Source organism: Rosa chinensis, chromosome 6 (assembly GCF_002994745.2).
Source record: "Rosa chinensis cultivar Old Blush chromosome 6, RchiOBHm-V2, whole genome shotgun sequence".
Lineage (NCBI taxonomy): Eukaryota > Viridiplantae > Streptophyta > Magnoliopsida > Rosales > Rosaceae > Rosa > Rosa chinensis.
Window position 1 is genome coordinate 63,418,443 of NC_037093.1, and position 57,797 is coordinate 63,476,239.

At 38.4% G+C, this 57,797-nt stretch overlaps 8 protein-coding genes across 17 annotated transcripts; 1 reads left to right on the forward strand and 7 right to left on the reverse strand.

Annotated features, from left to right (window-relative positions):
• The first annotated feature begins 5,980 nt into the window (after positions 1–5,980).
• On the forward strand, positions 5,981–11,400 carry LOC112169561 (prolyl endopeptidase). Of its 5 annotated transcripts, none has more exons than XR_005801189.1 (13): positions 5,981–6,141; positions 6,264–6,525; positions 6,700–6,922; positions 7,012–7,212; positions 7,299–7,369; positions 7,844–8,006; positions 8,729–9,322; positions 9,480–9,860; positions 9,952–10,027; positions 10,111–10,174; positions 10,525–10,686; positions 10,842–10,955; positions 11,025–11,400. XR_005801189.1 is itself a non-coding variant. In XM_024306613.2 (13 exons), exons 2-13 carry the CDS (start codon positions 6,416–6,418, stop codon positions 11,088–11,090), a joined length of 2,199 nt encoding a protein of 732 aa, XP_024162381.1. In that variant the 5' UTR covers positions 5,981–6,141; positions 6,264–6,415; the 3' UTR covers positions 11,091–11,400. The 5 variants fall into 5 exon arrangements, 4 of the variants coding, with proteins under 4 accessions (XP_024162381.1, XP_040363696.1, XP_040363698.1 ...); XM_024306613.2 differs by having other exon boundaries at positions 10,525–10,660; XM_040507762.1 differs by having other exon boundaries at positions 10,525–10,660; positions 10,842–11,400.
• Positions 11,401–11,940: 540 nt separating this feature from the next.
• On the reverse strand, positions 11,941–18,210 carry LOC112169562 (tRNA pseudouridine synthase Pus10). 4 transcript variants are annotated; one of them, XM_024306615.2, is made up of 16 exons: positions 18,024–18,210; positions 17,367–17,704; positions 17,095–17,215; positions 16,819–16,936; positions 16,138–16,259; positions 15,644–15,715; positions 15,204–15,272; positions 15,020–15,100; positions 14,828–14,947; positions 14,676–14,750; positions 14,424–14,504; positions 13,795–13,868; positions 13,637–13,697; positions 12,909–12,964; positions 12,476–12,561; positions 11,941–12,387 (listed from the first exon to the last, which is right to left on the reverse strand). In XM_024306615.2, exons 1-15 carry the CDS (start codon positions 18,141–18,143, stop codon positions 12,477–12,479), a joined length of 1,593 nt encoding a protein of 530 aa, XP_024162383.1. In that variant the 5' UTR covers positions 18,144–18,210; the 3' UTR covers positions 11,941–12,387; position 12,476. The 4 variants fall into 4 exon arrangements, 2 of the variants coding, with proteins under 2 accessions (XP_024162383.1, XP_040363699.1); XM_040507765.1 differs by lacking the exons at positions 11,941–12,387; positions 12,476–12,561 and adding an exon at positions 12,595–12,796; XR_002924741.2 differs by lacking the exons at positions 11,941–12,387; positions 12,476–12,561 and having other exon boundaries at positions 12,907–12,964; positions 13,795–13,854.
• Positions 18,211–21,181: 2,971 nt separating this feature from the next.
• On the reverse strand, positions 21,182–24,709 carry LOC112174118 (enoyl-CoA hydratase 2, peroxisomal). The gene is made up of 11 exons (XM_024311828.2): positions 24,546–24,709; positions 24,381–24,403; positions 24,167–24,272; positions 23,997–24,061; positions 23,767–23,839; positions 23,571–23,610; positions 23,236–23,308; positions 22,981–23,131; positions 22,215–22,285; positions 21,608–21,781; positions 21,182–21,528 (listed from the first exon to the last, which is right to left on the reverse strand). The coding sequence occupies exons 1-11, from the start codon at positions 24,594–24,596 to the stop codon at positions 21,441–21,443; spliced, it is 915 nt and encodes a 304-aa protein (XP_024167596.1). The 5' UTR covers positions 24,597–24,709; the 3' UTR covers positions 21,182–21,440.
• Positions 24,710–26,866: 2,157 nt separating this feature from the next.
• Positions 26,867–31,831, reverse strand: LOC112173109 (T-complex protein 1 subunit beta). The gene is made up of 12 exons (XM_024310665.2): positions 31,676–31,831; positions 31,398–31,429; positions 31,242–31,298; positions 30,689–30,754; positions 30,468–30,579; positions 30,106–30,234; positions 29,896–29,967; positions 29,596–29,711; positions 29,260–29,336; positions 28,547–29,032; positions 27,743–28,058; positions 26,867–27,240 (listed from the first exon to the last, which is right to left on the reverse strand). Exons 2-12 carry the CDS (start codon positions 31,401–31,403, stop codon positions 27,094–27,096), a joined length of 1,584 nt encoding a protein of 527 aa, XP_024166433.1. The 5' UTR covers positions 31,404–31,429; positions 31,676–31,831; the 3' UTR covers positions 26,867–27,093.
• A 3,333-nt stretch (positions 31,832–35,164) lies between these two features.
• Positions 35,165–39,718, reverse strand: LOC112172259 (L-ascorbate oxidase homolog). The gene is made up of 8 exons (XM_024309532.2): positions 39,421–39,718; positions 39,192–39,301; positions 37,977–38,247; positions 36,965–37,067; positions 36,509–36,854; positions 36,044–36,409; positions 35,869–35,947; positions 35,165–35,758 (listed from the first exon to the last, which is right to left on the reverse strand). Exons 1-8 carry the CDS (start codon positions 39,574–39,576, stop codon positions 35,549–35,551), a joined length of 1,641 nt encoding a protein of 546 aa, XP_024165300.1. The 5' UTR covers positions 39,577–39,718; the 3' UTR covers positions 35,165–35,548.
• A 3,192-nt stretch (positions 39,719–42,910) lies between these two features.
• On the reverse strand, positions 42,911–44,018 carry LOC112169441. Its single transcript, XM_040508072.1, has 2 exons — positions 43,900–44,018; positions 42,911–43,622 (listed from the first exon to the last, which is right to left on the reverse strand). Exons 1-2 carry the CDS (start codon positions 44,001–44,003, stop codon positions 43,202–43,204), a joined length of 525 nt encoding a protein of 174 aa, XP_040364006.1. The 5' UTR covers positions 44,004–44,018; the 3' UTR covers positions 42,911–43,201.
• A 178-nt stretch (positions 44,019–44,196) lies between these two features.
• LOC112173138 (cytoplasmic tRNA 2-thiolation protein 1) lies at positions 44,197–47,083 on the reverse strand. The gene is made up of 10 exons (XM_024310706.2): positions 46,815–47,083; positions 46,612–46,726; positions 46,371–46,513; positions 46,163–46,282; positions 45,903–46,015; positions 45,729–45,821; positions 45,591–45,631; positions 45,395–45,461; positions 45,138–45,249; positions 44,197–44,671 (listed from the first exon to the last, which is right to left on the reverse strand). The coding sequence occupies exons 1-10, from the start codon at positions 46,917–46,919 to the stop codon at positions 44,507–44,509; spliced, it is 1,074 nt and encodes a 357-aa protein (XP_024166474.1). The 5' UTR covers positions 46,920–47,083; the 3' UTR covers positions 44,197–44,506.
• A 930-nt stretch (positions 47,084–48,013) lies between these two features.
• Positions 48,014–55,585, reverse strand: LOC112173135 (ubiquitin-like domain-containing protein CIP73). Of its 3 annotated transcripts, none has more exons than XM_024310698.2 (18): positions 55,250–55,585; positions 54,186–54,336; positions 53,899–54,016; positions 53,139–53,237; positions 52,926–53,041; positions 52,721–52,801; positions 52,239–52,430; positions 52,074–52,146; positions 51,845–51,999; positions 51,514–51,678; positions 51,360–51,431; positions 50,984–51,104; positions 50,607–50,912; positions 50,374–50,525; positions 50,074–50,265; positions 48,822–49,436; positions 48,452–48,607; positions 48,014–48,355 (listed from the first exon to the last, which is right to left on the reverse strand). In XM_024310698.2, exons 2-18 carry the CDS (start codon positions 54,312–54,314, stop codon positions 48,284–48,286), a joined length of 2,814 nt encoding a protein of 937 aa, XP_024166466.1. In that variant the 5' UTR covers positions 54,315–54,336; positions 55,250–55,585; the 3' UTR covers positions 48,014–48,283. The 3 variants fall into 3 exon arrangements, with proteins under 3 accessions (XP_024166466.1, XP_024166468.1, XP_040364002.1); XM_024310700.2 differs by having other exon boundaries at positions 54,186–54,355; XM_040508068.1 differs by lacking the exon at positions 55,250–55,585 and having other exon boundaries at positions 54,186–54,365.
• Positions 55,586–57,797: the final 2,212 nt, after the last annotated feature.

The window sequence follows — 57,797 nt, forward strand, 5'->3', positions numbered from 1 at the left end:
AAATCCAAGAGATCTTCTCTCATAACTTTTATTGGATCAATAGCTCGAATAGTGACATAGAGTCCACTAGAGAGACACACAAACTTCTCTAAGATGCTCCTTTGTTCGCAATGATTAGAGGTATTGCAAAGGAACTCATTTTCCTTCTTTACATGCGTTTTCACATAAAATCCGTTTGCTACTTATACGTGCGATTTTCCCTAGGAGCGTAGAAAGTTTTTGTGACAGTAATCAAGGTGCATTTTGGCAAGGGGAACTTGAGCTATTCCATGTCCTTGAATTAATATTGATGGCCTAGTCATCGTAGTCACAAAGTTATATGCTCAGAATCAAAATGGAGTCATAATGAAAAGAACTCGAAATTTTATTCATAAGCCAACGGAGTTACATCATTGTCTCTTTGACCAAAGAAAATCTAATCCAAAATGCTAGCTAATGCAAAACAATGGTAGTCGTCTAACTTCTTTCGGTAATTCCAAAATAAATGTGACCAGGCGAGTAGAGAGATGTTGGTGGAGCAAGGCTCGCTTAAGTACCATTAATCTCAGGACCTTCCTAGACATCACACTTACTTTGGGTGAGCCTACTTTGAAGAAAGACCAAACCATTATCATTTAAATATATGGCAATTGCCTATTACATCTCTTGAAAAAATAAAGACTTAAACAGAATTGACGATCTATTGATCCCAGCCAGATTTGTAGTCTTCAACCGTTCACTCTAGATCATCTTTTTAATCTTTTTGTTCCACATAGTAAGCTTCTATTGCTTCACAATATGCTTTGTAGGCGGTGACAATTTCTTTACGAGCTCTACAAATGTATGCCCAATGATCAGACACTCCACATCGAGAACATACATCTCTTTGCTCAAACTTCATTGATTGAGGCGCTTTGAAAGCATCATTCAGATGGCTCTTAGTGTTGGTGGTGCCACCAACATGGCAAGAGGCATTGCCTCCCTCTCTCTTTCTAAGTTGACCTCTTCGGTTCCGTGTTCGCTTATTTTGGCTATTACCTTCCCAAGTGGAGTGGTTATATGGACCAGAAAGTCCAGAAGTATCCCTAAGGTTAGGGTTTCACTCTTGGAGCCTTCTCTTAGGGGCGCGACTATAATTGGATTCTGAAATATGCTCTATTTCTACGGATCTCGAATTATAGTTATTCACAATGATGTTGTCATGCTTTCCAGCAACATTCATAGCTCCAATGAGCTCATGAAACCTTGTGATTCGTTCTGCAGTAACATCAATTCGATAGTTATTAGCAACAATCAATGTAGAGACGAGGATGGTAGAAAGAGTCTTTTCAATCAACATCGCATTTATGATATCTTTATCACAGAATTTCATTTAGGATTTGATGCGAAGTGCTTCCGAGTTGTAGTCAAGAACTGACTTGAAATCACAGAAGCGGAGGCTATGCCATCTCACTTCTAGGTAAGGAAGCAGGGAGTCATGAATGTTGCCAAATCTTTCTTCGAATGAGACCCACAATCTTCTGGGGCCTTCTTCATACACTCATACTGGATTAAATCATCTATATGACGAGTCATTAGGATGATGACTTTCGCCTTATTTGCCTTTAAGGCTACTCTATTTGCTTCTAAAACTTGAGCTTGCTCAACAGTTAGCACGTCCTGGCTAGGCTCGTGAATCGTATCTAGGATTCCATCGGCCTTGAGATGCTGCCGGATATCACGAACCCACATGTGATATTCAGAGCCAGTTGTTCCCAATGGAGCAAAGTCTAATTTGTTCAGGTTACTCATCCTGAAAGAGAACAAGAAAAGAGGTTAGTTTCGGAGCGAAATAGGCTACCACGAAAACACATAAAATTTCTAAGCGTAATCGTTTCTAAGAAATTAGGAATTTCCGAGCGTAGTCGCTTCAAAGAAATTCGATTCCAAGAGATATTGAATTAGATCAAAACAATGACGTAAGTGGTTGATCATAAATTCTCTACAAACTCTAAGTTTGGAGATCTCAACAAGCTCCAAGCTTGAAGTGAGCACGAACCCTCAAAGTTCGGCTTAATTAGGTCTTCCCTATGATGAAGAAAGGGGGGTAGAAGAAGGGAGTTTGCAAGTTCCCGAAAAAGAAGAGAAAATGAATTTTAAAAACTAAAAAAAAAAAAAGGAACGTTTAGTAAAAAATACCTTGAAATAGGTCGCCGGAAAATGATCGGAAAAGTGCCTGGAAAAATCCCCGGCGGCGGCAGGAATAGTGGCCGGAAAGTTGACCGGTGTTGACTGACTTGCTGACGTGGCTGCTGACTGTCTGATGATATGGCTACTGACGTGGCAGGATCTGGTGTTAGGATTGCTTCTGGGCTGCGTAAGTGTGTTCACCAAACTGGGCCAAGTTTTCTTCTTCTGGGCAGTGTAAGGATCCCCTTTTTTCTTTTCTGCTCTTCTTTTCTTCTGGGGCCCGTACCTTTTTTTTTTCCTTCTCTTTCTTCTTCTTCTTCTAGGGCCCCCACCTCTTTCTTCTTTCTTTTCTTCCTCTTCTGCCCACCACGTGGGCTGCCTCCTTTCTTTTTTTTCTCTTCTGGACCCACTCTCTTTTCCTTCTCTTTCTTTCTTCTGGGCCGAGTGCTTCTTCCCTCTGGGCTGGGTGGCGCTGCCTTGCTTTTGGACTCTTCTCGGACAGAGGAAGAATTAAGGTGGAAGAGTAGGCAACGGTTCAAGGTGAAGCAAGTTTAGGTGGTTGGTTCAGGGGTTTTTACTCCGGTTCTGGGATGCATATTTCCGGTTCCCGGAATCTGGAATCAAGGACCTGATGTTGACAAAATACGGTTCCCGGAATCTTGGCGCCTTCTCTTAGGGGCGCGACTATAATTGGATTCCGAAATATGCTCTATTTTTACGGATCTCGAATTATAATTATTCACAATGATGTTGTCATGCTTTCCATTAACATTCATAGCTCTAATGAGCTCATGAAACCTTGTGATTCGTTCTGCAGTAACATCAATTCAATAGTTATTAGCAACCATCAATGCAGAGACGGGGAAGGTATAAAGAGTCTTCTCAATCAACATCGCATTTATGATATCTTTATCACAGAATTCCATTAAGAATTTAATGCGAAGTGCTTCCGAGTTGTAGTCAAGAACTGACTTGAAATCACATAAGCGGATGCTATGCCATCTCACTTCTAGGTAAGGAAGCAGAGAGTTATGGACGTTGCCAAATCTTTCTTCGAATGAGACCCACAACCTTCTGGGGTCTTCTTCATACACTCATACTGGATTAAATCATCTATATGACCGGTCATTAGGATGATGACTTTCGCCTTATTTGCCTTTAAGGCTGCTCTATTTGCTTCTAAAGGTTGAGCTTGCTCAACAGTTAGCACGTCCTGGCTAGGCTCGTGAATCGTATCTAGGATTCCATCGGCCTTGAGATGCTTCCGGATATTACGAACCCACCTGTGATATTCAGAGCCAGTTGTTCCCAATGGAGCAAAGTCTAATTTATTCAGGTTACTCATCCTGAAAGAGAACAAGAAAAAGAGTTAGTTTCGGGGCAAAATAGGCTGCCAAGAAAACACATAAAATTTCTAAGCGCAATCGTTTCCAAGAAATTAGGAATTTCTGAGCGTAGTCGCTTCCAAGAAATTCGATTCCAAAAGATAGCGGATTAGATCGAAACAATGACGTAAGTGGTCGATCATAAATTCTCTACAAACTCTAAGTTTGAAGATCTCAACAAGCTCCAAGCTTGGAGTGAGCACGATCCCCCACAGTTCGGCTTAATTAGGTCTTCCCTATGACGAAGAAAGGGGGGTAGAAGAAGAGAGTTTCCAAGTCCCGGAAAAAGAAGAGAAGTTGAATTAAAAAAACTCTAAAAAAAATATGAACGTTTAGTAAAAAATACCTTGAAATAGGTCACCGGAAAATGGTCGGAAAAGTGCCTGAAAAAATCCCAAGCGGCAGGAATAGTGGCCGGAAGTTGACCGGTGTTGACTAACTTGCTGACGTGGCTGCTGACTGTCTGATGATGTGGCTACTGACGTGGCAGGATCTGGTGTTAGGCTTGCTTCTGGGCTGCGTCAGTGTGTTCACCGAACTGGGCCAAGTTTTCTTCTTCTGGGCAGTGTAAGGATCCCCTTTTTTCTTTTCTGCTCTTCTTTTCTTTTGGGGCCCGTACCTTTTTTTTTCTTCTTCTCTTTCTTCTTCTTCTTCTTTCTTCTTATTCTTCTTCCGCATCTTCTTCTTCTTCTAGGGCCCCCACCTCTTTCTTCTTTCTTTTCTTCCTCTTTTCCTTCTCTTTCTTCTTCTTCTTCCGCATCTTCTTCTTCTAGGACCCCCACCTTTTTTTTCTTTCTTTTCTTCCTCTTTTGCCCACCACGTGGGCTGCCTCCTTTCTTCTTTTTCTCATCTGGGCCCACTCTCTTTTCCTTCTCTTTCTTTCTTCTGGGCCGAGTGCTTCTTCCCTCTAGGCTGGGTGGCGCTGCCTTGCTTTTGGGCTCTTCTTGGACAGAGGAAGAATTAAGGTGGAAGAGTAGGCAACGGTTCAAGGTGCAGCAGGTTCAGGTGCCCGGTTCAGGGGTTTTTACTCCAGTTCTGGGATGCATATTTCCGGTTCCCGAAATCGGGAATCAAGGGACTAATGTTGACAAAATACGGTGGTCAAAGGTTGACTTCAAAGGTGCAAATCGGGCAGGGAAATTTATGCTTATTCTGATGGCCGGTTCTGGGGGCAGTGCCGCCGATTCTAGACTCCTGGAGTTGGGAGCTTCAAGGTGGGAGGCGGAGGTTTCTGGGATTTGAAGGCTACGAATTTAGGGTTTCAGGGTTAAGGCTTCGTGCTGATAACGTGTTTTAGAGAAACTGAAATTGAGAGGAAATTATTGTGTATTCTCATTGATAATAGGGGTCTCTTTATATAGAGGATTACAATGCATAGAGTCTGAATCATACAAGGAAAGATAATATCTAGATTCTTCTAATTAAACCCTATTACCACTAGGTCAAGTAACCTAGAGTTTGGGCCAAACACAAATTAAGGTTTTACTTGAACAGATGGGTATATATACATATATAGAGGGCCCTTCAAGTAAGAGATCTTTTTTTTTGTGGTCATTTTAAGGGATTCCTTGTGGGACCTATTTTTCGATTACATTTTGGCATATCGGCCGTTTAGTTTTTAGGTATTAAAATATAGATCACTTATGTAAATTTTCATCTAAATTGATGATCATTAATGTATTGAACTAGACTAACCAATGGGTGAACTGAATTTGTCTAACCTGAACAGATGTTTATAATTATAAATCGCAGTTTGAATGCTTTAATGATTATCAATTTGACTGAAAATTTACAGAAGTAATCTACTTATATAGATCTAAAAATTGAACGATTGATATGTGAATATGTGATCGAAAAGTATACTAACAACCGATATCTTAAAATGGTCAAGAAAATAGATCCCTCACTAGAAATGCATTGTATATATATAATTTCTTGTAATCACAATTGTCATATTTCATCTCATTGAATCATAAAGTAAAACTATAAGTAGGGAAGTAATACAATCTAAAGCCATAAAGCCTACTTATATAACTAAATAACTCGATCCAAAGTTCGGAATTTATCTTCAACAACGGAAGAAAAAACAGGAACTGCAGCTTCTCATATACACTATGAGACGTCAGTGATGACTATTAATCCGAAGAAGTGCTGATAACTAGAGAGAAAGCGCTCACATCCAACCACAAAAACTAGTGTTCCAACTTCCAACCGAGTTATGGCTCAGAAGTGCTGAGAGTGAATATGGAATTAATATGGATTCCATGTGTTGTGGGTATTCCACATTAGTGTTGTTGGTATTCCATATTAGTGTTGTTGGCTATGGGTACAATATGACGACATTCTATTCCAAATGAGGACATTAGTCATTATCCCCTCTTTTTCATCGTAACGAAAAGCCTTAAAGACCTTGAACGTGTCGAAAGTGTATAGCTTGTGTGTGCGCGAGAGTACCGGAGTGTTGTCATAGACTCGTCACGCGCACCCCCGTCATTATCCCAAACTCTCCCCGCTCCTTTTTCTATATTTACCCCGCTGCCCAGAGCATCCCACCGCTTCAAATCGACGCTCTCAAATCGTCCCCGCCATCTGCAATGCTCGTCATCAGGTAAACGCCGTCGTTTTGTTTATCGATTTAAAGCCTTTGAATTGAATCTGCGTTTGAATTTATTTGGGCAAAGATGAAATCTAATCTCTCTCATTTTGCTCGTGAATCCCTATGTGCTGCAGTGCGTCGTCCCAATTTTGATTGTGCTTTTCGACGGAGAAGACCGTTCATCTTCTCCAATTGTTCACGGTGGTTATTTACTCCGCCGCAGTCAACGCCAGTCAAATCGACTCGCTCTTTCTCCTCCGTCGTCGTTTCATCCTCAAATCCTAGAATGGGATCCCTCGGTGCCCTAGACCTACGTTTGAAGTACCCTAGCGTCCGCCGAGATGAGTCCGTCGTCGATGACTACCACGGCGTCAAGGTTTCCGATCCTTATAGATGGTAAGCGGTCCGAAACCCTAACACTTCCAATTAATTCAAGCATTTTAGGGTTTCGTTGAATTTGACTTTGTGTTTTTGGTATTCTGTTAAGGCTTGAAGATCCTGATTCTCAGTTAATTTAAGCATTTTAGGGTTTCGTTGAGTTTGATTTTCTATTTTGGATGATTTATTAAGGCTTGAAGATCCTGATTCGGAAGAGACGAAGGAATTTGTACAGAAACAAGTGGAATTGACGCAGTCGGTGCTGAAGGAATGCGATGATGTCAGAGGGAAGCTATCTGATAAAATCACCAAGCTGTTTGATCACCCACGCTATGATCCACCTTTTCGGCGAGGGGGCAAGTACTTCTACTCCCATAACACCGGCCTTCAAGCTCAAAACGTGCTCTATGTGCAGGTTGGTGTTTAGGTTAGAACTGGTTTTATTGAAATGCTTATAGATTCATTACTTGCTCTGTATTGAACTGTGTTTTATTGTTGTTTTAGGATAGTTTGGATGGAGAACCGGAGGTTTTGCTTGATCCTAATACGCTTAGTGAAGATGGGACAGTAGCTTTGAGTACATATTCAGTAAGTGAGGATGCCAACTACTTGGCCTATGCCCTTAGTACAAGTGGCAGTGATTGGGTAACAATTAAAGTGATGCGCGTTGAGGATAAGAAGGTGGAGCCAGAAACTTTATCTTGGGTAAGCTCTGGAGTTTATATATGAACTGATACAAGTAGAAATGAAGGTCCATATAAGAGAAACTAATTATTGTTTTGCCTTTTCAGGTCAAGTTTTCTGGAATTAGTTGGACACATGATAACAAAGGGTTTTTCTATAGCCGCTATCCAGCTCCAAAGTAAGTGGCAAACAGCAATCCTGCTTTATTACATTCAGCATAATGTTATATGTTTCTCTAATTAGAATAGCTGTAGCTTGTGACTTGGTTGTGACAAATCTATACAGCAATCCTGCTTTATTACATTCAGCATAATGTTATATGTTTCTCTAATTAGAATAGCTGTAGCTTGTGACTTGGTTGTGACAAATCTAATCAGAAGAAGAAAATTTGGAGATTTTAATACTGTGCTTATTATTGTTCTAGCTGGGAAATATTTCAAAGTTAAAAATGGTTCAAGGCTCTGCTCTGGTTATTTTTGGTTTCAAATTAAGCAATCTGAATACAATAGCTAAGTGATAAAGAAAGGAATAACTTGATTTTTTTTAGGATAATTATGTATTATTGGGGCCAGGAATAGCTTTCATCCTTTATTGTAAGGCTGGTTGCAAAATATGAAATTGAATGTATAACAACGGTTGTTATGTGCTGTAGAGAAGGAGAGGACATTGACGCTGGCACAGAGACCAACGCAAATCTTTATCATGAGTTATACTACCATTTTGTGGGTACGGATCAATCAAAAGACATATTATGCTGGAAAGATTCTGAAAATCCCAAATACTTGTTTGGAGCCAGTGTTACTGATGATGGGAAGGTAAATAAGTCTTTTTCTGTTATCTTCCTGGATGTTTGGTGCGAGTTATTTTTGTTTTTGTCTCGTACTATAGTGTTGCAGTAGTAATATGAATTGCTTTAAAAAAGAAGCCTTAATCGAGTCATGTCACTTGTTCTTTCCATTCATCTCATGTCACTTGTTCTTTCCATTCATGTTGTGAATCCTATTCAAAGTATGGGCCCCCAATAGTTGGACAAATGGTCCCTCTGTGTATTAGAGAGTTGGAACCAATATGGATCTTTGTGAAGCAGGCTCCTATAGGTGGATAAATGGGCCCTTGTCTGTAAGAGGGTTGCTAGAATTTAGTTGGGGTTTGAGTATTATTGTCAAACAACCAAGCAATATAGATCTGTCAAACAAATATGTGCTGTTGGACGTTCACTATCTAGTTGGGTGTCTAAGTCTGATCCTTCTTTATATCATATGACATACACTTGTACGCCTTTAAGTTGTTTTATTGTTTATAGAATTGAATGTGCGAAAGGCATACTATAATATGCACCTTGTAATATAACTGTCTTTATGTTTTCATGGAAAAATATTGGCTATGATAGACCAATAGTTCTGATATGGGTTTTCTACTCGTTTTTCCGCATTCTGAATTGGCTGTTATGGATTGATGTTTTTGTAAGTATACAAGGAGTAGTAGCATGTGTGTGATTGTTTGACCTAACCATTCTGTACTGTTGTGTAATCTGCAGTATGCTCTTATATATATTGATGAGGGTTGTGACCCAGTCAACAAATTTTACTACTGCGACATGTCTGCACTTCCTAATGGGCTTGAAGGTCTGAGGGTGAAAAATGAGCTGCTTCCGGTTGTTAAGCTTGTTGATACATTTGAGGCACAGTATCATGTGATTGCAAATGATGACACTGTCTTTACTTTGCTGACAAATAAAGATGCTCCAAAATATAAGTTGGTCCGAGTTGATCTGAAGGAACCAACTGTTTGGACTGACGTGATTAAAGAATCTGAAAAAGATGTACTTGAATCGGCATCTGCTGTAAATGGTACCCAAATGATTGTTAGTTACTTGAGTGATGTGAAGTATGTTCTACAGATCAGGGATTTGAAATCGGGTAGCTTGGTGCATCAATTGCCCATTGACATTGGCTCAGTTACTGGAATTTCTGCAAGACGTGAAGATAGTACAATTTTTTTTGCCTTTACAAGCTTTGTTACACCGGGAGTAATATATCAGTGTAATTTAGACAATGAAGTTCCAGATATGAAGGTATTTCGCGAAATTACAGTTCCTGGGTTTGAACGCTCAGACTTCCATGTTGATCAGGTAATGACTCTTTACTTTATCACATTCTTTCTAATTTAGTTTCAATTAGTTAACACATTGTTCCGGTTCTAATTTTAATACTATTGGAGTGGCTGTTACTCCTCTAGTGCTGAAACCAGCAAATGCTGTTTCCTTAACAGGCTTTTCAATTCTCCAGGTATTCATACCCAGTAAGGATGGCACTCAGATACCTATATTTGTTGTGGCCAGAAAGAACATTATTTTGGATGGATCACACCCTTGTTTGTTATACGGATATGGTGGATTTAACATTAGTCTTACACCATCATTCAGCGTTAGTCGCATGGTACTTACAAGACATTTAGGTGTTGTTTACTGCCTAGCAAATATCCGTGGGGGTGGAGAGTATGGAGAGGAATGGCATAAGGCTGGCTCCCTATCAAAAAAGCAAAATTGCTTTGATGACTTCATTTCTGCTGGTGAATACCTTGTATCTGCTGGTTACACCCAACCTAGCAAGTTGTGCATAGAAGGTGGAAGTAATGGGGGGCTTCTTATCGGGGCTTGCATAAATCAGGTGTGGTTTTTTACTTTTAGAAAATGTTTACTATCTTAAACTGCAGCGAGTGTTGCATAGATGAAATTTAAAAAAATGTGCTTTGTTGCAGAGGCCTGATCTTTTTGGTTGTGCACTTGCTCATGTTGGTGTAATGGACATGCTGAGGTTCCACAAGTTTACCATAGGTTAGTTTCTTTCTTTGGGCCCACCCTGAGTTTTTTCTTCAGAAAAAAAAAGGGCAGATGTGTGATTTCTAAGAGCTCTGCAGGTCATGCATGGACTTCTGATTATGGATGTTCTGACAAGGAGGAAGAATTCCGTTGGCTAATTAAGTAAGTGTTGTATTAATTTTAATTACCTTGCATTTCAAGATCTGATTGGAACATCTCATTGTGGTGGTTATGCCAAGGTTTAAACCTTTGTACTAGTCTTTCCCTTTCTTGGTATGCCCTTCATCTTGTGCTTAGATATATGGCATAGCTCTGACCCCCAAATCTTCTTAGAACTCCATAACACGTATTCTCTCCTGATGTTCAACATAAGATGGATTGCATATTGCCTCTCAATCTTTTCAATGTTCAACATAAGGGTGCATATTGTCACACCCTTCTCTGCATTTCTTTGGGATGCAAGCTTCTATGGTTCTTTTTGCTTATTGCTCCTTCCTTCCCGTTACTTTCAGGTACTCGCCTCTACACAACGTCAGGAGACCATGGGAACAACATCCAAACCAATGTCAGCAGTACCCACCTACCATGCTATTGACTGCAGATCATGATGACCGAGTTGTCCCATTACACTCGTTGAAGTTATTGGCGGTTAGTCTCTTATTTGCATGGAAGTCGTAAGACAACTGAATCATTTTCTTGCTGTGTCGTATCATTTGTGAACCATGCAGCCTAAGAAGGCTTGATCGTCATTTTTGTGTCTTTTCTTCTTTGTTTCTTTTTTCAATGCAGCATCATTTTGTAGTGATTAATGAGCTATTTTTATTTTCAGACATTGCAATATGTGTTAATTACAAGTTTGGAGAAAAGTCCACAGATCAATCCAATTATTGGACGCATTGAATGCAAGGCAGGGCATGGAGCTGGACGTCCAACACAGAAAATGGTGAATATTTATTATGTTTGTATTAACTATGAATGTCATTTTATTAATACCTGGGTTTTTTTACTGCAGATTGATGAAGCTGCTGACCGGTTTAGTTTCATGGCTAAGATGTTGGGTGCATCATGGATAGAATAAAGAGGTTGAGTATATGGATATGGTCAATTTTCATGGTTATTAACTGAGTATAATGGGTTGGGTAGCCCGGCAGTCCAAGGTATCCTGGTTAGCTCAGTGCAGGCCATTTTTAGCTTTATAGCTACGCAGTACGCACAGTTTGCGACTTTGCGAGCCTTTTTTTTGGGTAAAATGGTACATTTTGCAAGCCCTCTGTGGCTGCCTTTTTCCTTTCTTCCTCCAGTTTTGTTAAATTATAAGTTTTAAGTTTGTACCCAATATAAGTGTTTAGTTTGTACCCAAAAGCTGAAACTAGCTTGTGCAAAATAAACTCAGAATCATGCCTATATGTGTAGCCGTGGAACTTAAACTAAGCCCAGATTGCACTGTTCCATGAAAAATCCAGTATTAGCCCGTTAACTAAAGATGTGGGTTTGAAGCCCGTTAATGGAGAATTGAGGCCCATTAAATAAATTTGTGGGCTTCAGGCCTGTCAAATATACAGTAAGCTTTTAGCCCGTTAACTAAATAAGCTCCTTGAGGCCAGTTAAATATAAGTGGGCCTGATGATTGTAAAGCCTGTTAACTAAAAACGTGGCATGAGGCCTATAAAGCCCTAGAACTAAAAAGTGACCCGCTAGGGATGAGGCCCGTTAACTAAAATAGTGGGTCTGAGGCCCGTTAACTAAATGTAGGCAGCGGGGCCCTGAGAATTAATACTTGGGCCTGAAGCCTAATTAGACTGAACCAAACAGTCAGCCTGCGGCCCGTTATGTCCTCCAACATGGGTCTGAGCCAGAGGCCCGTCATGTCCTTAAACAAAACCTTGGGATCGAGGCCCGTTAAAATCCAAACGTAAGAATGAGGGCCGTTAACCAAATTACTGGGCCCGAAGCCCGTTATTCAATATACTGACAGAATGCTGGGCCTAAGGCCCGTTTATCAAAATACTGTTACTGAGGCCCGTTAATTAAAATACAGTGTCTGAGGTCCACCGTTAACCAAAACCTGCGCCAGATGCCTGTTAACTACAAAACTAAAAGCCTGGGCTTCAGGGCAGTTTATCTAAAACCTGGGCTGCAGGCCCATTAACCAAAACCTTGACAAAAACACTAGGCTTTAGTGATGCCTTTGTGCCATGCATCTAGTTAAAAGATTGTTTCTGGCTAAAAAAAAAAACAAAAGAAATTGTTTCAGCCTAAGTTATACATGGAAGTCAACCAAAAACATGTCGAGAATGATTTCCTCTGCATAAAGTTCCACTGATTCATGTGTCCTAAAGCTCCAGCTTCAGCAGTGTTTTCACTAAGAACGATTCCTGCAAGGGCAAAACTCAGTTTTCAAGCTGTACATAAAAAAATTTAAATATAATATATGACAAAAATAATACAGGTGAAGCTATAAACCTCATTCAGTGAGAAAACAATCCATTTTAACATCCGTTACGTCAAGTCGCAGTATCTCTGCTCTAGTACCAAGAATTGATCCAAAGCTGCAAAAGACAGCCTCGTCAAATTCACTATAAATGCAGTCAATGTGTGAATATTCCACTCTAGCTTTCGATGAATCCCCCCATGAACATTCGTAACTGACTCATAACAAACTTGCTCTACAAACTTTTTGCAGATTGATTCTTCAGCAAGAGAATAACTTCAATGAGACTTCTATAAGCCATAGGGGAGAGAGAAGACGTATGGAATACAGAACCACACCCTGGAAAATTTTCTCTAAGGATCCATAGAGAATTAGACTAGGAACAAATGTTACATAGTTGCACATTTTGTACGAGACAGTAATCCAACCCCTCAAACTCAAGGTGACAAAAGAATTAAATTATACCTAGGTTGGGTGCGTCCAAGATCCCCATGAACAAATTCCTTGATATATGTTCCAGCCTGTATGCAGAGAGATGCATAAGTTATTTTTTAATTCATCAAGAATTTTGGCACTTGATTTTCCATTTAAATTAGAGTGGTCTGTGTGGGGGCACCACTATCCACTTTTAAAGCACAAAGAGTTAAATCATAGTAGTCGATTGCCGAAATTTCAAATACATAAATAAGTTGAATTCTGTTCAAAATATTCATAAAAATGGTCCTCTAAATTATTCAACCCTACTTCAGGAAGCTGAATAAAAATGCTAACAGGCAGAAGAGTTGACGAAAATGTTCACCTGGTCAGTTATTGACAAAGAAAATAATGCTCAACCACCATTGGATGTAAATCCAAGGGCAGAGAGAATTATTAGTAAGTTGAGGTGTTTTGTTTTCCACCTTTGGATGTAAATCTAAGGGTTGTTGAGCATAATTTTTTTGGTCAGAAACTGACCAGGTGAACACCACTGGAAGAGTTGATATAAAAACCGTGAAAAACCGAATAGGAGGGTTTAATTGCAATTCCCTCAATCAACTTTTTGATATTTTAAAACAAAGCACTATATGTATTGAAAAATAGGAATGAAAGGATTCATTGCCTATGGGTTCTCTTCAAGACTTATTCCAAATTTAAGGTCAATCAATTTCATTGCTTCGAATTATATTTTCATGATAATAAGCTGTAAAATTTACCTGGGTACATAGGTGCAGAAGAAAATACTGAGAACTTCCAACAATCCTCTCAATTCTCATCCTATATTGGACAGCAAAGAGATAAAACCCTAATTAATTTCCGATAACTGAAAGCGTCTAATAATTGTTGTTCCACAAAATTTGAATGATCCACTAACCAATGTATAATCTTTTCACGTTCCAATGGACTGCGGCGGTGAAGCACCCTGATTGGAGTCCTTTGCAGAATACACTGAGCAATATAAATACATATCTCACAGTATTCAAATTAACAAAAAGAAAGCCTCAGAAGAAAAACTACTATTATTTGCAAAACAAGACTCCCTCAATCGTATATAGTAAGTAGAGTAAATATTAAAAACTGACCAAAATGTGTTAACAAAAGCATCATATGACAACTAAATTATTCTGATTTTTCTTTGTTTAGACTTTCATTTCCACTTAGTCCCATATGAGGTCTGCTTGACTTGTGAGACATGTGAAAGACAACACGAAACTGCAAATATATCTTGGTTATTTCATGATGTCCAGTTATCCATTATTAGTTGACATGATGTGGAATTAGCTTCTGTGGCTCTTTTATACATCCATGTACGTACGCAAGGTCATCTAAACATATATGGTTTACATGCCAAGTATGAAACTGATAAAAATTCTTAATCCATACAAAATGCAATCACTGACTTTCCACAAAATTTTATTGATGAAGACTGTCATGTCAAGCTCTCAAGTGTAAGATAACCAAATAGGAAAAGAAAACAACTATGAGGCTTATTCAACAGCTCACCATGTCCTTAATTGAAGATATAGACTGCAAGTCTTCATCCTTGAGAATGCGAGAAGTCCACACAAGTGCAGTGTATTGCTTCTGCATGAAAGTACAAAACAGTGGGACAATAGGCCATCAAATCATGGTCTGGTTTGAACAAGGCAATTCAGAGATCCATGCATATTAATCATGATACAGACCAACAGATCAGAAATTTCATCACAACACAGAAGATAGGGGGAGTCAAGGTAAGTAAAAGAAAAGAAAAACCTGTTTCTCTGCTTCTCCTTCACGCATGAGATCCCATGATTGACTGCCCACCAGTTTCAGATTTTTCACACCAACCTGCTTCCATAACGTGCTCTTTTGTAATTGTTCATTGACAGCAAGAGACAACACTATTAAGTAGGCAGTGAGCTTACCAATTTATTTTGTAAATTATTTATCTTTGTTTGCAGATCTTTTACAGACTCCTGCGATGGGACATAGCGTGCATTTTGTACCTCAACCAGGAAAGGCCTTCCGGAACCCAACATCCGAACCTAAACAGATTCTTATATAATTTAGAATTTCATTTACTAAATCCAAAGCACAGTAAAGAAGATCTCCATTACATCAATATCTTCTCTGCCCGCAGCATGAAATTTGTACTTGTCACCACGACATATAGGAAGAATGTTGCTACCCATTATTTCCTACAAAGAATACCACAATCACTGTCAGAATTTCACCCAGTGTTTCCAGAAGAAAAAGCAAAAAATTGCAATGATTATAGCCAATATTCTGACTGCGAATTACCTCAACAGATGCTTCTCCCATTCTTTCATCATCAATAATCCAACAGCTTTGACTTACATTTCTCGAGTACTGAATCACAGAGAATTATTAGCTAGTCCACATGACAAGTTGAGCCAAACATTTCAAGTTCACGAACAACCATTTTTCACACACAACCAAACAGACACTTCAGTTACTCCTTGATATGAAAGAGAGAGAAAGAACCCTTTGAACAAAATAATCTGAAAAATAATCCTTACATCTTCATGGCATCCCCAAATCAGTGAATACGGTTCATGCTCTCATGGAAAACCAAGAAAAACTTGAAAGGAACAAATATAATAAATATGAGATCTGTATTGCAAAGCTAAGGAGGTTCAAATCTCAACACCACTCTAAAGCTCACGTTTGAATATGCTTAAATAAGTAACAACTAGTGGAAACGATTACAATTAGCTTACCTTTAGGTATCTCCCACCAAAGTATATTTGTGTCCGGTAACAGAGGAACTCCAAACAGCAAGGTTCATTGGTCTAGAAAGGATGAAAAGCTAAGTGGAATTAGAATCAACAACATAACAGATTCAGCAAACAATCTTAAGGTACTTGTAACGAATTAAAAAGACAAGCATCAGTCAATTAGAACTACACAACAGATTTAGAAAACACTGCATATAAAACTTGAAGTACAAAAAGACAAGCATCAATCAATATGAACAACAATCTGCTGTGCAAAAGACAACACTTGATACTGAAAAGGGCAACTCATTACATGTATGCAAAGTATATCCAAACAAAAATGCTTAGCAATTTCATAGCTGAAGATAATAATGGTATCCCACAAATAAAGTTATTTATCATTATGCCTCCCACTCCCCACAACAGAAAATACAATAGTCATTGGATCATTGCAAAGAAAAGGTGAAATGAGACCAAAAGAAATTTCAACAAAATACCTGCTCCAGACGTAACTTCAGACATTTCGACAATTCAATAGCTTGCAGACTCCCAGCTTCACTTGTTGAAAATCCAGAGCGTTTAATGTCATCACCTCTTGTGTCCAAACCATTATGTGTGCCTGTAATATGTAACAGTTAATGAGGCACATCAGCTATCAGGCTGTTTACAAGAATTTGGAATTGGATAGGGTTAAGGTTAACCACTAGGAGAGAGGGTCAATGTCAATGTGATACTGATATCAGTATGCAGGGATGGTGGACTGACAATATATGCACAGATGTGACACCAAAAGAAGATTTGCCTCACTTGATTTTGGTGTAACAATTAGAATTTCAAAAGGGAGAGAATGATAACACATAAATAATGAGCTGTGGGGAATCCCACTATGTGATTATACCTTTTCTTACAGTTACTTAAATGCAAAAGCTGTTATACCAAGGTTCACTTAGGTAGTTAGGTTCTATTCTATACACTACGTATATCCCAAACTTGATATTAACCAAGATTCTTGCACTCAAATTGTACGAAGATGCAGAATGAGAAGGAGAGAGGGACCCTTAAAACATGCAATCTAGGGAATGCTATCCTAGCATATAGGTGTCAAACAGTACTTAAATTCTACTTCTTTAAAATAGTTAGAGACAGGAACAAGCGTTGGTAGTATAACATGAACGTGCCTGTTTTTCTTCTTTTGCTGCCGTGGCACCCCTCAACAGAATTCTCAACTGTTTTTGATGATATAGGGTATGTGTACGTCAAACGAATGCGGAAAGTGCCTATGCTTGATTTGCAATCCTGCAAAACTTCAATTTATAGTAGATCAGTGACATGTTTAAAATTGACATACAGATGAATCATATGTACTTAATCGTTCTCAATGAAATTCTTACTTATATAATTATCTCATATAGATGATACCGCAAATCAAATCAGGAAGGAGAATCACTGCATACCAGCTTTGTTTCTAGGGTTTCAGTAAGAGAAATTTTCAAAGCATCTTTTGCAGAAATGCATTCAGGCAGTGACCTTTCTTGAAACCAATGTTCAGATTCATACTTTGTTTTCATATGATCCCTACACAAGAAATGCAAAATTAAAACAACCACAATACAAAATTTGTACACCAGCTCAAAGAAACGTAAATTTCAACTGAACAGAAAACTAGCTTTACTTAGAATGTAATTATAGAAATGCTTTATCACATAGCATAAAATGCAATCCTTACCAAACAATGCGTTCGTTTTCCAGGATAACTGGTGGTATAGACACTTCAAGAGAAAAACCGTCAATCTCAAATCCCTGTTCCCTAATCAGGTCGGAAATGTAACCAGCCAACCCATCCGCACTCTCCTTTCTCACCACCTTCTTATCCTTATCCTCACAATAAGTAAACTGCAAGATTCCTAAACAAAGCCTACAAACCACCGGCTCTCTTAAACTACTGTGGTTGTCCAAATCGGTTGAATCCGAAAAAACTGAGCTCAGCGTGGATGGTGATAGAGGAGACCGATAATGCACGCTCTCTCTGACCCCAAACAACCGCAAAATGCATCTGGTGCATACCTACGAGAAAATAATACTCAAAATTTCAAGCACATTTAAACAATCCATCCACATCTACTATCAATACTAGCCTCCGCAATATGGATGTAGTAGGATTAAGATTATCCAGTACGCACTAGACAGTAAAACCACTCCACTCTATAAACTTCATACATAGTGAAACCCTAACCCTAAGCGTCGATCTTAAAATAAACAAACCGAATTCGAATCCATTCCATAAATTTCAGATGTACTGAAACCCTCAGCGATGCTCGAATCAACAAAACCTAGATGAAGAAATAAGGCGAAACGCAAAAGGTGCGAGGTTAAAGAAGCTCACCCCTATTGAGAATAACTCAATCACGGCGTGGCTGGGCAGAGCTCGAACGACGTCGTAGAGTGCCCCCACATCGTCGCCATTGACGGTCGCCGGAGAAGCCTTTGCAATTTCTGTTGCCATATCGAGAAGTGCTGAGTTCGGTCAGTTTATGAGGATCGAGGAAGTCCTCGAGGTTTTTAGTTCTGTTTAAGGGTTTTATGGCTTTATACGGTGACTCCAAACGCTGCGTTTTAGTGTTTAAGCTTGGAATTTCGTAAAAAGAAAACAATTTGGATGAAATTTTTGAGTTCGGTCACAAGTAGGGCTGGGCATCCAAAACCGAAATCCCGGTCCCGTCCCGAAACCGTCCCCAAATCCCCCGGTACGGGCCGGGATCAAAATCTGAAATTTACTATTTGGGCCCGTCCCGTAGAAACGGGCCCGGTTCCGGTACTAGCCCAGTCGATCCCGGTTGATCCCGTCCCGTCCCGTTTAAATTAATTATTTAATTATTTATATTACTTGGTTGATTTTGATTGGGTAGTTTATGTGAGAACACAGAGCAATGACCACACCCGATCAAAACATTTTGACCTAAACTAAACGGCCAAGGCCCTAACTCCCTAAGCCGCAACGAACTAACGAAGGGATCCCCAGTTCTAAGCTCTCTTCTCCCTCCACTCTCCAGATCTGCTTATGTTGTTCATCTAAATCCCAATCCCCCTCGATCAGTCGATCCCCAATTCACTAACCCTAGTTCTAAGCTCTCTTCGAGTCTTCTCCACTCTCCAGATCTTCTTCTGTTCCTCATCTAAATCCCCGATCCCCCTCTATCAGTCGATCCCCAATTCACTAATCCCAGATCCCAATTCATTAATCGTTTGGGTGCTACGTAAAGAGGAAGGTCAGAGAGGTTTCAAGGAGGAGCATGATAAGAAGTTTCAAGGTCAGTCATGCTCTCATTTTCTCAGTTTCATGCATTGCTTTGTGGTTAACTGTGTTTTTTGCTTTGTGGTGCAGGTGACGCATTTACTGACAGGTCACTTGTTCGACAATTACCTTGTTCCTGTGGTTCTTCATTAAAAGCCACAGGTTCTTATGAAAGATTGTCTACTCCTATACAAGCTGATGAGCGGTTTCATGGTTCGTCATACTTCACTTTCTCAATTCGATTCATTTCATTTTGGTCAGCTGTGTTTTGTGACTATGTTAAAGCTTTGGTTCAGCTGTATTTGACTATTTGATTCATTTAATTCTGATATATATTTGACTATATATTTGATTCATTTGATTCTGATCAGCTTATGACAATTAGAGGTTTCAACTGAATGGTGTTGAATTGCCTCACGTGCCCAGCCCTAATAATAACCTCTCCACAGGTCCCCTCATTCATGTGTATCATTGTCCTTGGTTGGGATGGATGTTTATATATCCACTACTGATCACTGTGATCCACAGCGACTAACCATATATAGTATTAGGGAGTATATGTTTAGGATCATATTGATATATTCATTATTCACTATCCCTCGTGCTTAATTTGTCAAAGCCTCTTCTTTTGGAAACTAATCACTTTGGGTCACCAGTGACATAATATTGGTGTTTTCTGTTTTCTTACATGTAGTTTCTTACATTCAAGTTATCATAGATTAGATTAGATTGATCATTGTTTGTTAGCTCAGAATTAGCGTGATCATCAGATAGCTGCTGATTCATACTTCATCTCCAGGTCAGTTATTCACTTATTTGATTCAAATCGTTCGATGGCTAGAGCGAAGAAGGTAGCTGCTCGGCCTCATTGTTGATTCAAATCGTTCAAGACTTGTAGTTAACTAGTTTTTATCATGTAATGGACTTTAAGACCTACTGGACTTATTGTTGAATTCATGAATTGGTTTCTGTGTTTATTCATTTATTGAACTTATTGTTGGTCTATTGAATTGGCTATTTGCTGTGTTGCACATTGGATTTCTTTCCTGTCATAATCTGCAATTTGCATTACTGCATTACAGCCATGTCATAAACTCATAATCTGCATTACTGCACTTTGAATTCATAATCTGCAATTTGGTTTAAGGCAAAATTGATTGTGTAGATTTATAAGTTGCAGTGCTAAGAGGACAGCTGCATCCTATAATGATTGAAATCTGGAAATTTTGGATAGCTGTTAAAGTCCTTTAAGTGTGGGAAAAAAAAAAAAAAAGGGATTCGGGTATCCCGAATTGGGCCCGGACCCGACCCGATCCCGGTCGGTTTCGGTACCTCCGGTACCAACTTTGAAAAAACGTAATCCCGTCCCGTCCCGTCCCGAAAAATATTTCCGGTACCGGGTTCGGTATCACTCAATAACCGGCCCGTCCCGGCCCGTGCCCAGCCCTAGTCACAAGTGTACAAAAATCATGATTTGAGGGTGGACAAATTTTAGTGAAAAAACCAAAACATGAGATTTTCACAAAAAAATCGATAAGGAAATAAAGTTACAACGAAGAATCCCTAAAACAACATATTCCATGAAAATCAAAATTAAAGGCATGTAGTACAAAAAGAGGGAGGCCATGATTTCACCAAGAACATCCGCAACAAAGTTCGCCTCTGAATAACAGCTGCTTGTAGACCTGCTCTGAGTGCCATAGCTTCAGCTACAAGGACATTAGAACGACCTCCCCTGCATCACCTTGTTTGTTATGTCTAAGATAGTCCACAATTTTTGGTTAAATTGTCAAAAAAAAATTAGTGAAAGTACTGCGTTTTCCACATGATCGAGACATATTTTCATAGTGAAACTGCATGGTTGGACCTTCATAGGCTCGCTCACTTATGTTCTAAACTAATCTTGTCTCTCTTGCATAAACACGGTCAACCTCGCTTGCATGGACACATTAAAATGAAATTTTGGCAGCCGACAAGAAAATTATCAGTCGCGCCTTTATTAAGAAAAGTTGTGACCTCATTAGATTGAGCAAGATCTTCATAGGGGAAAATAGATACCATACCTTAAATAATGTACATAAAATTTTCTCCATCAATTTGCACTAGATTAACCGATGATTATACTCTATCTAATAAACTATATCTAAGAAACGATCCATTACAACTTGTATATTTCTTTTGAGAAATGAAGACACTACTATTCAAACTAGCTGTTCAAACTATTGTGAATTATTCTATGCACGGCAATGCAAGTGAACCATCACTTATTAGATAAAAAGTTCATGTCCCTGAATGTACCATCGCAACTCATAGTTTACACTTTACAGCAATACCAAATGAGAGGGAGGATTGTGTATTAGGATTTAGGAAATAGGAACTTAGATAAGAGTGGCCGACTAATAAAATACCAGGCGTGCTTATTTCTTTCCCTTTTTCATGTTTTCTTTTGTTCTTTTACAACCAATGCTTCATAGGCTTATTATTACAAATGGATAGAAACAAAGTGTTTTACACGGATGAAGATAAACCGTGGAGATCAACATAGCCAGACAGCACTGCCCGGCTTCGTTCTTTCACCTTTGTTTGATATATTACCCTGCAGATTTGAATAAAAGCTTTACCTCACCGTGCTTTTAAATAGATTAGTTCTGGCAATTGATGAGAAGCCAAATTACCTCGAGCCTTCGAGCCACATTTCAGTGACCAATGTTTCACCAGGGTAAACATGTAGAAGGAATCGGCCCAATATGCATTTCACCCTGTTTGAATCTCCTCGGCATATACATTTGATAATTGCCCTAACTGCAAATCCAAGTGTGCACAACCCATGGAGTATTGGCAGGGTGAATCTTTGAAAAGGCAACACACAATAGTTAGAATACTTGAAAACCAAGTTTGTTTGGATGTCTCATGAAAATGGAAATCTATGGCATGAGATACAACCATGACTACAAAAATTAAGTAGAGAAACTAGGACAAGTAATATTCACAATTCCAAACATTTAACAGATGGGCTATTTCCAAAATGAAAAGTCTACTCTGATTCAAAACAACATAAAATGCAATGTATTTTTTCAAGGGACAAGTGATATCAAAGTCAACATCACATGGACTGAATAAAATGACACGAGAAGAATAGGAAATGACCAAAGAAAGAAATCATATAGTGCTTATTTGGCCACACTTTCTACATCTACATGTGAAAGAAGAATACTACAACCTGAAGCGAAGTTGACAGTAAAAAGTTAAAACATTCACATACGTAATAAGTGAGGTACTAACCCTGCAAGTTTTGCAATCATGGGATCTGAATGCAGAGGATTATAGTCCCCAGATAGCCTATACAGTAATGCCTGCAAAAGGGCATAAAACATATAAAAAATTTCTACAGAATCTTAATGTACCCATAGTTTCATATGTAATTATCTTTTTATCTGAAAATAATGTATCCAATATCCAAATTTTACACATATTTATCAGTTACATGCTTTCTGAGTTTATTTTTCTTTGGTAAAATACATACTTTTGGTAGTTCATGGCCACAGACTGATTAAAGACATCAGTATCATACACCTGGTTGCAAGCAAAAGCCAAGAACAGCTGTCCATTGGTCCAGTCTTAGGCATACACTAAGTGAACATAATAAGCATCAATTCCCAAGTTGACAAAAGGGGGAGAACTAACAAAGAATGGGAATTTTTTATATGAATTTTCCTGTTTTCCTTCTTCGAAAAATTGTATTAAAAGATCGCATCAAAATTTTTGAGTCCCGTTATCTAGAAAAGTGCTAAAAAAATCAAGGTCTTGAATTTTTTTTTTTTTTTTTTTTGTTGCGGGGGGGGGGGGTGGGGGGGGGTGGGACATCTTTTCACAACACTGAGCTTCCATAAAAGCTAATCACTGCTGATTATTAAGAAAAAAGGAGGGCCAAATGCCACTTGAAAAAGGACCATGATCAAGGGATATACTAATGAAAAATAAAAGAGTAACCTCCTAACTCTCTACCACAGTGACTACTTCTTGCAATAACAAAATAAAAGTTACATGCCTGAGATGGTAGTGTACAATCTTCAAAAACTGCAAAAGGTTGACCTTTTGGAATTTTCACAGATGAACCCTTGTCGTTTGGATAGTTTGAATATGAAAACGGAGGAGATGATTTTGAGAAGCCACCAGCACCTCGCAGAAAGACAGTTGTCCTGTAGAGTAGTACCCCAGATGTGCAATTACATAGCAGTACTATGATTTCAGAGAATTACACAGAGTACTAGACCAGCTGTTTCAAATAGTACTTGACACTTACAGATTCATGCATAACAATGCACCAGAATCTTTATCATAACTTTTGGTTTCCATCTCAACAACAGCAGCTTTTCCTGCATGGAAATTAGGGAAGATAACTACTTATTAGAACATTACCATCTCTTTGAAGAAAATGGATGAATAGAACTATGAACAAGTACTCATGCGATATATACACATCCAATACATACCCCATGCAAATATGGGTATCACAGAACAATTGCGTGATGCAAATTACTTTATCACACTACAAAGAACCTTAAAGTCAAACTACCTCATATTAATATGGATATGATTCTGCTAGTTAAATAAATGCTTCTGATAATGGTAACAAACCTTTATCATGGAGTCCAGCAAGACTCACCCTATTGTTTAGCTGCATCAACAACAAAGCAACATAAACTTATTATCTCTTCAACGAAGCATGGTCGAAAAACAAAATAGTTGTTAATTTCATATCTAGGCAATAAACTGCACATTCCGGCATAGCATGAACTAGATATCATATACAGCTTTCGATTAGAGGCCTTACAGTAGCACTTGTAGGAAGTGGCTTGTATATTTCTATGTATTGCTGTCCATGCAGCAAAAGACGCGGATCAAATCTGGTGGCAATACAAACCAGAAGTTCCAATCAGCTTCACATCAAGTCGACAAGGCTTATAACAATACAAACAAACACCGACATTTCACGAAGTTCATAAAGAAACTATTACTTAAGAGAGTGTATTCATGTAAGGGGCCCTTAAACTTGATACTTACTCCAACCCTGGTACTTGAAACTTCAGACTTCCGAGCGAAAACAGAGCAGTGAATGTTGGCAACACCTAGCGAAAACAAACCACCATGCTCATACCATGAACTCAAATTATTCCAATCACTTCACTTCTAATTAACGAAAGCAAAAACGAGTAAAATTCAATTTACCACACCTGAATAGATTTCTGCCCATTTTCGTGGTAAACGTATTTAAGTTCATCAGCATCTACCGCATCCCTAGCGCAAGCTCCAACACCTAAAGCGTACAGAGCCACATCTCTGCCAATTTGCAAACAGCACAGTTTAATAACATATCATATTCTTATATCTAAGAATGATTGAGCTTTAACAAACGCGGGGGGGGGGGGGGGGGGGGGGGTGGTTTACCTCTCGGAATATGCGTACGGCGTCTGAAGTCCCCAGTATCATATCAACATGTTCATCAAAATGAGATAATGGAAAATATTAGGAGGTGAATCGTATTGTTACTGAATTACCATGGATTAATTCACAGAGTCGGGCGCTCTAGAAAGAGGGTGTGCACATACATACCTCAGGGTATTTGGGAGGAGAGAAACGATCAGGATCGAAGTCCGATGACATCTTCACTGTTTTTCCGAATTTGACACTCAAAGTTTGGATTTGGATTGGGGAAGAAGACTAATACAGTTGAGGTGGGGTGGGCACGACTTTTATTTTTTATTTTTTATAAAAGCTACACAGCCTGTTAGCCTACAACCAGTAGACACAACTCACACAAGTACACAACAAGGTGGTGTTTGTTACGTGGGACTATTATCCCCCACCTTATTTCCTATAATAGTCTAGGACTCTTCTAACCTGGGATATGCTATGTTAATACCTGACCCATGTTTGGTACTCCTTAGGACTAAAGAGCAGAATAGTCAAAATAGTCTTATCCCATGTTTGTTTGTGTATTGGACTAAAAGTTGGTAATTTGTAGAGACATGAACGATTTTATGAGTTTGTGAGAAGAAAAGAAAATTGGAATGAGAAAGCTAAAGACAAATCCAGAAATTGTATCCCTTACGTGACCAGTTACAGTTACTTGGTCAGTGACATGGTCAGTTACTTGACCAGTGACATGGTCAGTTACTTGACCAGTTACAGATACTTGGTCAGTGACATGGTCAGTGACTTGGTCAGTGACATGGTCAGTTACTTGGTCAGTGACATGGTCAGTTACGTGACCAGTTACAGTTACTTGGTCAGTGACATGGTCAGTGACATGGTCAGTTACATGGTCAGTTACGTGACCAGTTACATGACCAGTTACAGTTACTTGACCCAGAATTGATCAACATCCAAAATCAATGAAAACAAACAACCAAATAAGAAGATAAAAACACAGACGTTGTTAAAAGAAAGAAAAAACCCAGAATTGATCAACATTCAAAATCAATGAAAACAACCAACCAAAGAAGAAGATAAAAACACAGACATTGTTAAAAGAAAGAAAAAAACCCAATCTTGAAATTGATCAATTCTTAGCAAATCAAGCTACCCAGACACCAATTGTTACAACCCATAAACAATTGTTAATAGAAAATCAATCCATAGTCTTTAATTTAACAAATCACAGTAGATACATGAGAAGAAGAAGCTAGACGGGGTTGAAGGGAAGAGGGAATCAGAATCAAAGCAAAAGGAGCATGACATAGAAAAGAAATTGAACATAGAAGTTCAAGGAGGATGATGCGCGATCGAGAGTGGAGAGACGAGGCTGAAGCGCGAAAGAGAAGGAGAGACGAGGTTGAAGCGCGCGAAAGGGAAGGAGAGACTAATGCGTTGTTGAAGCCCGTGCTTCCATAGTCCGATGAGATTTGGGGGTTCTATGTAAGAAGGTCGGGAGCTGATGCGGGGACTCTCTAATCTCATTTAATTGAGTCCTCATGTGTGCCAAACGTGGGATGAGTTTTATTTTCTTACATAAGTTACTCCAATCCAGTCCAGTCCCATGTAACAAACATAGCCCAATAGTATTGCTCCGGTGGCTTCACATCCAAAAACAATAAAAAAAATTGCTCTGGTGGACTATATTAAATTGCTTGCACTTCATTTTGAGTTTATTCATCATGTCGTGTTTTTTCGAGGTCAATTTTGTAGACTTGTCTTAGGTTAGTTTGGTTTGGTAGCCTATACCATTCCATTTGAAACTTTGAATCGACGGGGTTGTAGACTTGTAGGGGTTTTATTCTATAATATTGTTTTCCGGTAAAAAAAAAAAAATATATATATATATATATATTATTGTTCTACTTTATCAGGTCAATAACTTTTTTTTTTTTTTGTTACAAAAATAGTGGCAAAGGAACGAGTCGAGACTTTATTTGAATAATGCTCACAAGGAGGTGTTTTTCAAAAGCTAATTAGGTTTCCGCGGAACCAAACCTAATCAAGTATGCAATTCACATTCGCGCAACTTGCAAATCTAATCAGGTTTCCGCGGGACCAAACCCCTTAGGTCAATAACACTCTTTCTAAATTCTAACTTGTATTAATTGTTATTTTTACCTAAAACATTTTATTTTTATTTTTCCTTCAAAGAGAATGAGTCAAAAACAAGAGACATTTACCAATTTTTTGTAAAACATAAATGTCTCAACATTAGACTAAATGCTAGTTGACCCATCAGTTCATTTACCAATCTTTTATGAACCTTGGCATGGTAAACTACTAAATAACCTAAAAAGAAAAGTTGTATGCCAAGGTAGGAGAGGGCACGAATCAAATTACTATATCCCCAATTTGGCAGGCATGTCTACGAGAATCAAGCTTATAGAAAAAGAAAAAAAAAAATACAGTGGGAGAGGGCAAATTCTAGTTTTTTTGTTTTTTCCTTAAAAATTTTATAGAGAGAAGAAAAAATCCGCCATACTGTTTTTTTCCAACCATCAAAACTCTTGATACAAATCATAAAATAAGTCATCAGTTGCAATTAGACCACACCAAAACCTTTCTGCAAAATCTTAATCCCATCAAACTAAAACGTCAACATACAATCATACATAAGTGCCGCTACAAGGGCACATGTCAAAACAGTTTTGATAGCTACTGGAATATTGTTCTATCCAGCTTTTCACATTCTATTTTCTCTCTGTCGTGGTGCACATGTGATGATCTCATCAACTCTAAGAATCATCTCTGCGGCCTCTGTCGCAGAGAGCAAGACAGCCTGCTTAACTTTAAACGCTTCAGATATCCCTCGTTCTGCCATGTCTCCCACCTGCCGGAAGGAAAACAATGCCCGAAACCAAATTATTATGACAGTCCAGAACCAGATTCAAGAAGTTTCTGGATTAGATACAAAGAAAACTACACAATTTCTTAATATGCCAACATACATCCCCACCTCATTACACTATACTTCCTTTTTATACTAATCAGAGACTCCACAAAACAAGCAGGACAGTTGATATATGAGTTTTCTTTAGAAGACCATAGTCTCCCTCCATTAAAAAATCAGATGCATACACTACATTACAAGGTGACAATTACTAAATCCAATTAGTTAAAACTTGAAACAATCCCTACAAATATATGCAACAATATTTGTTAATTGTTATTATTAACATATGCAACAATATGCTTCACTTTGAATGTCAGGAATGCATGACGAATGCAGCCTTCCAAAGCAATCACTGCACATCAAAAGTTTCCTGTTTCTGTTTTTGTTATTTTTCTAAATATCAGTACTTTTTTTTTTTAAAGGAAATATCAGTACTTACAGTTCCAGAGATGACGTCAATCCCAGCAGTGCATCCTTCCTTGTGGTGTTCAGCACGTAGCTGTGCAACCAACTCAGCACTGTCCAAACCAGCATTGTCAGCAATGATAGTTGGAATGGTCAAGAGTGCCCGTGCGAAGGCTTCAATAGCATGAGATTTCTTTCCAGGAGTCTTCTTGGCTAGCACATCAACTTCCTTAGCCATAATCATCTCAGGCCATCCACCTCCAAGCAAAACCCTGCTGTCATTGACTGTCTGAGACAGAACACACAAGGCATCGTGCAGAGACCTTTCAGCCTCATCCAGCACATGATGGCTGCCAAAGGAGTACGAAAATGTCATATTGAGCATCCAACTCAATGGTATAAAAAACAAAAATACATAAAATATTTTTTATAATGAAGGATTAGAGTAGACATCCACTACACAACAAGCTTCTCAAAGTCTATACAGTATACGTGTGGGTCTATATACAGGAAAAGCTCACATTTTTTAGGAACACTTAAAGACGTACATCCAAATTTTTTTTATTTTTTTTTTAAATAACATCCAAACTTATATGCACATGGATATCCCATAGTTGAAAGACAGAAGAATAAAAACTGGCAGCCATGTTCTCTAGTCATAGCAAAATTACACCCACCACAAGTCACAATACTAATGCACGGTAAACATGGCTCTGGCATTCTAAAATGATAATGACAGATATATGAACACCAGAAGCCACAAACCAAGTCAAAAATGCATCCAAGTACTGGTTCAGAACTACACTGGAAAAGGACAAAATGTAAAGCGAAGAAATACCTTGCGCCTCTCAATACTATTGTACAAGCCTGGCCCAGTTCAACACCAGAAAAGTGGATCAACTTGTCCTCACCAATCATGATTTCCTCAATGAGATCACAGTGCCCAAGCTTAACTGACTCGGGATTATCAAACGTTGATGCAATTTCACCACCAGTTACCAAGGCCAAACGTTCAATGCCATCAAAATCAGCATGCTCAATTGCAAGTATTCCTGCATCTGCAAACAGCTCTTCTGGGAAATTGTAAATCAGCTGTCTGTTAACAAAGCAGTTAATCCCATGACCGATGATCTTCTTCACCTTTTCCCTCATTTTTTCTTTTTCGGCCACTTCAATATCAGCAACCTTAGACATTGAATCAACACGAACACGAGCCCCATAAATCTTCACTTTGTCTGTGTCCATTGCTGTATTTGCAACCAAAATCTTGGCATTCTCTATACGTTTGGGCTGACCAAGACCTATTTTCTTGTCAAGAATAAATCTGGAAAGAAAGGAAACCAGAAGTCAAGAAGAGCCCTAAATACAAGAACCTTCACAGCATGTATTTAGGCAGTGCCAATAATTGAACGCACTGAAAAGAAAGATCTTCACAACTACATTGCAGAACCAAAATAATCAGATCTAGCAAACCCTACGCATCATAACGTACATAAATTCAGTACAATCAGTGAAGAGATCATGAGCTCAAAATTCCATTTGTTTCCTTACCCTTCATCCAAAAAAGAATCCTTGAGTGATCCACCAGGTTTCTTTATAATTTGGATAGACTCCAAGTTGGTGCTTCCCTGCCATTTGCAACAGCCTTATTAAACAACATGGAAATACAAGACAAGGATATATATTTGTTTACGGAAAAAACGACTCATCAAAACAGATTTCTGTGAGAAAGGACGACACACAAACTAATAATACACTAGCAATAGCATATCAACCCAATGTCAGCAGGGAGGGGACTTAACCACCCAACTAGAGCAAACATTTACAACATTAAGATTGAACTTCTTTAAGGTATTAACTACCCCATGTTAAGTTGATAATAACCACCTGCAGTCGCATCACAGCATCCACTGCTAGTTGCGCAAAATGCTCCTTATCCTGGGAAAGAATTTTGGAGCTCAAAGTAGTCTTTGCAATTTTCATCAAGTCTGACTTAAATCTCTCTGCACAATCGAATAATGTTATCCATCAGCTATAAGTAACATGGATAATGAAGGCCAGACCAAGCCAATCATAAGTGGCCATCTCAGAGTCCATGTAGATCCATCAAATTCATATAAACATTGAAGGCCTAGATACATAAAAGAAGCAGCAATTACATTTAGAAAAGTAAGCAGCAGTACATACCAGAATCAGCCTTATTATCAACAACCTTCTTCAACAAAGCATCACGAGCACATTCAGCTGCCATTCGATAACCTACACAATCAAACAAGCAGCATTACAAACTCCAAAATACTTTCATATTTCAACAGTACAGTTAAAAAGGGGAAGTGTAAAAGTAGGCTTATGAGAGAGAGAGAGAGAGAGAGAATGTTCAGAGAACCCACAACAAACCTGATATAATTGTCATTGGGTGAATCTTCGCTGCAACCAGCTTTTCTGCCTCCCTTAAGAGTTCTCCCGCCAGAACAACAACAGAAGTTGTCCCATCACCAACTTCATCATCTTGAACTTTTGAAATATCTGACAGTTGTGTTAAGGATCATCATATGTTGAGTGATAATATCTATTTCCACCACCCATTGTCAGTTTCAATATATAACTACTATAAGATCACAGATAACATGCCATCAAAGGCTTTCCAAAAATTTAAGTATGTTTAAAGTAACTCAACATAAAGAAAATTTCTGGAGTCTGTTACATTCATCACATATGTACATATGGATTGAAAAATGTAACTGCAATTTTTAGGATACCAACAAGGACTTTAGCAGCTGCATTGTCAATATGCAGCGACTTTAAGATGGTGGCTCCATCATTGGTAACAGTAACTTCATGTCCTCTTCCTGTTGATTGCAGTATTTTATCCTGTCCAGGTAGTTCAACAAGACCAGAACCAAAATAAGGAGACAGTAAATTTAATTATAAATGTAAGTAGCATTGAGTCTGGAAACACAGTTAAGTAAAAGAAACTCACCATTCCCTTTGGCCCTAAGGTTGTCTTGACGAGGTCAGCAATTGCCATTGCACCCACAAATGAAGCCTACAAAATCATAGATAAGTTACAAGTATTAGTAATAGAAGCTTCAGAAGGGGAATTGACTAACAACCCCCCACCCACAAACACAGAGTAACCTATTACAATAAAAAATTTCAGGAGTCCACCTCAGTTTTCTTCCCCATTCTAAGATTCAAGTTCACAATTCTTCAATATTTTCATTATATCCAAAACCATAAAATAAATTTCAAGCAATAGTACTAGTGTCATCCTGTCAAACCAACGACCTCCAGAAAGTCTGAACCAAGCTACGATTTTAGCCATCCTATCCCACAGATTTGCATCATTACTAAATTCTAATCAACCACATCTTGCCTTGCAGTGGAGCAAAACATTCAAATCCAAGTACGTTGCTATATAGTCAGTCATTCTAAGACGCAACACATGCTGTTCAGCCATGTCTCTTGAACCAATACGGAAAATATGAAAAACATTAGTGCAAGTATACTTCCAATAATTAATGCAAACCTACCAATCGGGCAAGCTCTCCTTTCTCCTCACTAGCTTCATCTTTGAAAATGGTATCGACCTATCACATTCACCACTCAAATCAAATACAGCACACAGAATTGGACCATTTATTAAACAACTTTTTTTTGGTAAGCAGTATAAATTAACATTTCCATACCGGCATCCTGTATATATCTTACAGACTCGAACCTGCAAGATTTATGAACTGAGGTTAAATAAAAAGCAAAACAAAGCAAACCAAACAAACAAATCACAGCCTATAGTAACGACCTAAACCCTAAATGTTAAAGAAAGAACAAGTTCTTCGTCCATTTCCGTTTCCTTCCTACTCATTTTCCACAAAACCAAAACTCAAGCAATGAAAAACTGAACTAAAACCCTAAACCTCCAAAAAGTTCAAAACCGAGTAACCCTAACTGTGAGAAAGCAACTTACCTGATCTGACGGAGAAATCGAAGTCGGAGACGACGGACGGAGAATCCGAGAGTCTGGATCTCCGGTTCGAAATCTAGTTACGGCGTCGCGAAGGGGGGTTTTCACTTGTTCTCTACACTTCTAGTAGCAGCAATGCTCAAAGAGGATGGGTGCGGTGGTTAATTGGTTATATATAGTTCAAAGTTCAACCTCCGCGACTGTAAAATGGGCCAGCCCATTCCTACGTATAGGACGGCGAAATGAACTGACTTTCAAAGTGAGATCTAGGCCTGTTACGGGTGTCAAATTTTTCGGGTTAAGTCTCCAACGGACCAACCCAACCAAACTACTTACTTCGCCACACAAGTTTTTTTTTAATTTTTTTTTTATAATAAATGTCAATTTATTAGTAGTTCAACCGGATTACGACATAGAAACCCGTCGCTATGGGAAATGACAAAAAGAGCTGCTACCTATGTAATCCCTCCTTTTCTTACGGTTAGGATAAGCAAAATTTTGAAAAGTCTCTTCAAAATAAAAATGTCATAGACCACTATTTCCCAATTTTGATCCCTCAACCCTCATTCACTTGGACTACATTAGCGAATTGTTATTAACCATGTAATTGAATAGTTGGATCACCACGAACACCAGGGACAGTGATTGAATATTAAATAAATTAATGGGTCCTTGACCCAAAATACTAAAATTGACCAAAATTATCTTACTTACCCCAGCAACAAATTTTTATTCATATTAACCCAATTTAAAGTATAATGATAAATCTATCCTCAATCTAATTAAACAACTACATCAAATACCACACTCTCTCACATCTCTCTCTCTCTCTCTCTCTCTCTCTCTCTCTCTCTCTCTCTCTCTCTCTCTCTCTCTCTCTCTCTCTCACGATCTGGCCAGATCCTCGATCTCTCTCTCTCTACTCAAAAAGACTGCGTCTGAAGATTCAAATCAAACTAGAACGACTTCTTCTTTTTATCCGCCGCCAACTTCTATCTTCTTCTCATGCTCGCCCACCACCGCTCCCAAATTCTCTAGCTTGTATCCCTAGACTCCCACCTCACGGAACAGAGTTGTTGTTGCGCACAGGAGGGGTCTAGACCACTTCATCACTAATCGAATGTTGTTGTACCAGACCATCTTTGAGGTGGCCTCCGCCCTCGACCGGAACCTCACCTTTGTCGAGACCTTATGATCGTTGCAATTGCAGCCTCCCTTTGGTGTCGATCTGAGTTCGAGATGTCGGAATCGATCTGAGTTCAAGGGAAGCTCTGATTTCAAGGCAAACTAGAAATTTAATGCCAGAGGAGTTCGAGATGCAGATTTATGAAGCTCCACGATCCAGTACGGGAGTTCGGGTCAGGGCTTTGCTGTCAAGGCTCAAACAATGTCGTTCTGCTTTTTTTTTTTCTGTAAAAGGGGGCAGAAGGCCTATCTGCCTATAAGGAAAGAAAAAAAAATTATTAGGGGGCAATAAAAATCTATTAGGGGAAATAAAGGTCTAGGGGGACAATAAATGTTTTGAATTGATGTAATCTGCTCGTTTTTTTCTTTAATCAAAGTTTTATTTGTCTAATTTTATGAAGATTAGTTCTCATTCTAGCGACCGAAAAGTTTATTGGGAGGCAATAAAGGTCTATTGAGGGCAATAGAGGTTTATTGGTCTCTGGTGACCTATGAGATCTCCGATGACCTCTTCGGGGAGCTCCGGCTAGGTTTTCAGATAAGTTCGGTAGGCGGCGATCGGTGATCGAATTCCGGCGAAGTCTCCTATGACTTTCCTCTCTTTAATTTTCTCTCTCTCCCTTTATGTAACAAAGTGGTGAGGGCAAAATAATCTCAAAAAAAAATTTAAAAAAATAATAATAATTAGGTATTAGGAAAAACCTTATTAGAATCTTTATAGGTAAGTGAGAACAAAAATAAGTGGGTGGTGTAAAGGGGGAAAAAAGTCCCTAAATTATTAGGGGCGTGTAGTTTAGTTCACAACTATTAACAGGTTAAAAGGACAATAGTGAAGCAATACGAACTGAATAACCCACACACGGAATCCCTAATCCTGACACAACCCTTCACGAGGCAGAGGCAGAGGCAGAGGCAGCAGTGTTGGAACTTGTAGAGTCCCACATGGAAGAAAGTTTGAAAGATCATGACCTTTTTAAGGACACACCCATGTATAGAATTAAATGGGCAACAAGTCAAAGAGTGGGATTCGGTGGGCTTTCCTATTGGGCTTCCATAGGAATATGGAGATATATATATATATATATATATATATATTAAGTCAAAGATGGGCTCGGTTTGACTAAATATGATATTCTTTTTTGCTTTACTGTTTTGAATTTCGGATATAAACGAACAGTTGCAGCGGATTGAATTGAACAACGTCAAACAACTACCGACGTAACTCCTCGTATTGGGTTCTATATGAGGACGACCATTGATCAATCAATCTTCTTTTCCTCCTCCAAAAAGTTATTCTGAGAAACATAAAGTAGAATTCGTCAGGGTCAAGTTCTTGTGCAAGAACTTGTACCAGATAGTTGTATCCTCTAGATAGACGTCCGAATCTACAGCACAAGTAGGGGCGAATTTTTGTCTTAGGTCACTGCACTGCAGGCCTCTATCTGATCAAGTTAGTAAATTCAATTTCGAATTAAAGTTATTTGATTTCTATTAATTACTTGCTATTATATATTCAATTTGTGTTCTATATTAGATTATATACACTGCTACTATTCGTAGATACTGATTGGTTTTAACAAGCAGCAGCTAACCATGGCCTAAACCCGCCAATCCCACCAAGTCTTGCGAAGCAAGGAGTGCCTACATTGGAGTTCACGTCAAGAACACAATGAATAATGCTTTTGCTATCAAAAAGTTGCCATTGGCCAAGGCAAAGAGATATTTAGAGGATGTTATGTCCAATGGACAGAGACACTGGCCTGTGAAATCTGCTACATTCATTTTGGATTTGCTTAACAATGCTTAGCGTGATGCAGAGATCAAGGGTTTGATTGTTGACTCACACTGTCGTATCTCACATCCAAGTGAACCAAGCATCCAAGCAAAAGCGCCGGACATACCGAGCTAATGGAAGAAATCAACCACTATATCTCTTCAACCTGCCATATTGAGCTCATCTTTCTGAGACAAAATCGAAACAAGTCCAACAAAACTGATGGTAATTCTGGGACTGGTACAAACTTGTATGATCCTGTTTTGTAGAAAAGTATAAAACTGTACGAGGCCAGGAGCCAGTTAGGTATTTAAATATCTTTTGTAATATTCTTCAAACCATCTCAAAGTAACATTTTTAACCCCTAGATTTCTAGGATTGGTTGCATAATATCTCGGTATTAAACAAGAAACTCCCGGCCGATGATCAATAACCATCACAATGTTCACATGATATCCCTCTTTCTTAGTTATATATCAAAAGTTGCAGGATAATTAAACACTATCATAAGAGGAACAAAGGTTAAAGTCACATTCTCCAGAAAGTTTCTGAAACATATATTTCTCATATCAATAGCCAACATACTCATATTTATCTGTAGCAACATATCAATGGAATTGTTGTGAGGCAACTACATGGTCACCTAACCTCATCATAAACGATTAATTAGGTATACGAAAACCTGAAACATAACAATTTAAAGGGAATACAATCTGGTCTAGAAAAGAATATGACCTCGAGATGAGGTCCTCCACAGTTGAAATGGTACATGCATGCTCCTCGTTTCACATCATAAATAGTACTTAAAAGGCGACCCAAGAACAAATTAGAAGCAACACTCTACCCTCCAACCTTCGTCCTCCAACCACTGAGCTAGACAGGGCTAATCACACTTTGCTCAGTTGCTGGATTGGACTCTAGGGTCGTGTGCGTCGGCCACTTGCTCTGCCACAAAGACGTGCGTTCCTCGGAATAGGGTATTCATCCCTGATTGAAGTAGATGTTGTATAAACACGCAAATACAATTGTTGTCCAAGGTACTGTCGTGCCCAGAACTCAGTCCTTAAGTTCCACATTCCCACATTATCAAGTGAAACATGTATTGCCGTCCATGAGAAGGGATATACCTTCATAAATGAATCTTCATTAGATCGAGCTAGCAGTCGACATTTAGGCTTTTGGCTTTAACTACTGATATTTGATACATTAACGATTGCAAAGTAGACTAGGGAGTTACCTGAGTGGTGGAACGAGCCACTGCATCTCGGAGATTGTACCCGTTCCTACTAGCAGCTGTCCACTTCCCTCCATCCATGCTACAAATTAATTAAGAAGCAACAACAAAAAGAACAGTAGATTAGTATGAAGCTCTATAATCAGCACTCAGAAGTGGAAAAAATAGATGTGCTTACCCAACAACAAAGAACTGGTAACCATCAAGATGCCAGCTCTGAACTATATCTTCATCATTTTGGAACACAATTTCTACGAATGCTCTGTAATCAGCACCCAAAACTGATGTGTCTAGATACAATCCACCACCAGTAGGCCAGTCGGAGATGCTTCCAACACGGAAAACTCCTTCAATTTTGTAGTAGTCAGCAAGCTTTAGGGGAGTGTCTGCTGGGATAAAGGACACACTGTTCACTCCATATCTTTGCTTGCCACTGACTTGACCAGCAGAACTTGCTAGGATGTAGGTTTTGGCTAAGGGAATGAGTCCATAGTGGTATGAGCCCTGTGGGTTTGGCCTTGGTCCACTTGCGGTAAGATTGGTCCTGGAAATACATATGCATTAGGTTTTGAAGTACATAAACAATAAATTGTTCCTGAAGAAAATGGGAATGATGCATCTAATTAATGGAAGAAGCAAATACCTAATAGAGCGGGCCTGGTTTAAAGACCAGTCAATTTGGATTGTAGGTCCACCAGGGGGTGGGCCAGAGACTTGTCCCCCAGCGCCGCTGTAATGAAGAATGCCGGGGGTGGTGAGAATCGGAGTGCTGAAACGAGAGGAAACCACAATGTAGTAGTCATGTCCGGGCTGATCAGCTGTTACTAGAACAGAGTAAGATTGACCAACGTGTACATCAAGAGATGAGTAAGTAGTTTGGAGGGTGTGTGTTCCTTCCACTTCCACCAACTTCATTTTGTGGTTTTGAATGCGGAAGTTGAGTGAGTGTTGCAACCCGACGTTGGATATCCTGAGCCTGTAAGTCTTTCCTGCAATGGTAAATATAAACACACAATAGGAACTACGGATGTTAGAAATGGGAGTCTTGGTATCAGCATTTAGAAGCGCACCGAAATAACCAAAGAGATCGAAGGCACACCTTGCTCAAATGTGAGAGAAAACTGATTGGGCCCGCGACCATTGATAAGGATTCCATCAGGGAAAGGTAGCTTCTTACCACGATCAAGATGAGCTTTCAAGTCCTATACAAAACAAGTAAATCATCAATTATTAATCCAGATGGGAAACGTAAAGAGCAATCAAAACCAATCAAAGTGTCTTTCCAACCACTCCATCTTTGAGCTTTAGGCAAAAACCAACACTTGCACGCCCTAATAATTGCGGGCCCGAGCCTTATAATTAAGGCTGTGGGCCGGTTCTGACATATGGTTTTTGAGGTTTATTGTTACAAAATTCTAACTTGCTAGCTTAAATGTCGATAGCGCTATAAGTTGTGACATCAAAACAGTTCAAGGTAACATGCACTGCTATATCCGTGGTCCAAAATTTACGCACATATTTATCCATGGCGCTCAAACCAACAAGGCAATGCCCATTTCAATAATGACTAAAATTTATGATATGAAGGAAAAAAATTGTTTTGCCCATACTATATATCACATGCGTACTATCTACTTATACATGTTTTGCAATATTAGTAGGTCGAGAACTTGAACAAGATCCCTCTTAAAAAGAAGAAAACAGATAGTGCTCAACAAATCATCACAGGAAAAGAAAAAAAAAAAATCTGTTGAGAACTTTGTGCCTGTATACTGCACTGTTTATCCTTTTTCTTTTTTTTAAAAAATAAAACACTGTTTATTATTATTATTTTCAAAAGAGGAAAAGAGACAAGAAAAATAGAAATTAAAACAGAACCAGAAAAGACCAAAAAGATTACAACCAAAGAAACACACATGTTTTTATTTTTTTAAATGAGAACTGAGAAGCACGTTTTACCGACACACAAAACACAAAAGGTCAACAAACACAGCTGTCCAAAGGTGCCAGAACATTCATTTTGTCATCCTTGGTATTTACTTGTTAAGACTGTAATAGCTGAGATATGTGGATGAAGAAAAAGTAGAGATTGTGGTCCCGAGATTGTGTACCGTGTGGTTAGACTTATACCAATCCCCAATAAGAACGGTGAAGTCACCGGCGGGATCCGGAAAAGGGACAGGAATCCTTGGCCGGCTGAGAATTCTAATGCCTCCGAAACCACCGGCGGCCTTGTGAAATGCAAGAGAAGGGAAGTAGTAGAGACTTCCAATCTGATCCTTCACTTGGAGAATGTATGTAAGGTTCCTCCCTGGTGGAATTGGGCAAGTTGTCCCATACACACCATCCTGAAATGAATTATGTCTCTGTTGGATCCCATTCCTACATTTCAGTGTTTCACAACAACCAAAAATCAAACATAATCACTTAATTCATCACATCATTGTTTTATTGCCAAAAAAAAAAAAAAAATCACATCATTGTTTACAGCTATTTTGCAATGTCATAGATATATATCAACTTTTCTCAAGGACAATTAATTTCTATCTTTATCAAGGATTCAAGGTCATCCTTCTATCCTTAAAATTTATTTTCCCACAGGGTCACAATCCATGCCACCATGGCAAGTGCATTGAGCTGCCAAGCCTACATGGTTGCTCACCTAATCTCAGGTTCAAATTACTTAAATACCCTCGGTCTCTCTAACTCTCTCTTTCATGAAAAACGAAAGGTTTCTCAATAATTTGTAAGGGAATATCAACATCAGTAATCTAAATCAGGTATAATTATCAACTAAAAACCATACTACTATTAGTCTAGTACTGATAACAGTGACCAGATCCGTGACCTCCAATAACAGATCGCTAAATAAAGAAACTATGGGCAGAGCATGCTAAATGAGCCAGATCTAACTAGAAAGTTGAAAACGGCGGCCCATTCCGTCACCGGAAAATTGATGCTTCCATTTGTTCTTGGTTCTTTTGCTAATAAGCAAAAGAAAAAGGCGGAATGGTTAAATAATGCATGTGAATCCAACAATGGTGTCAGACACTCTCTTTTATCACAAACCTAATGTACGTGCAGTATCAGCTACGCCGACGGGACTACCTACCTATATTAACAACACATGCCTCATCGGCGTAGCTGTGCTGAGAATCACATGATGCGTGATAAGTACAGTAACGAAAATGTCCTAATAACCCCGCACTCTCTGATCAAAGGCTTTAAAGCTAGGGTACTCTTGTCTTTTTCCACACACAAGCCGAATAATTAATTAAAAAATTAAGCATAATCTTTGCTGTTTACTGAGAGAGCAGAGAGTGTACCAGGAAATGAGAAAAGGCTCGTCCAAGCTGTTGAAGACATTGATGATGAGGTTGTCATTGGTAACGGAGTGAATATCCGGGCCGGGGAACTGGCCGTTGATAAGTATTCCCTGAAAAATGACCAGATCCGATCAATTTCAATCAGATCAAACCGGACACGTACAAACTTTAATTTTGATCCTACGGACAATATCAGCTAGCTATTACAAAAAGATTCATCAACAATTACCTTTTGGCGAACACCGAGCGGGTAGATGTCGCCGTAAGTGACATTCCATTCGAAGAAACGGTAGGGATCTTCAGCGGTAACCACGGAGAGCAGAGTGGCAGTGAGACTGAGGCATAGCAGTGCCGAAATGGCACCTCCCGCTAAGTTTAGCGGCATTTTGTCAAGGGTTTTTAAGCTGATAAATCTTCAGAGGCAGAGAGCTTTTGCCTCTTGGATTGTTGGTTGGATATGAAAGAAAATGGTAGCTGGGAGAGTGTGACTTTAAGAGAGGCACCGAGTGACGAGGACTGGATGGGGAACGGCATGTGTATATAAGTGCGGTACAGAAAGGGTGAGCAGCCTAGCTAGCCCCAAAAAAAAGAGAGGGAAAAAGGAAAATTAGATATTCCTTTTCTTTCTCTCAGATAAAAAATTATAGTAAAATTGAGAAATTTGGAAAACTGTGGAGAAAAATGAAAATTGCGGTGTCGGTGATGGGGCCTAGGTATTATTCATATTTGCATTATGAAATGGAAAATTTGTAGTGTTTGTGTTTTGGTCTCCCACATGGGATGGTGGTGGTTTTGGTTTGCAACTCATTGTGAGAAGGGCGGTGGTGGCTTCGCTTTGGCGCCATTCAAAACCAATTAGAGAGTGAATGTGGATATCGTGATCAGTTTTTAACAACTAGTGTCCCTATCCCTCTCCACTCATTACTCATTAGTTATTACTTATTAGTCAAGTCAACCGTTACTCCAACATTCACTTGCCCATTCCTTCTGAATTTGGTGAAAGAGTTTAATAATCCAACCAAACTAAAAGGTTGTTTGCTACCTTTGCTTACGTACAGTTAATTGGATTAAAGAGACCTGCTATAGACCTAAGAAACACTATAAAACGCTGCGGAGTATTCATAACCAAACTCTTTTTTATGATTATGAGTAAAACTTCATTAAACATCATAATATCACACAACGTAATGTTAGGTAAATTATTTTCTTGAATACCACTTTCATATCTAATCTTATGTAATCTTATGTAGCAGCGGTATAATTACATCATTTAATAAAATTCTCTAATACGTTAGATTTTATGTCAGATCAGCTGTTATATAAAATGAGATGATGTAACATAGAGCCAGATACATATGATATCTAAAAAGATTCGCCTAACATTATTAAAGTGTAATATGAAGAATTTATCTGACGAGGCTGTTTTTGCTGAGTTCCCTAGGATTAATTACATGTCACGGATCATACACTCGTGTATAGTTAATCTCCGGTGCCCCTTCTTGCGTCTCTAAACACTCATTTATTCGACCGTCTTGCTATTAAGAATTATTGAATTTTGTCTCTTTGACGCTGTAGACTGTAGCGGTTGATGAGAATTAATCATAATTAAATGAACTGAGACACGCTCTTCTGTTAGATACATCTTCACGTGGAGTCAAATGTAGTACTAAAGTTCTACTTTTTTCAGGCTCATAGACTCTCGGCTTTACTCTTAACCACACTGATAGAGTGTGCCTGAATTGTTTATTTACCTGCAGAAATTTCAAACCAACACGATAAGTCCCAGCAAACCGAATAGGATGTATCAAATCCCGGTTTCCAAACTAGACAAGTAAAATATACTAGTTAAAATGACCAAATTCAGGAGGCACATGGCTGACAACGCGGCAGCTTGCCAAACAACACGTCCTTGTGCGGTTTCGAATTGAGTTTCAAAAACAAAGAAAAACCAAAGCTGAATTTCAAATGCAGCAGCAAAGCCAACAAATCAACCCAGGTTTAATAGGAGACTAACCGTGATTAGGGGGCATGCTGAGCTTAACCCAAACAACACAGAAGCAGCAAATCACAGCTGTCCCAATATAACAATAATAAAGAATAAAAAATATATAAAAAGTCCTGGATTCTTCTTTTATTCTTTTTACTCATAATAATGCAGTGAGACCACGGAAAAGAAAAACAAGCAGACATTGCTTTGCTCTCAAATCTCAATCCAACAACCTGTAGATTTCAAAGCATAAAAAATGATTGGTCTTGACTAGTCATTTTAGCTTGCTTCAAAATTTGAATTTGATGACACGACAACACTTTTTTGGTCAATTGAAGCTTTAATTCGAATAAAGGGGAGAGCTATACAGCTGGGACTCTGGGAGGGTAAAATCCAATCAAAAGGAAATACAGAGTGGAAACTAAAACAGTAAGCTAGGAATGTGGACGGAAATTAAAAGCAGGAAACACAACTAGTGTAGTTTTCCATCATATTCCTAAGTAGCAACAAAATATCCCTGTATATATTGAAAGGCCCATATGATAGTAAAATATAGACAATCTCATCGTCAGCCTCAAGTAGCCTGATGCAGGCCATGAGTGAAAAAAAGATAAAAAATAAAAAAGACCACACAAAGCTTGGTAGTCCAGTTACAGTCAATTAAGGGCCTACAAGTTCTAATATTGCCCGAGGCTAAATTACAGCATCCTCTAATTATACAATATGGCTTAGTTTAACGCAAAACGCCAGAAACTGCCCACAAAGGTCAGAAGCCAAGGCTACAAGAGCCGGTTGACATGTACAACTGTTACAGATATGCAATGAAGGCTTTGATATCTTTGCACACACAAGAAACAACAAAATTGAACTTTGCTGATCTTGAAGAGGGTGGGAACCTTTGGTGCTCTAATTCATGACTTAATTGACATTTTATTTGGACAGCTGGTAAAATCAACTCCACCCAAACCAGTTCCAATCAACTCACAATCGTGCTGTTTGGAAAGTTGGTTATATCTGGTTTTATAATTTTAATCCAACCAGCCTACTTATTGCACTGAGACAAACAAGAATCAAGGTATGGCTACGGAGAGTAGAGTGTAGAGACAGATGCATGTGACACTTCAACTTCCAAGAATCCAGACACAAAGACATTACATGTTTATTCTTTATTTATATCACCTACCTATATTTGAGCATATCTTTACTTGTACAAGAATCATGTATATCAAAAACAATATGGTGTAATTCTGTCGACAAAATGCTCAAGACTTTGATAAGTCTGCTCTTTCAAGCAAACGAAAGAAGCTGTACTTTCCTGAGCAACCAAGAAGTGTACAGCATGAGTGGACATTACACATGTCTATCCTTCGATCCCATGAGACCTAAAATTTTATGAAAGAACTCAATAAAATTTGATAGTGGAATACAGACTTAAATTTATAAGCAAATAAAACAAAAATAAAAACCCTCTGCTCTCTTTCCTTACCCAACTCAATTACTGCTAACGTCACATTGTGAATGGATTCTTAAATGTCTTACACTAGCCTACAACTTCATGCACTCATTTTGTCTCCTAAAAGTTTCATAAGCAAAAGAAACAGAAGCCTCAACTTTTTACCTGGAATTGCTTAGAATCAAAGCACATTACAGATTCCCCATAACATGCCAAATCTCTCACTAAATTTCCCTCTTCTCTTCTCTGATTCTAATTCATTTAGTAACCAACTTAAAATCATAGACAACCAAAGTTACTTCCAACTCATAATGAGAGCATTTCAACATCACAGCCTACACGAATATGAGGAACCATGTAAACCATATAATCCACACACAATCCAAGTCTCCAGAAAACCTAAACGAAGCTCAGTGTTGCACAATTCATATAGAACTCCATGCCACATTCAAATTATTAAAACTAACAATTACAGGTTCATTCTCGCACTTCCTAACCAAGCATATATAAGAACAAATCGAAAGAAGCCTTAGAACACCGCACTCACAGAGTTAGGGCTCCGTCCCGCAATCACTGTTGGTCGCCGAAGAGGCGGCGGAGCCTGGAGGCGAAGAGACCAGTGGGCTCAACAGAGGCTTCGTGAAGGAGGTCTCTCTTGATGTTGTTCATTCGGTTGTCTAGGGTCTCTTGCTCCTCTTTCAGAGCCGCCGTGTCCTCCTGAAGATCGTGGAGGCGATACTTTTGACCGAGCGATCTGACACTTAGCAGCAAAATTCCGGTCATTGCGAAGAACTGGATGAATTTGTCCTTGCGCTTCACCGCGTTTGCTACAAACCCCAACGGTTTCCGGGCGCCGGGGGCTGAGCTCGGCGGTGCTGGTGACGCCATGACCTTCGAAGTTTGCAACTGAAACGAGAGTGATAGTGGAGACTGGAGAAGAAGGCTCCTTTTATTCATACCATCAATCACGTGAGCAGGACGTGATAGGTGTCTGTGACAAATTAAGCATTTTTTTTTTAACAGGTTTCTGTTGTAGATTTCCATTTTATTTGTTGCCTGGTGTGTTTTTAAATTTTAAGTACCATCAATGTCACACAATACCTAGGTTCTAGTGGCATAAATCTTCCATCTATAATTTGATGTTCCAAGTTTAACACTTACCCGTTTATCATCTGATCAAAACATACCATGCTCAATAAGCACAATACCTATATTCTAGTGGCATAAATCTTCTATCTATAATTTGATGTTCTCAGTTCAACACTTACCCGTTTATCATCTGATCAAAACATACCATGCTCAATAAGCTACCGGACTTTTCATCTCCAAGAAAGCTTCCTGCGGTGATAGCTTTCCATACCGGGCAGTGCATAGTTCAGCCCACAACTTAACCACAGTAAACTTCGACCAGCTATGTATAAAATTGTAAACTTCGACCGGTGCACAAAAACAGTCCATTTTAACTTTTTAATAAAATTGTATTAATTCTTCTATAAAATTGTATTAAATGCCTCATAGTATTTATCTGACAAAATTGTAAACTACATAATTCAGTCCTATCCAACTTGGTTTCAAAAACTCTCCAGTAATAATCTTATATCCTGCTACAGATGAAATGAAACGCATAATTACTAGTGCAACAAACCACTGCTAGTGCTTTCTCGCACGTCAATGCCCAATAACATTGAAGAAGGCCTTCATCTTTCTACTTTGTTGCCTTCGCAACAATATGACGGAAGATAAATGTTCCTTTCGTACTTGTTGCCCTTCAACACTCATCTTAACAGCCACAGAGCGTCACTTAATTTGGTTTTGAATGTAGGCCTTTGCCCATGTGACTGCCATACAGTATCGAATAAACCTTCATCTCATATATCAGAAGTCCAAAGTCCCACATTGTTTGCTCTCTATATTTTTTGCTCCATTACTTTGTTTCATATCCTTCTTCTGATTGTTGTTAACTCCTCGATTCCGACCAATTCCCATCTTTGGCAAACCCCTATTCAGTCCCTCAAGCAATACACAAGCTTTACACCATTTCTGGACAGTAAACACAGATATATAATCAGATTCTCTAATCAACTTCTTGCTACATAAGCTATTGTAGCAGCAATGCTTAGTCATTCACTCTTTCATTGTCAAGTCAACCAGGATGTTATTATTTTAGCTATTAAAATTCTGAATGTCAGTGAGAGGGATTCAGCTATTGGTATGACAAACCCATAAGCCGGACTAGGACAGCACGATTATTCAGTTTACTTGCATTCAGAACTAAAAATGCTGACAGAAAAGCGAGGTGTTGACTTGGCAATGAAAGAGTGAATGGGCGGGCGTACTAAGACATATTGCTAGCACATCACATGGCTACACTTCTAATTCCAGAATTTTGGAACAACAAACCAGTCTTGCTTAGCCAGCCTTCTCTACCATATAATGTAAGTAACATTTACATGATATTTAAACCAGATTTAATGTTCAATTAAGATGAAAGAAGTGGCAAAGTTACCTGGCTTGAAATGTAACCACAGCGTTCACATGTCCCCTGTTCCGGCATTTTTGTAGTAGTAGAAATTCTGAAATTCTCCCCTGATTTGATTATGTCAAGTATGGCCCTAGGTCTTGAGCAGAGAAATGTCCAGTAAAATGTCAAACTAGGAATACAGGATGTCCATACTAGTTTACTACCTACTGGAGACCTAACTTAACAATATTCCATGAAAACTACAACGCAAACAGTTGAAGTAACAAATAGAGTCAAGGTACCTGATTCTTTCCAAATCTTTGATGAACTCACGAGCAAAACCACGATAAGCATTTGGTGAATAAATGCCTGCAATTCAACAACAGCAGCTTCTAAGATCTAGATACACAAATATAAACACATACAATGTAGGGAAAAGAGGCGATGGAGGGTAAAAGTAAAGCAACAATGAAAGAGCATAGAGGACAAATTAATTACATTCAGTGGAGAAGTAATCCAGCCGCTTGAAGTATGCATACGTGCAAATTGAGTTAAGGCTTTACAGAACTCATTAATAAGATGAATAACAGTGATGAAATAATAAAATAGTATCAAATATTTCAGCAGGAAGGATATATAACAATTTCCTTCTCATAGGTGTATTTAAAAGGTTTGCATCTTGGAATTGGTCCATCTTCACCAGTGACAATTGAAGTGCATCTACTCAATCTACAAAATAAGCAGTTCAGTTCACCACACAAGCCAACTGAGGAAACTAAAAAAGAAAAGTCTTAAAGAGCAATGCATTACCTTGCAATATCACCACGTAATATGTTCAATAGAACTGTTTCAGCTATATCATCGGCATTATGTCCGGTAGCAAGCTTGTCTACTTTCAACAATGCAGCACCGCGATCAAGGGCCTTTAAAAATATCAAGAAATAAATCTATGTAGTTTAACTATACATGTAGTTCATTGCAACCGCTGAAAATTGTAATTGACGACAAATACATGTATACAAGATTTCAACAACATAAAAAAGCAGCTGAGTTTCTAGTTCAGGCATTACCTGACGACGAAAAACACCACAAAATGTGCAATTATTCTTGAGACCAATCATCTTTACTATTTCATCCATCGTCCACCCATACAAATCCTTGTACGACACAATCTTTAACGGCAATCCATACTGAATACAAATTCAGAACAGGAGTCGGTCACCACAAAAAGTAAAAAACAAAAAGCGATGAACATATAAATACAGAGTCGAAATTCACCTGCATTTCATTTCTTTTGACGGTTTCAAGAGAATCATCCCTGTAGCCTGTAATGCCCTCATCCACAGACAACAGGAAGAGATCCAACCCATAATTGTGCCGCTTATTCAATTCCGATAATACAAAGGCAAGAACAGTGGAATCTGATAGTATAGTATCAAATGGCACAAAACACAATTACCAGAAGTAATTCTAAACTCAAATTGGCAGCATCACAACTCATGTAGCTTAGTTACTATACCTTTTCCACCGGAGGCACCAATGGCAATGCGTTCACCGGGCTTAAACAACTGGTTTTCAACAATCACCTGATGTATCTCCTCCTCAAATACCTCATAGAAACACTCCCTGCAAATCTTCATAACCAAAAACAATTTTAGTTGCAAAACAAAAACAAACAGAAGATAAATAGGGTTCACGATCGGAGTGGGAGAAAATAATTACCTGTTCTAGGGTTTTGGGCCTCTTGAGAGCAGCTCTTTTCTGGTTACAGATGCAGCACTGGCGAGCGCCGGACTTCTTGGGCTTGCCGGCGGCCGAGCCTTCCATGTTTGGCGACGAAACTTGCTGAGAGCTCAGGAGGTGCGAAACAGAGACAATCAGAGAGAGAGAGAGAGCAGGTTCGCAATTACACTTAAAAGTGACGACTGTTTCCTCTCCGTCTAAAAAGAAAAACTCGCTACCGTGCGTTTCATAAGGCGGGTTCGTCTTCCAAATTTACTTCCCAGAACCTATGGATATTATTTTTTGTTTCATTTTTTTACTGCGGTGAATTAATCCGCTTGCTGTATCCATTTTGTGTGGTAAAACCAAAAGTTACTTCTTACAATGTAAATATTACACACAAAATTATAAGAACTTTTGGTTTTACCACACAAAATTGATACAGCAAGGGGATTAAATTCATACTGTAAGTAATTATTGCTTATCACAAAATTCCAAACAACTGCTTAGAATCCTTTCTATTTAAGTTTGGATTTTGGTTTGTTTTTGTTATTGCAGTTTCAAACTTACTTATCAAAATTCAAAACTAGTTAAAAGATAAATAAAAGAGTAAAATCCACTCTCTCTATTGTACAATCCACTTATCCACACTCAATTCTTTCTTTTTAAAAATAAAATCCACACCCAAAATTTTATGTTTATAGAAAACAAAATTTAAGATATTTTTTTTTTTTAAAAGTGAATCTTGTAAGATTAGGGGCGTGAATATCACTCTCATAAAAATATGGGAAAACATCACAAATGATGTATGAATTTTAGGCATTTCTACACTTTAGTGTACAAACTTTCATAACTATCAGAATAGTGTATCAAGTTTGCTCCAATCTTTCATTTTAGTGTACGCCGTTAAATTTTCCGTTATCTTTACAAAAAAAAAAAAACTGACAAAGCTAAAGAAAAGATAACGGAATTTTTTTTTTTTACAAAGATAACGGAAAATTTAACAACGTACACCAAAATGAAAGATTAGGACAAACTTAATAGACCATTCTGATAGTTATGAAAGTTGGTACACCAAAGTGTAGAAATGTCTAAAGTTTATACACCATTTGTGAAGATATCAAAAAAAAAATAGATAAGCCATTGACCAGCATTCAAAAAACGAATCCTGGCTTACTGCAAAGAGAGAATCAAGCCCCTTGAGTTTGCGACAACTAAAATGCAGGAAGTTTCAGAAATGGTTGCTCATTGCTTAGTCTCTCACAAGAAAAAAAATTCTGATAATTTATAATACACGACCAAAGCAAATTAAAGCCCAAAACCTAATTTGTACATCGCTTCTTATCAACCTGTGAAATAATTTCAAGTCACATTTTGTGAAACACAGTTGAACCATGTATGGGAAACATGTAATAGCCAACTATGGGAAACCAATCTACCCTATCCATAGCTGCACCCGCAAGGCAGTATTAGCACTTGTCCTGCCCCGATTCACCCTCAAGTCTTCGACGTATGTCGCTCCGTAAGATCTCAGCGTATTCCTGCACAAGTGGAAAACAGAACTCAATTATTTAAGACATGTCAGGGCAACCCTCAATATTAGCACATGGGCAATTTTCAAAGCAAAGAATACATACACTGGAGAGACCCTCGTCCCTGCACAACTCATCCACAAGTTCCTGTGGACTGCTTCCTCTGCCAGATAGCTGAACTGAATTTTCAACTACAGCTTGAAAAACTTCTCCCGGTGCATTCAGCTGCCCGATCCTTTGAACCACTTGTTGGAGGTCAATCTAGACAGCATGATGAAAACATATAATTACAGAAGAACTTACAACAGGAATCGGTATTGCTTAAAACAAGGACAAATCATCACCTTACCTAGATCAATTGATTATAAAACACGAAAGAAAAGGAAAGAGGAAAAAAAAAAAACTCTTAATAGACTTCAATGCATCAAGATAACTACTAATAACTACTGAAGGGAAGTCAATGCTAAAAATCCACCTCATTATCATCTCTGTTGAGACTCCTCTCGTTGTACAGTGACTGAGATCCCATGACAGGGGGTGGCTGAGCGGGAGAAGACCCTGCCCCTAGGGCACGAGATACAATGGGCATCATCTGTTGGAACATCCTCGACATATCAATTCCACCACCTTGGCCTCCTCCAAGCCCAGCAAACAAGTTTCCGAAATCTTGGGTGTCAACCTGTTCAGTAATCTGGTTGACAGCATTCATCATCTGCGGACTCTGTGTAAAGTTCTGCAACATATTCCTCAGTGCATCAGGAGAACCCACTCCAGTTTGCTCCGAAACACCTGACAACAGACCATTTAAGGCAGGACTCTGCAAGACCTGAGACATCACACTTCCCATATCAACTTGGCCACCAGGACCTTGCCCTCCCAATGATCTACCATCTCTAACCTGCCCAACATTGGGGACTGTTTGCCTTGCAGGAGTATCACTTGTGCTCAACCTACTTCCAGCAGTATTACGAGTTGCAAGAGACTGCAAAAGTTGTTGGCCACTTGTTACTTGCTGATTCTGATTGGAGGAAGTGCTAGTTGTTCCACCATCACCATTCTTCTGAAGAGACTTTTGCTGCCTGCCTTGTCTCTGATTGGATAAAACAAAGGTAAGTGGGTTTTAGTGTTATTTTTGTTTGAATGTGAAGGAGCTCAAAACAGAACATCTGTAACACTAGATCCACTTAATAGCATCTAACCAAAACTATAAGAGGTGAAAATGCCCGGGACATCATATACTTATCAGCATGGCTTATATTCTCACTCACACTCAAGCTCACAGGCGGCCAAACTAAGCAAGACAAGTGAATCAATTATATTGGGCATGGAGAAAGCGTAATACTTGGCCTAAGACATAGATCCTTACTCCCACTATACAACCAAGTAAAAAATTAGAGCATCCAACTGACATGAGTTAAAGATAAAATCATGGTTTATTTGTGGCAAAATCAATTGGGCAACGGGGTGAAGTAACGCAAGACATAATATATTATATATGTTATCATGTAAGACTTAAAATTCCTAATCTAGGATTCTATATATCCAACATCCCATGTGATATGACCGAGTCTGGCAACTATAATAACTGCTCAAATATACATCCAAGTAGTCAACTTGCCACAAAACCAGTGAATGCCTAGGGAAATTATTGTGGACTGTAATGCAAAAGTTTTATTCCAACTCATTTCCTGCTGAAAGCAAGACCGCATACTGCAAAATCATCTTACCTTACGTTCCAACATTCCAAGTCCTAATCCAAGTGGAACAGCTTTTGCGCCCTCCGTCTTATCCTGTTTTGCAGCAGTTTGTGAAGCATTTCCTTTGTCATTTTCAGATGGCATTGGATTTTGTCCACTTGAAAGAGAATCTCTGGTTTGGAATCCTGAATCATCTCTCAAGGGAGGTACACTTCCTGAAGCCTGATAATTACCAACTCGTCAAATTATGATTGGGCCTGGGATTACCCATGCATGTAAAGTCAACAAAACAGCATCAAAAAGATTGACATACAAATGCACAGAAAATACCTTCTGAACATCACTTTCAGATGTGGAACCAGGTAGCGACGCATTAGATTGCTGACCTCCGTTCACATCTGAATTACTGAGCTGCTCATTCCCTGAATTATTACGTGATCCAATTCCAGCAGATGAATTCTGAACATTGGGCACCTCTTGACCTGATTGTAGGGCAAACAAGCTAGTCAGACTAGAATAATATTATTAATTCACTGGTATCTGAAGTAAAAATGACTAGCTACCTGATTGAACTGCATCATTTCCTTGAGCATTACCAACAAAGTTTCTAATCTGTGAATTAAGTTCAGCAACGATGGACGAAAGAGAAGAGTCTGAACGCGGCCGTGGAACAGATACACCTGAACCAGGCTGTGATGCACTGGAAGTTGCAATACCAGTTTGGGATGATGGGATAGCAGTAGCAATAATATTTCTCACTGGCAGCACTCGAGCTGCACCTGAATCCCTTGACCCAGGTCCATTACGATGCTCTCCCTGCATCCCTTCCCCATTACTTCCCCTAGCACCAAGTGCAGAAAGTGAGGTACCTGATGATACAGAAGGTTACAGTGATACACAAAATGGTACAGGTGCAAATCAATCATAAAGTTTTGCTTACCAGCATGTATATGAATGTTTACATTCCTTGGCGCACTTCCAATGCCAACAGGACCAAAATTCATAGGATTCGACAGGGGTACAGAAGCACTAAAAGGGGAGCTTGTTTGATAAGGAATAGGCTGCAAAACAACAGAGATTAATATGCTTGATTGGCATCTAAGCTGCTTAAACTTTTCAAAACAAAATTACCTAAAGTTCAAAGAAAGCATAAACTGACAAGAAGTACAAAATGCAGTGTCAAATTGACCAGAGTTGATGAAGTAAATTTGAATATCACATATCTTCCCCTAATCCTCCTTTACATTTGATATATTCTTATTGACAAGGTTCACTCATGTAAAGAAAATGAATGCCTTCTATAGGCATCAACGAACCTGCACCATTATGGGATTAGGCCCTGATGGGGAAATATAAACAGCTGGTCCAGCATTAACAACAGCTTCTCCCTGTAGGTCATTAGCCACAACTGTAAATGACTACACTGTTCACATCTATATACCAAGTCACTGAGATACAATTAGAACTTACAGGAGATTGTCCCATGCGGAGTGTCCAAATTGTCCGGCCCAGCTCAAGAAGAAGAGCACCTAGATGTTGCATTGCAAGCCCTACTTGAATAGATTCTGTCTGAATTTGGCCCCTTGCAGAGGGATCAGAAGATGCTCCCTCTTGTTCCAAGCGCCCTGCAATGTGCTACAAGTTGTAGCAAATGACAATCATATAATCAACCAAGTCATACCCTAAAAAACTTATGTTCTATCTGCATATCGCCCATACATGATATTTTATTACAAGAGAACATTTACAATAAAAGTTCAATAGAGTAAAATGCAAAAGTAAAAGTCTTCTAAGTATTTACAGATAGTGCAGAAGCAGCATGACTGCTGAGAAGTCGTTCTGCACTGCGAAGAACAATGCCCAAGGCTTCAGGTGTGGGCAACCCCTGAGCATTGGAAGGTAAGTTCACCCTTGGTAGGTCTCCTGGGTTTGTTGCTGATATATTTTGTTGGTAGCCTACATATAAAGCATAAAGCAGTTAGCAGGTGCCATTAATTTCTACAAAACAATAACAGAAGGTTTTGGTGTACCTCCATTTTGTGATAATGCCCGCTCCATGCGGTTCACAAACTCAGAGAGAGTGTTCAAAGCGTCCGGAATTGGCTGAACAGAAAACAAAAGACAATAAGCAGTCATATACATGTCACAGTCAAAAGCAAGCCAAAATTAAGCATGCCAAAGACATTTAATAATACCGTATTTAGTGAAGGAAAGGGAGATGCTCCAGCAGCAAGGGGAGTTTGCAGAAATTGAGGCAAAGTTTGAAATGGCTGAGAAGAAAATGTCAGTCCAGACTGTGCATTATTTCCTCCTCGAGTCTGACTATTTGCATTACCATGCAACCCTTCTGTTTCATTTCCTTGAGGAGACTGACCAGGATTATTTGGCTGTTGGGAAAGAGAAAAAAAAAACAAACTACATAAGTTCAACAGATATGAAGAAATTTTTATTATCCTTTTATGGAGCTATAACCTTTAAGCACTTACTACCTTTTATTCACTTTTTGGCTTTGCAAGATAACAACAAAGTCTAAGAATAATTAACTCAAGTACCAGGGCCTAGAGAAGTTGTAACTTATGCTATCTATATTGTACAAACTGAGAACTTACAAACAATGTACAAGCCTATTAGACATCTATGGGTGTAAACTTGTAATTGAGAAAAATACATTGCTCACCATAGTAGATTGTATGTTGCCATTAACATTAGTTGTAGCTTGGTTGCCAATTCCAATAGAATTCAAAACTGCGCCAATGACCTACCAGAAAAGAAAAAAGAGAAAAACAGACCATCATTTGCTTCTGAAAATACTCGTACAAGAAAAACTGCTGACAGTTTATGTAAAGCCAATCACTTTTACAATGCAAGAAGAAAATACTAACCCGACTAAGATCTGGGGCCATGCCTTCACCTTGATCTCCAACATTGAAGGTCCCAAGAACTACACTGTGTGAAATCTGCCCTATGCGACCACGAGGAGCCCCATTACCCTCATTACCTGCCAAATTTGATCAAGAATACAGTAAGCTTATCTAATCTCATGGGAATACTCTGAATGTGACCAAAAAAATTAAGAGAAACAATTCCTCGCTCACCAGCATCAGCGTTAGGCTCAGCAGAACTAGTACCAGATGAAGTTTGTGGCTGGGATGGCTGCCTCACAACTAAGTGCAATGTATGCCCATTTTCCAAATCTAAGAATTGTTAAGGATCATACACTGAAATTCATAATAAATATGCACGATGTGTAAGACAAACTCAACTTCCGGACCAACATGGACGTACTTTCTATCAAAAAGTCACGAAACGCACACTACAGAAGTCCCAAAAAAAAAAAATTGTTATTTGAAACCAAACGATGACATCAACAACACTTATCTGTGGATGAATACCTAAAAGAGTTTAAAGATAGAAAAAGTTTAAAAAATAAAAAATATATAAAACTGTGAAGGAGGCTTTCTATGTCAATATTTGTTTTGGTATTACACAAAAAGTAGCCAACTTTTCTAGTCCATGGCTTTTGTTCCGTGGCGTCTCTGATCAATGAAAAAGTTCCTTCCAGATTTTCATTTCTTCAAATAATATAGAATTAGAAAGTAAAGAGTTAAACACACACATGCACACTTACACCAGAAACACATGGTTTTTCACAAGGAAAACCCATGCAAAATACACATATAACAGATTTAGTGTGTACTAAGCATAGTTTTTTCAACATTCGTAATAATAAGTATTAGAGGATAATGATTGATGGAAAAATCATACCAATGTCATAAATCTCCATGTCCAGTTATATTTGCATGATTAACTATATAAATCAAAGACAAAAGATCAACATTTGAAATAGTAGGATACGATACTCGGAAAGGGGATGGTCATCCTTGAGCACCTTTCCCCTGAAAATCAACCGCTGCTGACCAACTGGGACGCCTGTTTGATCAGCTATTTTTTCTTTGAACAAGGACACTAGCATCTGAAACCAATTATATATAGTACAAATACATTAGAAACAAGTCTGAAGAGGTCGTAATGCAGTCATGTAGCTTCTAGAAACTATTTCACACTTTGAATATTGCAGAATATGAAGTGAATACTTAATAAAACAAGAAAAGCAAAGATGCAAAAGGAAGACCGAAGCTCACATTTTTTTCCACTTGAAAACTGTATATCTGCGACTCTAAAGTCTTGATATTGATCTCAACAGTTGAATCAGAAGTCTCCTCAGAAACATTGCTGGGACCAGAGCCTTCATTTGAGAACTGATTTGCCATGCTAGTTAAGAGCAATGAACGTCTGAAAACAAAGGGTGTACCTAATCAATACTGTCATCATTAAATGACATATTACCGAAGACTAGGAGCACACTAAACTTTATAAACAAAATACGTAGAACCAGATGTCTAATTGTAAAGCTAAAAGATCAGAAATCGCACCAAAAAGTCTGTTCCTTGGTTACATTTGGAAAAGGAAAGCAATGTATATACGTCAGACGTAACATATATGGCATGAAATGTGCTGACAAGGCATTGATTCATTAAGTAAATAATTAATAACAAAGATGTAACATTTTCCAATAACTTCCATTTCTGTATGCGATTAAAGGTTTTAACTTTTAAGCAACTCAAAAGAATATGTCATCAATTAAATTCGCCAGCCTCCAAGGTATGCCCGGTTTTGAAAGGGCTAAGAAGGTATGTAAAAAACAAAACAGCAACCAAATTGTATCTGAAATGATCACGAAAACCTCCTATCTTTCCAATTTCAATGGCAGCATATAAAAACAGATACCTTCTCTTGTTAACTTCAAACAATTAAAACTGCTCATTGTACAATGTGTTTAGAACAGCATCCAGTTTGATAAGCAAAGACCATAAATCAGACATGTCCATAGCGAAATTGAATGAATACAATGCGAAATAGAATCATTCATGACACTATATTGAGCTGAATCCTGAACAACATCGAGAAAAAAAATTGCCCAATGACAGATAACAATCCCAGATTTCTAGGGTTTTCTAGTCAAACCCTATAAGACTCCATTCGATTTCATTGACTTGATCTTCAAATGAACCCATTCACAAAAATTAGCATCAAATTCCGATGTAGCCATCAGAATGAAAATTCCACAGGCTATGAAATCATATACTCAGAATGAAAATTCCAAATTGTAGAGCTAGGGTAGACAAATCGAAGCAAATCTACTTACCGGAAAATCAATTCAACGGCGGGGTTTCAGGTGAAGCTAAATATGAGTGAAAACCCGTATCTACGATTCCGATATTTCCTTTCTGTGCGCGCCGAGAGATTATATAAACTGTGGAGGGCGATGACTAAAATACGTAGTGGCCTACAATCCAATGCCTAAAATTTAGAAAACCCCAAATTGTGAACTTCGGGAATTTTCGGGAAACTTCGGGTTGCTGTGAAGCAGATGCGCTTAGTATTCGAGTCCAATTCTTTTCTGAAGGTCCATCAATTGATCAAAGAAAATTATTTTGATATAAACGAATAGTTTTTTTAAAATAGCTTATTTTTCGATTATTTCATTTGGGCTTCATTTGTTTGCCGTCCGACCTGTGCCTCTCTCTCTCTCTCTCTCTCTCTCTCTCTCTCGCATTTTGGATATGCTTGATAAATATTATAAAATCAAAATATAAAAAGTTAAATTTAGGGCACCAAGTAATTGAATATTAATTTAATTTATACTTTTTTTTATCATATTAACAACTAGTTTTTTTTTGTTAATCGAATTTATGATCTCTCACTTATAAAAATAAGATTTATGTCACTAGATCAAATAATATCAAACACTTATATTGTTAATTATTAAACTTGCGAAATTAAATTTAGGTGATACGGTATAAAATATTGAATATCAGCTCGATCTATAATGTTAGTTATGGATACATCGACATAATTGACCTCGTCTTCTTTGTTTTCTTTATTTGCCTTCATTCTTTCTCCTCTCTATGCTTTCATTTTGAATCACAAGTATCCACGGAGATTTTGCCATCTATAACTTGATCTAGCTATTTTCTCCGAATCTAGCTAGATTAACATGATACATGTTCAAATTTGGCGTCAAATTGATTCACCAACACCATTGGTTCAGTTGTTGATTTACATGGCGAAATCAAGGTAACCATCCAACCATACCAGCCGAGCAGCCCTATAGCATTTTCGTGGCTTGGACATTTTAAATTAAGTTTTAAAAAATTAGCATTTAGTTTATGGATACATTTTTCTTCAACAAAATATTACTATATATCTCAATTTTACATCTCGCTTTCCGTTTTGAGAATAATAAAAATAATAGTACAGAATATTATAACACTAAATTTTAATCCAAGATAGACATTTGAAGCCCGACCCACCATCCCAACCGACCCGTTAGTGGGCTTGGTTAAGGAATTTGAAGCCCAACCTGCCAAGGCCCAAATAATCTCGTCCAGCCTAGCCCGTAAACCCGCAAATTATATACTACAATCTATGTGTAGATAATTACCAACAAAAAAAATGCATGATTATATATATATATATATATATATATAGGACAATACATTACTAACGTTTCAATGAAAGCCATTGCTACACAAGATTAGTATTTAGTTTATTAATAAAATATTTTCCTTCAACAAAATGATACTAGATATTTTTATTTCGCATCTCGCTTTCCGTTTTGAAAGCAATAAAAATTAGGGGTGGGCATTTTGTACCGAAAATGAGGTTATCGGCCCGAACCGCACCGAAAAAAAGGTTCGGTAACCGCACCGAACTAAAACGGTTTCGTTTTATGATCACACTGCACCGAACTGTATAAAAGCGGTTCGGTTGCGGTTTCGGGTCATAAACCGCCCGGTTTAAACCGACCCACACCGAATTTATTTTAATTACATTTTATTTATTTATTATTTCTCTATTGATGGAAATGTTGGTTTTCAATATATAAGAAATCCATTTTTGATTAGGTTTTCAGTTTGTAATAAGTTGCTATGTTTGCTTAATCATTGATATATATATATATATATATATATGTGTGTGTGTGTGTGTGTGTGTGATAAGTTGCTATGGTCTTTCTGTAAAATTTATTTATGCCTTATTGAAATTGTTAGGTAAAAATAAGCCTGATTTTGGCCCTCTCTTTCTAGTTGAAATTAATAAATCGCTCCAAACCGAAACCGACCAACACCGCACCGAAAAATGGTATAACCGAAATAATCGGTTCAGCCCTTTTGTAATGCAGTTGCGGTTTGATATATAGGCCAACCGAAAAAAGTGATTTGGTTGCGGTTTGGGCCTCAAACTGAACCGCACCGCGCCCACCCCTAATAAAAATAGTAGTACAAAATATTATAGCACTAAATTTTAATCCAAGATAGGTTTAAGTAATCATTACAAAGCATGCATGATTAACTAAAATCATTAGAGCTGTTTGCTAAAACAGAGAGTAATTGAATTGGAGTCTTCACAATGACAAGACATTTAAAAGTTAGTGCGTACGTAACATTCAACTAAGGTAGAGCATTGCTACATGAAAGGTTCTATAAGGTCGCTTTTTAACTGATGTGACAACAAACTATATTCCTCCAGTTGGTTTTTAGAGTATGAATTTAATGATTTTAAGTCAAAGAGCGGTCCGTTAAAAACCAAAAAGAGCTATACATTTTGAGTGTTTCTATTGGGACCTCTAAATCTGCTCAGTTGACCTCACTTTATTATGAATTATTAAATGACATATATAACCTCTTATAAAA

Coding starts and splice junctions, on each gene's coding strand:
- LOC112169561 (XM_040507762.1), top strand. CDS start 6,416: ATGGGATCCCTCGGTGCCCTAGACCTACGTTTGAAGTACCCTAGCGTC. Junction 6,923..7,011: donor AAAACGTGCTCTATGTGCAG/GTTGGTGTTTAG, acceptor TTGTTGTTTTAG/GATAGTTTGGATGGAGAACC. Junction 10,028..10,110: donor GTTCCACAAGTTTACCATAG/GTTAGTTTCTTT, acceptor AGAGCTCTGCAG/GTCATGCATGGACTTCTGAT.
- LOC112169562 (XM_040507765.1), bottom strand. CDS start 18,143: ATGGCAACAGAAATTGCAAAGGCTTCTCCGGCGACCGTCAATGGCGAC. Junction 17,216..17,366: donor GAAAACGAACGCATTGTTTG/GTAAGGATTGCA, acceptor TTTCTTGTGTAG/GGATCATATGAAAACAAAGT. Junction 14,751..14,827: donor ATAATTTACAAAATAAATTG/GTAAGCTCACTG, acceptor TTATGGAAGCAG/GTTGGTGTGAAAAATCTGAA.
- LOC112174118 (XM_024311828.2), bottom strand. CDS start 24,596: ATGTCATCGGACTTCGATCCTGATCGTTTCTCTCCTCCCAAATACCCT. Junction 24,062..24,166: donor ATGGGCAGAAATCTATTCAG/GTGTGGTAAATT, acceptor TGTTTTCGCTAG/GTGTTGCCAACATTCACTGC. Junction 21,529..21,607: donor ATGTGGCTCGAAGGCTCGAG/GTAATTTGGCTT, acceptor TCAAATCTGCAG/GGTAATATATCAAACAAAGG.
- LOC112173109 (XM_024310665.2), bottom strand. Junction 29,968..30,105: donor CCCAATGACAATTATATCAG/GTTTGTTGTGGG, acceptor TTGATTGTGTAG/GTTATCGAATGGCAGCTGAA. Junction 29,033..29,259: donor GATTCTTTTTTGGATGAAGG/GTAAGGAAACAA, acceptor CTTTCTTTCCAG/ATTTATTCTTGACAAGAAAA.
- LOC112172259 (XM_024309532.2), bottom strand. CDS start 39,576: ATGCCGCTAAACTTAGCGGGAGGTGCCATTTCGGCACTGCTATGCCTC. Junction 38,248..39,191: donor GAGCCTTTTCTCATTTCCTG/GTACACTCTCTG, acceptor ACTGAAATGTAG/GAATGGGATCCAACAGAGAC. Junction 36,410..36,508: donor AACCAGGCCCGCTCTATTAG/GTATTTGCTTCT, acceptor ATGTATTTCCAG/GACCAATCTTACCGCAAGTG.
- LOC112169441 (XM_040508072.1), bottom strand. CDS start 44,003: ATGCACTGCCCGGTATGGAAAGCTATCACCGCAGGAAGCTTTCTTGGA. Junction 43,623..43,899: donor TTTGATCAGATGATAAACGG/GTAAGTGTTGAA, acceptor AATTTGTCACAG/ACACCTATCACGTCCTGCTC.
- LOC112173138 (XM_024310706.2), bottom strand. CDS start 46,919: ATGGAAGGCTCGGCCGCCGGCAAGCCCAAGAAGTCCGGCGCTCGCCAG. Junction 46,283..46,370: donor TCAAAAGAAATGAAATGCAG/GTGAATTTCGAC, acceptor ATTTGTATTCAG/TATGGATTGCCGTTAAAGAT. Junction 45,632..45,728: donor TATGAGAAGGAAATTGTTAT/ATATCCTTCCTG, acceptor CTCAATTTGCAC/GTATGCATACTTCAAGCGGC.
- LOC112173135 (XM_024310698.2), bottom strand. CDS start 54,314: ATGGCAAATCAGTTCTCAAATGAAGGCTCTGGTCCCAGCAATGTTTCT. Junction 53,238..53,898: donor CCATCCCCTTTCCGAGTATC/GTATCCTACTAT, acceptor AACAATTCTTAG/ATTTGGAAAATGGGCATACA. Junction 48,608..48,821: donor TCAACAGAGATGATAATGAG/GTGGATTTTTAG, acceptor CATGCTGTCTAG/ATTGACCTCCAACAAGTGGT.